The following is a 72089-nucleotide window of genomic DNA, read 5'->3' on the forward strand; positions in this document are numbered from 1 at the left end:
AGGGTTCGTTTATCGTGATCGTGAGGCTACCCATCTATGGCTTATGCAAGATTACTTCAACGACAATCCACGTACGAGCCAACATTTTTTCGACGGTGTTTTCGGATGCAGAAAGAGTTATTCTTGCACATCGTTGATGTTGTGCAAGGTGTTGATGGTTACTTCCGGATGGGGGGTCGATGCGTGTGGCCGAGACTCTCTCGCGCTGTTGTAGAAATGCACGGTGGCTATTCGACAACTAGCCACCGGTGTTTGTGCGGATACTTTTGACGAGTATCTGAAAATCGCTAACACTAGGGGTGAGCAGTCGGTCCGGACCGGACCGACAAAATCGAGGACCGAATTTCTAAGATTTTTAGGACCGAATCGGATCGATGTAAACGCTAGGACCGAACCGGAACCGGACCGAAACCGTCGTCGGTTCTCGGTCCGATTCGGTCCAAAACCGAAAAAACTGGGCAATTTGCGAAATTAACCCAAAAAACACATTTTTACACATATTTTAACCTGTTTAACAACAATAATTAAAATATTAATAATTTAAATATTAATAATATTAATAAAAATATTAAATATATATTTAATATATATATTCGGTTCGATCCGATTTTCATCGGTTTTGGCCTCCTCCAGACCGAAACCGAACTGACCATAAGTCGGTCCATGAAAATGGGACCGCCCCAGACCAATCACTGGACCAAAACCGGCTCGGACCGACGAAACCGACCGGTTCGGTCCGGTCCGTCGGTTTTGGTCCGGTTTTGCTCACCCCTAGCTAACACGACGAGGCGTCTATGTCTGAAGAAATTTTGTAAAGCTGTCATCCGGGCATACGGTGCCGAGTATCTTCGGCGTCCTACAGCGGTGGATGTCCAACGACTGCTTCAAATGCACGAGGCGCGACATGGATTTCTCGGGATGCTCGGGAGTCTTGATTGTATGCATTGGGCGTGGAATAATTGACCAAAGGCGTGGCATCACGCATTTACACGCGATGATCAAGGAGAGCTCACCTTGATCTTGGAGGCCGTTGCATCCCACGATTTGTGGATTTGGCATGCCTTCTTCGATTTCGCTAGCTCGAACAACAACATCAACGTTCTAAGCCAGTCGCATCTGTTTGCCGACGTCTTGGGATGAACGTCATCGTCGGTGATCTTTGAGGTCAACCAGCACTACTTTTGAGTGGCCAATGTTCGTCAAGAGCCCACCGATGGCGACCAATCCGAAAGAGGCGAGGTTTAAGAAGAAGATGCAAGAATCGGCACGAAAAGGATGTCGAATGTACCTTTGAAGTGCTTCAAGTTCGATGGGGAATCATTCGAAGTCCGGCTCGAAATTGGTACATTGACCATCTCAAAGACATCATGATGGCGTGTATTATTCTCCAAAACATGATTGTGGAGAACGAATGTGAATGAACTACCCATTGGAGAGATGACGACTCGGGACACGGGGCGTCTAGTAGTGACTCGACGGAGAGTATTTGATCAACCCCGCCTAGCTTAGAGGAATACGTGCAAAGAGCTGCAATTCTCCGAGATAGACAGATACGTGCCAAGCTCCAACATGATTTGATCGAGCACGTTTGGGCACGTTTCAGACCTCTATGGTCGAAATAGTTATTTACGCTATGTTTTATTTTATTTTATGTAATTTCAGTTTTATGTATTTAAATTAATGTAATTTTAATTTGAAGTAATTGTGTTATTTAAGTTGGTGCAATTTAAATTAAATGAAAAATACAAAATTAAAACTAATGGATATGATTAAGTGGATGAGTCTCCCAAATGCAGGGTGCTTACTCATAAGTGGTCTCTTACTCCATTGAGTAAGCTCTTTACTCAACAGATGTGGATGCTCTTAAAACTTGTTCATAATAACGCGAATTCTCATGTACGCTCAGTCTTATGAGTGAGACGAGTCTGATCCACGGCCCGACCCTCCACCTTGACTAGTGCACTCTCTTTTTCCTAAACTCTAATTTTCTTTCTCATTTCTTTCTCTCTTTCTCTCATCGCTCCTCTCCTTGTCCCTATGTAGAGAGAGACTCGTAGACAAGATTTCGCACCATCTACTCTTGATTCTAAAATCGACATTTTCTCTTCCTCTTTCACCCGAAAACTGGCGTCTTCGCCCGCCTCTACCGCCCCAACCTCGTTGTCAACCACCAAACCAAACTCCCCATTGTGATCTACTTCCACAGTAGTGCATTTTGCATCTCTTCCATCGTCGATCCCATGTACCACGCCATACTCAACATCCTTGTAAACCAAGCCCTAATCATCCTTGTCTCAGTCGATTACCGATTCGCCCCCGAGCACCCTCTCTTAGCAGCTTACCTCAACTCCTAGGCCGTCTTACAATGGGTCGTTGATCACTTCTCCGGCGGCGCCTCCTAAACTGGATCGCTGAACATGTTGGGGCATGGCGGTGGCAATTGCCGCAACGACACCTCCAGTAGCATTTGTTTGCCTCTCTTGTCGGATGATACAGATCTGCGAGACGAATTTCCTTGGCTCGCCATTTGTTTGTAAAAAAATGAAGAAAAACTAAAGAAGTAATTAAATGCAGCTGAGGTTGAATGTGGTGCCATGAGTGCTCATTACTTGACGCATGCATTTGATATTCATGGCGCCATAAAGGATTTAATCTTTACAACTTTTGGCTTAGAATCATTATCTGATTTCATTTTTATTTTAATTACTTTTGATTTGCCTAAATTTTGTGTTTTTTTTTTTTTGCCTAAATTTTGTGTTCAATTGTGTGCAATTAGAAATTTGATGGTAGCTAGCTATTGGACTATTGACGTTTATAATATATGTTGAATTGTTTTTTTAATTTGGTTCATTTTATTCGGTGAACAACTGAAGAACATTGAAATTTAGTGAATGTATCAATTTATGAACTATGTTTATTCAGTTCTATTTCTTTTTATTCGACTTGTTTGGTGAAGTAATTATCATCGTAATAAAAAGTCATTATTGATATGAAGAAATGTAATGTTTCAAAATTATTACTTCACGATAATTGTTATTTTTATTAATGAGACCTTGTACTTTTAGTTATTTGATCAAGTAATTATTGTAGTAAGAAAAAGTACCCCGTTCGTCCCACTTATTTTGGCACACTTTTCTTTTTTATTTGTCTCATTTATAACTAGTTGTGCCCCCGCGCTATGCGCGGAACAACATATTGTGACAGAAATAATCTAAATTTTAAATAATTTAATATTTATTATTTGAATGTATACAAATGTGCGACTTATCTTTTATAATTTAACTTTTATAAGAAGTAATTATAAATTGATAAAATTAGAAGTAATCAAATGCTTATACGCTTTGATGAATGCATCATTACCAAATTGCAATGGTCAATGTCAATATTTTTGAAACATTGATTCAACAATTATACCCTTGAGAACTATTCCCACAACTAAAAAAATGAAACAAAAAACTAATGTACAGTGTCTTTTTAACACAAGAAAATTCTATCTATTATACTAAAGGAAAGTAGTCTGTCAAAATTCTCTCACCTAAACACATTTGGACAAAATAGTCTTTTCATATTTCTCTCAAAAATTGATGGCCATATCTTTTCATCTGTCCAGAATTTTTTAGTTTTTATGCAAGACTATTTCCTCCCTTTCTTCTCCATCTTCTCTGCCGCCTCATCTCTCATTCCGACTCAGGCTGCAGCTACTCCACCTTCCGATCTACAGAAAGATCACTTCGGTGAACTTATTAAATTCGACGTCTTCACCACCGACCTGATGGGTGAGAGGAGATGACTTCTCATTAACTGAAGATAAAATCAGGAACATCGGCGATTCATCTGGCTCAAATAAAAGGTTTGAAAAATCACCAATAATGGCTTCTCTTTCTCTCTCTCTTTGCTTTGTTGGTGTTAATGGGTTGTTTTTGTTTATTGTTAGATGACATTTGAACCGAAGAGATCCCCAATTTCTCCAATAAAAATAAGAAATTATAGTGTGACGACTTCCTACCTATTTTTGAACTATACCTCACCACTTATATACTGTATTAAAAAAATAACTTGTAATTTGAAATCAATTTCAAATTATTATTTTTTAATTCTTTTTTCTTTTTATTTTTTAACATATATATTTTTTTTCGTAATATCAAATTTTATAATTGTGAATTCTTTTTTATTTTTTTATTTTTTCAATATTTAATTCAACCATATTCAATTAAAAATAATTTATATTATATTTATAAGTATGATAATTGAATTAATATATTAATTTTATATAAATATAAAAAAATTAAAATATTTTTATGTGCACAGTGCCTGCATCACCGTAAAATAAAGTGTGGGAATTGTGTTTGTATGTGAATTCCACGAAGTTTTAACTGATTCTCGAAAACTTCATCTGTCTTTACAAAAAGTAAAAATAAATAAATAAATCTCTACTGCTTATCCCCTGATTCTTCACAAAAATCCTACTTGCTTTTCAAGAACAGCACTGACAACCTCTATCTTCAGCCATAATTCACACATTTCAATAGTATATATTTACCACATAGATACGAACATGATGTAAAAAGGTCCAAAAGTCCAAAACATAAAGCCAAGGCCTCACAAATACAGATGTGGACAGTGTAATTTGAAAAGTAACAATGCATTTTATGTACAATATTTATAATTTTTTTAATGTATTTAATGTGAAAAGCTAGTTGTATTTTTTGGGGAAGCAAAAACTTTGCTTTATATTCTAAGAAAGTGTGCGATAGGAAACTCACTATCTGTATATATGATTTTCTTGGAAAGGAAGGTGAAAAATAATGTGGAATTACAATATATACAACAAAGAGAAAAAAAAGGGGGAAGAACAAAAATAAAAACTCGATTGCGCTTGTAAATTTCTCACTGTAATTCTTCCATTTCAAAATCCCTAATTGGGCAATAGAGATTCAAAAACCACAACAAAAACTTATTCACATGATTTTCACTCAACTTCGGTTGCTCGATTACAAAATTTGGTGATTACATAATATTAGATGCGCAGAAATATAAGATTTTGGTAGCGGTCCTCCATGATTTGGTATCACTTTTGTTATTTTTCCTAGTAAGTTTTTAACTTGCTATCGTAATTGATACATCATAGAATTATCCATATCTCGAAATATTATCGCAATCTATAGTATAACGTACTCGCAGAGATAGTCATGAGAATTTTGTTTCTGCATTTTGGTGAAATACTTATCAATCTCCAACACAAAAAAAAGGAAAATGATTTTTAGCACTCATTTTCTTTCCACAAAAGTAATTATTATTACTGGCAGATTATGGATACAGAGAAACCCCATCACTCTGCAGATTGGCTTCATACCAATTTTCCTAAAAGAGCTTCCAGTGCATAATTGTGGCCACATCTTTTACCTATCAAAAATAGCCAAAATAAACCAAAAAAACGCCCACAATAAATACATACCCGAAATCCCAACTCTTATTACATAAACGAAAATTGCTCTTGTAAATAAAAAGAAAAAGAAAACTCAATTGCTCTTGTAAAATTCTAATTGTAATTCTTCCATTTCACAATCCCTAATTGGGCAATAGAGGTTCAAAAACCACAGCAAAAACCTATTAACATGATTTTCACTCAACTTCGGTCATGCTCATCCGCCCATAGCCATCCGCAGATTGCCGCATTTCTGGAATCGCGCCACCACCAGAATCTAGCGGCAGGACAGGCACGTCGATGAAGGAAAAAAAGATAGGGAAGAGAAAGTTGGAGTCGAATCTAGAAGAAAGAGAGAGGCAGAAGGCCAGAACCAGATCTAGAAGAAGGAAGGAGGTGAAGGACGGAGCCTTACCCGCATATTTTCTTGCAGAGGGAAAATGGAGTTGAAAGTGATAGAATCTAAAAGGAAAGAGGAAATGTGAGAGAGAAGACAGGCAGCTGCGAAATTTAGGAGAGAGAGTTAAAGAAAGAGAGATGGAATCATCAAATTAAATAAGTTGGAGAATATGAAAAGACTCAATTATGGAAAATTGGAAAGGACTATTAATTTTGACAGCTTTTTTGAAGAAAAAATAATAAAAAATGAAAATTATAGTAGTAGTTTAGGCGGGAAAAGTTGTGAATCACAACTTTCCTTTAGTATAATAGATAGATGACACTTTGCAAAAATAATATATGGCTCATACATTGTCTACACACATTAAATAAGTGGTTTATACTCACTTTACACTCTTAAGACCTTATTCTTAATCTTCGTGCTCAAAGCAAATGTGTCAAGATAAATGAGATGGAGTGATAATTATTAATATGAAGAAAAATAATATTTATTTTTACTCGCGAGAATTTGTACTTTTAACTATTTGGTCAAATAATCATATTATCGTAACAAAAAGTAATCATTGATATTAAGAAAATATAATGTTTAAAAAAAGTAGAAATATAGCCATCCCTGCCCCCTCACGTCCTTTACTTTCTTAGTTAATTTTTAAGGTTGAATTTGAGTCAATCTTCTACTTAAAGTAAGATTATGAACTACTAATAATGTACATGTTGAAAATGAAACATTTTTTTTTAAATGCATAAATGTAGCTCTTTCTGTGTTTTTGATGTACATGTTATTGAATCAATAAAAAAAGAACAATTATTTATTTTATTAAATTACTAAGTATTAAGATTATTCGTTAAAATTCTATTTGGATACGGAAACAATTGTACGAACTATTAAACAAAAAATTGATTCGTGGGCTGCCGCCCCGAACCCCATACAAGTACTTGCAAACTCTATAATTCAACAAGTTCAGCCCCTTATAACAAAACTCTATGTGTGTGTGTGTATTTAGACGAGCCATAACTATTTTTAAGAAGGAAACCTACGTATAGGCTGGCAATTTAGGACACGACACGAAAGCACGATACGAAATTGCACGAAATTAATGGGTTAGTATCAAGTCTTGTCAGGTTCTTGTCCTTATTGTGTCGACCTGATAAGGACATGATAATTTTGTGTCGAGTTCGTGTAACCCGTTAGAATTAATATTACTATTTTTATTAACTATTTATTTTAATTCTTATTTTAGAGTTAGTATTTTTTACTTATTGGAGACTTTTTTTTTTCTTCTAATCTCATCCTTTGTTCCACCACAACAACACAAAATTCTTGCCCTTTCTTATTTATTTTAATTATTGTTTTTATCGTATTGCTTGCAGGCTGTGTTTAATCAAGTTTTTATTAGATCGTGTGTTCTCGTGTCATGTTAATACGATTCAAATCGTGTTGCTATCGTTTTTGTATTGTACGCGTGTTCGTGTTTATGTAAACTATGCCGTGTTTGTGTTTGTGTTGAATAAATTCTTAACATATCATGCTCGTGTTTGACCTTATCATATCGTGTCGTTATCATGTCGAGCCAATAACAATCTGACACGCACGATTCATCAACACTATAGAACTATAGATCAATTATATATGTTGTATTAATAGTTTAGGAATACACGTAAAAGATAATGTTTAAGAAGTTTAATAATTGCTGCACTGTTTTTTTTTTTTTTTTCTTTATCATTTACACATTGTGGTTATATACTCCCTTCATCGGCCTATTTATCGAAATCGGGACTAATCTTGATTTTTAGTATTAATCGTTTACTATTTTTTAATACGGAAATGTAAAAAGTAAGTAAATTGATTAAAAATTGTAGAATTTTCATCTTTTCAAAAATTATTTTTTGTTGTTTATAAAATAAGTTAATGAAACAAATGATTTGATTTGATTTTTTTATTTAGGAAACATATAAGAATTGAAACTATTTTTTGTTTTTCTGAGTAACAGCAGTCACCGCCAAATACTAAGCCTATAATTAATTATTATCATTTGTCAATATGTTCTATACACAGTTGTCAAAAAATAGAGCGAGTCATTAAACAAGCAATTTTTCTATTCTCTCATGTAGGAGAATGTGCTTGGGTATTTAATTTATCTAAAAATACTAATATTAAATTGGATATACACTATTATAAAAAATGCTGATTGAAAATTTCGATCGTTAATTTAATGACCTATTTTTTAAAAAATAATTTAACGATCGAAAGTTCGATCGTTAATTTTTTTTTTTACTTTTTTAAAGATTAATTGTTATCATTTTTTAATTTTTTTTACGATCAATAATTCGGAAGGTAATATTTGTTTATATCTTTTTATTTTATTTTATCTTTTGAAAAAAATTATGTTTTTAACGATTGAATTTTCGTTCGTTAATATTTTTAATTTTTTTTACTTATATATATATATATATTATTTTTTAGCGACCGAAAATCAATCGTTTATATCAATTTTTTTTAATATTTCTTAAAATCAGACGTTAATATTAATTTTTTTATATTTTTACAACCGGTCGTTAATGTTAATTTTATTTATTTTTATATTTTAAAATCATTGAGAATTTCTTAAAATTGATCATTATTTTTTGACAATAATATTTTAAAAAAAATAATGATAATATTAATATTTTTAGTTTAAAATGGATTGTTATTTTTATCGTCACTCTTTCGCCGGCACCACAAGATCTTAGATATAATCTCGACATATTCTAAAGTTATGCATGAATGATATTGTATATTGAAATATGGTTTAATTAATTAATATGTGCTAGTTATATTTATAATACATATATTCTACACTTGTGACTCCTCTAAAAAACTTCAAGGTTAATCGTTCTTGACTTAGAGCATTAGTAAGATGGGTGATCCATTGAGAAGTTTACCAAAACATATGTGATTAAATCCAAAATACATTAGAAATCACGATATACTTATGGGGCAAAAAGCTAGATTGTTATAAATAAATTAATTAACAACTGAATTTTCGATCGTTAGTGTTTGGAACGACTACGCAAATAACGACCGATGAAAACGATCATTAATCGTATCAATGATCGTTTTTCAATTTTAACGACCAAATTTTCGATCGTTAAAGCCGCATTTTGTGATAGTGATAATCATGGGATCAACCGAGATATGGATCCATGATTAACGTATTCAAATTGTAACTATTTTAAATAATTCCAATAAAAATAAAAACAGTTCGCGTAGTAGGACGAGTCAAATGGACTAGTATTGTTCGAGTACATGTTTCGAAGAACAATATGCTATTATAAATTACTCTAAAATTATTTTGATTTAGGACTCTGTTGATGAAACATATTTAATTTATTTGCATCAAATCTAACATATATTTTTGTGTCCGTCACAAATAACATATAAATATAAATATCTGTTAATTAACTTTTATTGAATTTAAGTTATAAATGGTCCGCGTACGTGAAGCTAGATATCAGGAAAAATCTTATACTTCTTCCGTCCCAGTGAAAGTGAGGCGTTTCTGTTAAGAATGATATTCAAGGAACTAGTGTTTAGTGGAATAATGAAATGAAAATGTGAATGGAAAAGTGAAATGAAAGAGAGAGTGAATGAAAAATAATTTTAATTTAAATTGTTCCAAAAAATGAAATGATTTAACTTCGTTGAAACGGTCCGAAAATGAATACGACTCAACTTCGTTGGGACGGAGAAAGTATATATTTTGATGACGAAAGTTACATGATGATAGATTGAAAATTTCAAAACTACTAATTTCGATGAAGTGACGAAGTACAAAATGGACCACAATTAGCATAAGTTGAAGATTGTTGACTATTATTAGTTGAGCACATGAGACAAAGAGTTGGCTTAGTTATGAGTATTACTAAAAAACGATTCTATAAATATAAAAATGAAATATACAAACCATTGAGTTTTTTATGACTTTGCCCATAAACATTATGAATTAACTGTGCAGAGATACAAATAAGAAAATATAGAATTTTTGTTATTTACAGGGTTCAGATTATATACCGATTACTATAAATTAATTTAGCAAAGTCATAAATTCACAGTAAATCTTTATACTCTATAGGTTGAAAATTATTCTATTTTACATGATAAATACATGAACTCATTTGAATCATCACTCACTATGAAAATTACATTTTTCATATAAGAACAATATTTTGGACATATAAGTGATTGTATTCACATTAAAATTTACTGTCATTGTGTCGCTTTAAAATTTATTTCTTTCAAAAAAATAAATTTTTCATTCTTCATGAGATTCACCACACCATAAAAATAAAATAATAATAATAATAATAATAATAATAATAATAATAATAATAATAATAATAATAATAATAATAATAATAATAATAAATCGCATAATGATTATCGATAGTGAAAAACGCGGGATTATGAATTTATGCGTCACGATGCTTCGATTTTTTTCGTTCAAACAAAAAATTGACACCTCTTCTAACTAATAAATTCGATACTCCCAAAGTACTAATTTATATAAACTTGTAAATTTATTCATATTTTGCTATACAAATCATAGCCCATTATTTTAGGTATTTATATGTTGGCGAGACATTATGAATACAGTTGGCGGCTACGTGGTAGAGACGACAAAATTCTCTTAGTTTAGTACAATATTTTCGTATTGAGTTCATCAAGTTAAGTGTTTTCAAGTGGTCATCCATATCTAACCTACTTACCTACAACTAATTATGGGTTGTTGCTTTTAATTTTAGGCTAACAAAGCAATTCACAACAATAATAGTAATATTCAACTTATAATGTAATAAAACTAATGTATGTTTCTTTCATAAAGGGCGTGAGTATGAGTTTTGGATGAGTTTGTAAATTTCAATATAGTACTCCCTCCGTCCCTTGACACATTTTTCTTTTTGGGTCGTTCCACGAATCTTGACATAATTCCAAATAAAGTAAGTAATTATTATCTTCTCTCTCATACTTTATCACTTTTATTACTTTTTCTCTCCTTTTATCACTTTTGTACTTTATTAACTACACACTTAAAACACTAATCTACAACTCCTTAATTCTCGTGCCGAAACCAAACGTGCCAAGATTCGTGGAACGGATGGAGTAAGATTTAATTCAATATAGTGAAATTTGTAGGTAAAATAGGCTGTGAATGATATGAGTTTTAATAAAATAATTCGATATATTGTAAGTCGAGTAAGAATCCTACTTTTTTGTGAGTGAAAAACTTACAAAAAATAAACTGAATACATTTTATGTGAACGGACGAAAATGACAAATTAATTACATTTTATGAGGACGGGGGAAGTACTAATTTAGCATGATAGCATGGTTTGTAATAGTTATATAATTATTATATATACATATATGGGAGAAGATCCATGAAGTATGATAAGTAATTTGAGAATGAAGAATTAACAAGGGCCCTTGGATTTAGCAGATCATACGGTTAAGATAATTGACATTAATTAATTCAAAAATTATACTAAAGGTTAACTTGGTAATTTATTTTTATTTGTAACCGTCCTAAGTTTGACCGAATCATATTCATTTCGGTTGATTAGATTCATATCTTTATTTTGTGCCTTTTTTTTTGTTTTTTTGCCTTTTTTAGTTTGGAAGATTATAGAATTAATTAAAAGATATGTTTCATATCCATATTTACATATATATAATATTATTTTCATTAAACTACTTCACATTGAATTAACGAGTATTAAATAGATCTGCATAGATTTCACTTAATTAATTTGTATATAATCTATTAATTTTTTCGTAATAAATTTAACAGAATTAACATATCTTATTTTTTGTACCTTTATTCAAAATGTTTCATGTTAATTATTTTAGTTTATAGCAATAAAAAAATTCTAATATTTTATTTTGATGTTCGTGAGTTTATTAAGCTTATTCAAAATGTTTTATGTTAATATTTTATGTCAGTTAAAAATTCGAATATTTTATTTACATGTTCGTAATTTTAATAAGCTTATTCGAAAAGTTTTATACTAATCAAATATCAATAATATTATTTAGGAATATAATATGTAACGAATAATCACAAATTTTCAATGAATAAAGCATAAAACATTTTATGTTTTATATCAGCAAGAAAAATTCGAATATTTTATGCAGATGTTCGTAATTTATTTATGTTTGTTCGAAATGTTATATATTAAATATTTTACGTAAGCAAGAAAAATTCGAATATTTTATTTAGATATTTATAAATTTTGTACACTTGTTCGAAATATTTTATGCTCAAAGCGTAATGTTAATCATTTTTTTATAGGCTAATAATATCAATTAAACATGGTGGATGAAAAAAATAGGGATTAAAATAGGCTAATAATATCAACTAAAAGAAGCAGCATCTCAAGCTTTTCAGGTAAAGGAATCATGCATCATCGAGAGTTTATACAATTGGGCTGGAGACACATTCAATCACAGCAACATAAGTGGGAAATTAGTTTTATGTTTGCTTTGAAATATACTAGTATATGCGAAAAATGATATTGGTATAATAAACATTTATATCAATCAAATTATCACCACTTGGGGCAAGTTGTCACGAATTTGAGCAATCGAAATGCAGAAACAAAATAGCATCAATAAAGATTTTATTAGGAGACTCAGAACCAAAACTATCACTAATCACAAGTGGGCCTTCTCAAATTCTGTTGCCGTTGCGCCATGGCCGCTTCTGTTTTTTTGAGGTGTGCGAGCAGACCCGGGCCTCCTTCGCCGGCAAGGCCGACGAGCCTCCGTCTGCGCCGACTGCGACCGCGACATCCACTTCACCAACCCCTTCGTCTGCCGCCATGAGTGCGTTCCCGTGGCTGTGGTCCTCTTCTACAACTCAGCCACCAAGTTCTCGCCCCCTCCACCGAGCAGCAATTTCGTAGAAGAAGAAAAGGAATGAGAGATTAGAGAGAGAGAGAGAAAATATGGTAGTTTAGGAAGATTAGAGAGAGAGAAAACAATACACCTTAGGAAGGTGGAAGACGCGTGAAAGACGGGAAGTGGAGAATCTTCCAAATTTATCTTGTGGGTAAAATTCCGAATAACCCCCAAAAACTGTAGAAACTCGACTGCAATAAATGAAACATGGTTTTGTTTTTTAATCTCCTAAAAATCTGGAGCCGTTCGATTTGATAGATCTAATGGTACATAGTAATTCTCTATTCTCTACTAAACACTAATTCTCATCCCTCCCCTACATATATAATATAAATATTGTAAAGTTATATCAATCTCAAATTCAAAATGATATGGCTTGGATGCCCATGAAAAAAAAAATTTGAGCAAAGCCCATGAAAAATATCAGACTAAAATTGAGATAACTCTAATTTTTTGAGATTGAGGAGTGTATTAATTAATGAACTATTGAACTAAAGGAGTATCATATTATTAGGAATAATCAACATTTTTTCCATAACTTTCTTCTTCTTCTTTTTTTACATTTTTTCCATAACTTTTACGTATGTTGTTGAGGTTTTGTTAAATTTAGAGCTATAATATGATTTTTTAGCCATATAATATGTTTTAACTATCGAGCTATAATCGCAAATTGAAATTATTTATTTATTCTTAAATTTTTAAACCTTGGCCCGCGCACATAATGTATCCAATATGATTAAAATCTTATGTGGCGTGTTATTATAATTATAATATCATAAAATTTTGATTTTTTGGTCTAATGTCATTCTTAATTTTTTTTAGTGGTTATATAGTTTCTTGAGGATTCCACAAAATAATTTTAAAGATTTCCCCGCCTCACTACAGAATAGGAAATTGAGCAATACTAATTAATACTATAAATTCGTCTCAGAAAAAAAATTAATACTATAAATTATTATGAAGATACAAAATATTTAATCAGTTACTACTTATTATATTTAGAAAATACATAAAAATCAGGTTGCACCCGCATCCAGACCCTGCATCCTGATTTGAAACCGCATTTTGATCTAAATCGTGTAAATGACACTATTCGATTATACAATTGACACTATTCGGTTATACAAATGATATTATAAAAATAGTGTCATTTGTATAACCGATCGAATAGTGTCAATTATAGGCAGCGTCATTTGTATAATCGATCGAATAGTGTCAATTATAGGCAGCGTCATTTGTATAATCGAATAGTGTCATTTGTATAACCGAATAGTGTCAATTATATGCAGTGTCATTTGTATAATCGAATAGTGACATTTACACTGTTAATGTCATTTGTATATTCGAATAATGTCAATTATACACAGTATAATTTATAATGTTATAGTGTTATTTATGCACAATATTATTTGCGTAATTAAATAATGTCAATTACAAACAATATTATTTGTATAATCAAATAATATTATTTATACGATTGAGATCAGAATGTGAATATAATCGGTTGCACACAGGATCATCTCTATAAAATATGGGTAGAGTGTCAACATGAAAGGAAAGGCGCAGCACACCTATAGTTAAAAGCCCACTCCGATAATGGACTTCAGTTATTGAATGTAAGTAGGTCCAAAAAAAAGTTATTCCAATTTTGATTAACTTTATCTCAATCTATCTATACATATATAAAAACTGGTCCATCTAGCCAAAAAAATTTCCCGCTCTTTTACTCCATTTACTTTTGGAAAGTTGATTTATATTTAGAAAGTTCACTAATTCATAGGATGATATATATAGTTGCGGGGCCCACTTGCTACAGTCTATACAGTGCTCTTTTATATCATGCAATTTATAGTTTTGTGAAAAATATCCTTATTTTTGTGAATTTATATTTTTTTAGATAAATTTATATAAATATCCAATATTTAAAATTTAAAGTCACCAATATTTTTCAGTGTGAATTTATATAAATTTTGAAATATATATATATATATATATATATATATATATTGTGTATTTAAATATCCAATATTTAAAATTTAAAAATCTATACATAGATAAAAGCTGGTCCATCTAGCCAAAAACATTTCCCTGCTCTTTTACTCCATCTACTTTTGGAAAGTTGATTTATATTTAGAAAGTTCACTAATTCATAGGATGATATATATAGTTGCGGGGTCCACTTGCTACAATCTATACAGTGCTCTTTTATATCATGCAATTTATAGTTTTGTGAAAAATATCCTTTATTTTTGTGAATTTATATTTTTTTAGATAAATTTATATAAATATCCAATATTTAAAATTTAAAGTCGCCAATATTTTTCAGTGTGAATTTATATAAATTTTGAAATATATATATATATATATATATATATATATATATATATATATATATATATATATATATATAGGGAGAGGTTCAAATAAGGACCACTAAATAAAATTAGAACAGAGAATCATTTTAAACCATTCGATCATCAAGATCTACGGTGGATGCATCATCTTGGTGGATGAATGTAGATCCTGGGTTCGAATCCTGAAGGGAGCAAAAAATTTATTATTTTCGGATGCATTAAATTTAATAGCGAATGCATTAATTTATGTAGTAGATGCATTGATTTTAATGGTTCTTATGTTCTCACGATAAGTGTGGTTTTCACTATAACTGCACCATATATATATATATATATATATATATATATATATATATATATATATATATATTGTGAATTTAAATATCCAATATTTAAAATTTAAAATCACCAATAGTAAATTTATGAATTTATATTTTTTTGAAAAATATCCTTTTCTTGTGAATTTATATATTTTTAGATAAATTTATATTGAAATATACATCAGTAATTTTGATTATTCTGATAAACAATTACAAGTATGAATTTTGCATCACCTATTAATAATTAGGCTATTACCTATGTCTCCACTAATATATTGAAGATATTTTTTGAAACAATATAATTCTTTCAGATACTTACAACTTCAAATAATCGTTAATTATTGATTTGTTAGAACATGAAATATAATTAAGTGGTAAAATTACAACTTCCAACATATTGATTAACATGGTCTAAGGTGTGTATTGAATATTTCATCAAAAATTCTTTTTTATAAAGAACTCTAAAGGTTGGTGTTATTAGTTACACAGTTGACTACACGGTCATGTGACATCTACACAGTTAGTTACACGGTCATGTGACATCTACAAAGTTAATTCATCTTAATTCTAAGTTATATAATATGAGAATCATACTTTAAAATAAGATTAGTGGGAATGCAAGTGGGATTTTGAAACCGAAATAAGATTAGTTCAAATGCAATTGGAGTTTTTGAAATCAAAGTTCGATTATTGGGAAATCAATTGAAGATTACTAAATTATACTCCCTCCGTCCCATTAAAGTTGACCACATTTCTATTTTGGGTGTCCCACTAAAGTTGACCACTTTCTAAAAATGACAAAAGTTTACTTTAATTAAGTCAACAATCACTCACTAATTTGGTCAACAATTGTAGGTCACACTCTATTAAAACATATAACACTCAACTTCTTAATCTCCGTGTCGAAACGAATGTGGCCAACTTTAATGGGACGGAGGGAGTAGTAAAGATTAGTTGGAGATCAATTGGGGGTTTTGAAATCGAAGTAAGATTAGTGGGAAATCAATTGGGGATTATGAAATCGAAGTAAGATTAGTGCAAATATAATTGTGTGTGCAATCGTGTATGGTACTGTGTAGTCAACTGTGTAAGTTATTGTGTCCCCTACCGTGTATGTCTCGTATAGTTGTTTTGATTCGTTTAAACAATTGATGTGCATAGATACCTTAAAACAATTATAAGTATACACCACTAAAATTGATGCAACTGATAAACAATTACAAGTATGAATTTTGCATCTGATAAACAATTACAATGGGATTTTTGTATGATCTTCACAGCTAAATAGACGATGAAGAAGCCTTATCTCAAGGTATGCATGACGTCAAATTTGTGGGAGAGAGAGAGAGAGAGGTAGAGAGGGTGATAGAGTGAAATGTGTAATTTGACAACATTCCTTATATATCTCCAAAAATGTAGCAACTTTTTATTATATCAAACCGAAATCAACTCCATTGTCAAAGCATCTCATTTAATATAATATATTAAATATATAAGTTTCATATATATCTCCCATGAAATGTGCATCCCCATGGCCTATATAAACTAGCTTTTCGTGTTAAACTTTTACTTACACTCCCTTCTCATTTTGATATTCATCATTTCTCTAATCACAAGCATGCCGACCATGTGGTCTTTAGTAAAAAACTTGCAACCAAATAATGTCAGATCTACAATTAAATTGAGACTTGTGCATGCATACAACCGCTCATCTCAAAGCACCAACAATGTTACCAACTATGAGTGTATTTTTCATGATCGTGAGGTAAAAATTCTCTATTCACTAAACTATTACGTATTTAAGCATTTTTGCAACATTATTATGTTTTTCTAATTTAGTTGTTTTTTTAATATAGGGTGACCGCATCCATGCTACACTTGATCACACGTTGATCCCCAAGTTCAAACATATCTTGAAAGAAGACAGTGTTCATGCCATAAAATTTTTTTTGGTGATGCATGATTCCAACAAAAAGTATAAAACAACGACAAATGTCTACTATATTAAATTTATTAATAGTAATCATATAGTTGAAATTTATGAAGAAGGTTTTCCACGCCAACTATTTAACTTTAAAAGTTTTGAAGAAGTTGCCTCCATTGATATTATCAATGACAATATGCTATTTGGTAATGTGTTTATTTCATTATTTCCTTATACATGCATATTCAATTGATAATCTCAAAATTCATATCTTTATAAACTCAACATTTTGATATATCTACATTATTGGTATGCATTTATATATGTAGATGTAATTGGTGTGGTTTATCACAAAGTAGTCAAAATTGTACTTTGCAATGATGGAAGACAAGTTGAAGGGGTCTGAAATCTTGATATGTAATGAAGACAAAGTAGAATGTTCGTCTACTACAAATGTTGTATATAAAGAAGTTTTTCAAAATTTATAATAATAAGATGAGAAGTTTCCAATTGTATTTTCATGTATTATTATTTTTACATTGATTTTTATGTAATTAAAAATGATAGTCTTAAATATATTTTAGTAGTAATATAATTGGTATAACAATTGTATAATAAAATATTTTTAAAACTCATTTATTTTAGATATTATACAAAAATATTTTCGAGAATGTTATAATAAAACTTTAACAACATATATATAATCTCGTGCATCGCACGGGTAAAACACTAGTATATAATCACGACCTATTTTTTATTTTTTATTTATTTTATAAAGAGAATCATTAATTAATCACACCGCTATTTTATAGTAGTATTTTACAAATCATATTAGTTCAATTTTTTTAGCAGTAAAATTATACGTTTTCGTTGGTAAAACAGTGGCGGTTCAAATGTTTTAGCAGTAAAACTAATGGACAAACCTCATTAATGAAACACAAAATTTTCAATACACCCAAGTGTACGATATATTCGGATCGTACCCGATTCGAATCCTGATCCGGATATAATTTAATTGAACTATTTTACCCGAATATCAAGTGTTAATGTCATTTCGATATAGTGTTAGTGTCATTTTACATGTAGTGTTAGTGTCATTTCAATATAGTATTAGTGTCATTTGTAAAAGAAAATAGTGTTGGTGTTATTTTCGAAATAGTGTCATTTGTAAAACAAAATAGTGTTAGTGTCATTCCAAAATCGTGTTAGTGTTAATGTCCTTTCTTGTTAGTGTCATTTAAAAAAAAAGGATTATGATAGTTCAACTGGGTCAAGATCCGAGTCGGGTACAACCCTGGTGTATGGTACACCCCGATGTACAGGAGACCGTCTCTTAGTGAAAAACGTGAATGTTGTAACTATATAGCCAATGAGGCCTAACTTAAGTGCCAAAGTTGAGGCACTTAAAGTTGGGTTCAATCCCGCTTGTGTCCAGATAATTTTTCACCTTTGTGTGAGTAGTGGACTAGTGATTTCGCCTTCATGTGGGTAGTTTTCCCACCTTTGTGTGATGTATAAGTCTCGTTTGCGTGCAAATTGCTTATTTGATTATATAATAGACACCTCTTGTAATTCTAAAAAAAAGTAATTATATATAAGAGTTTTGGCAAATAAAATCATGACTTATAATGAAAATGTAATTTTAACGTGACTTTTGAAGTATAGTAGTAAATTAAATTGCTATCATTTTAATTTTGCCATCCTTTTATTTTTTTGAAGTGAGGATCGACCAAATTACCACGAACAGACTTAAAAATGACATGCCAAAACTATTAATAAAAAGGTCACAACATAAAAACATTTAAAATTATATGTCATTGACAACACTCTGTCGATCGAAAGAAAAATGGGGGAACGAAATTGTAAAAACTTAAAAGATGATAATTTAATTCGCCACATTTCAAAAATTACGTTAAAAAATTATAATTTTGAAACAATTCGTGATTTTATTCACTAAAACCCCATGTTATTTGCTACAATTAATCCATTCAAAAATCTTTATGAGCGTCATCAGTCGGCTTATAGGGCTGACTTGAGTCAGCCCAAGTGATGAGCCAGTCGATGCAGCCTGTGTGTGCATTACACGGGCGAAAAATAAAAATACAAAAAAATACTTATCTGGAGCAGTTCAGCTGCACAGAGGATGAGAAGAAAAATGGAGAATAAGAGGTATTTACATTAATGTAAATAATTTAAACTAATGTAATTTTAATTTAAGGAAATGTATTATTTAAATTGATGTCATTTAAATTAAATTAATATTAATTTACATTAATACAATTAAATAAAAAATATAAAATTAAAACTAATGAATATGAGCCAGCATAATGAGAGCTAGACCGATGCAAAACATTGATTCATAATTAAGTGTCCCAAATATGAATAAGCCAACAATTAACTCAACGAATGTGGATACTCTAATATCATCTATGATGGTTAACGTACAAGATAAGATAGGTATACCTTTGGTTGTCAGTAAAGGATTAGGATAATTTGTAATCAGGATATTTAGCATGAATAATGACAGATTATTAATACTGAGTTGGTGTTTGCTATCATGGCTAAATACATAATATCCTGGTTTAAGTTAATCCTAGGGAGCAGGTGGTATTATTAATTCTAAGAAATCTGGATTAATAATACTGGGTCGTGGGATTAAACCGGGTCATTCGCATTATTACTTACCAAACACTAGACTGATCTGTACTAAATTAACTAATACAGTGTATTAGCCAATATCATTCACGCCCTAAAAACATTGAAATGCCTTGACAGTGAATAAATTGAAAAATACTGTGTAGTGTCGAAAGGGTATCTACTACTCCCTCCGTCCACCAATTAAAGCCCTACTTGCCCTTAAATTTTTGTCCACCAATTAAAGCCCTATTGTGCTTTTTGTACCCTTTTACCCTCTCTCTTTACTTTAAATTACTACCCTTTGTCTAAAAAATTTATTTTCCAGTTTTAAGTTTATTTATTTATTTATTTTCTGAAAATTTTAATTCCAGTTTATTTATTTTCTGAATTTTTAGTTTATTTATTTTCGAATTTTCAGTTTATTTATTTTTCAATTTTCAGTTTATTTATTTATTTATTTATTTATTTTCTGAAAATTTTAATTCCAGTTTATTTATTCATTTATTTATTTTCACTTTATTTATTTTCTGAATTTTCAGTTTATTTATTTATTTAATTCCATTTTATTTATTTTCTGAATTTTCAGTTTATTTATTTTCTAAATTTTCAGTTTGTTTATTCATTTATTTTCGAATTTTCAGTTTATTTATTTATTTATTTCCAGTTTATTTATTTTCTAAAAATAATAATTTTCCAGATTTTAATTTATTTATTTATTTATTTTTGAATTTTCAGTTTATTTATTTATTTAATTCCAGTTTATTTATTTTCTAAAAAAAATAATTTTCCAGATTTTAATTAATTAATTTATTTGTTTTCGAATTTTCAGTTTATTTATTTATTTAATTCCAGTTTATTTATTTATTTATTTTCAAATTTTCAGTTTATTTATTTATTTCCAGTTTATTTATTTTCTGAATTTTCAGTTTGTTTATTTATTTTCGAATTTTCAGTTTATTTATTTTCTAAAAATAATAATTTTCCAGATTTTAATTTATTTATTTATTTATTTTCGAATTTTCAGTTTATTTATTTATTTAATTCCAGTTTATTTATTTTCTAAAAAAAATAATTTTCCAGATTTTAATTAATTAATTTATTTGTTTTCGAATTTTCAGTTTATTTATTTATTTAATTCCATTTTATTTATTTATTTATTTTCAAATTTTCAGTTTATTTATTTATTTCCAGTTTATTTATTTTCTGAAATTTCAGTTTATTTATTTATTTTCGAATTTTCAGTTTATTTATTTTCTAAAAATAATAATTTCCAGATTTTAATTAATTTATTTATTTATTTTCGAATTTTCAGTTTATTTATTTATTTAATTCCAGTTTATTTATTTTCTAAAAAACATAATTTTCCAGATTTTAATTAATTAATTTATTTGTTTTCGAATTTTCAGTTTATTTATTTATTTAATTCCAGTTTATTTATTTATTTATTTGCTGAATTTTCAGTTTATTTATTTATTTTCGAACTTTAAGTTTATTTATTTTCTAAAAAAATTATTTTCCAGTTTTTAATTAATTAATTTATTTATTTTCGAATTTCAGTTTATTTATTTATTTATTTCCAGTTTATTTATTTTCTGAATTTTCAGTTTGTTTATTCATTTATTTTCGAATTTTCAGTTTATTTATTTATTTATTTCCAGTTTATTTATTTTCTAAAAATAATAATTTTCCAGATTTTAATTTATTTATTTATTTATTTTCGATTTCAGTTTATTTATTTATTTATTTCCAGTTTATTTATTTTCTGAATTTTCAGTTTGTTTATTCATTTATTTTCAAATTTTCAGTTTATTTATTTATTTATTTCCAGTTTATTTATTTTCTAAAAATAATAATTTTCCAGATTTTAATTTATTTATTTATTTATTTTCAAATTTTCAGTTTATTTATTTATTTAATTCCAGTTTATTTATTTTCTAAAAAAAATAATTTTCCAGATTTTAATTAATTTATTTATTTATTTTCGAATTTTCAGTTTATTTATTTATTTAATTCCAGTTTATTTATTTATTTATTTCCAGTTTTCAGTTTATTTAATTAAAGAGTAAAAAAAGAAAGAAGGAAATAGCTTATAAAATAACACTACCCTTTTAGTCTTTTACACCACTTTTACACCACCTTTTTCAGCTTTCTTAGTTTCCGCGCCGACACTCAAATGGGGCTTTAATTGGTGGACGGAGGGAGTAGTATAGTATTAAGACACAAATCTTCAATTAGAAATTAATTTTAAATTAATTCTAAAATAAAATGGAAATTTTTTATTATAACAAAATCAAAGGTTTATTTCTATGTTATATTCTCTCTCTCTTTTTTTCCACTTTCCAAAAATTTAATTATTTTGTAAAATCTTATTCTCCTATTGATGAAAATATATTCAATATGTATATTAGATTAAAGAAGTTATTATTCCAGTAACTGAAAGAAAATAATTTTTTAGTTTGAAATACTATTATTTCAATAATTAAAAGAAACTAATTAACTATACTTAATATCCTCCATGTATGTATTTAAATTAAGTGATTATGAATTTTTTGATTTAAATATCTATGAGTAAATTACATTTTTTATTATATTTATAATTTTGTAAATGATAATTAAATTAAAATTTATTTTATATATAAAAGTTACAAAGATATTTCTTTGCATTACACGGTCAAATGATAGTTGAAGATATAAATATGACTCCGCATTGTCTTTTTGTGCATATTTCATTATGAATGTATAATGCCAAAATTTCTCTTTCTCCATTCTTCTATTTCTCACCCATTCAACTTTTTCCCTCTCCAAATATTTATGGCCACCCATTAAAGATAAAAAATGAGAGGAAGTGAAAATGCACACAGATTAAATTGAAGTTTAAAAGAAAAACGTGGAAACAAACAAAATACCATCCAATCCAAATAATATCACTAAAGTTGCTTGAAATTATTATTATTATTATTATTATTATTATTATTATTATTATTATTATTATTATTATTATTATTATTATTATTATTATTATTATTATTATTATTATTATTATTATTACTTATGCTTCATGTATGATTGTTTAACACATACAGTATGGTGAAAATTATTACCCGTGTTTTAAACAAATCATTTTATTTCAATCACATAAATAAATACTTCGAATATATGTCATATTCGGCCTATAATTTTCAATAAACTCAAAATCACCAATCAATATTTTTTGTGACTCGTATAGTCGTATACACAAACAATGCATCTTTCTACACGCAACTAAAAGGGTGTTCGCTCAAAGCTTATTTTAAAAAATTATAAGCTTCAATAATTTATAAAATATTTTAAGAATGGATAAGTTATTGAAGTATTTGAACACTTAAGCTTATAAATTAGATAAAGAATCATGAATTAGATGGAAAATAATTTTAAATATATGAAATTAGAAGGATATATATAAGAAATAATAAGTCATAATGGAATTATTTTATAAAATGATTGTTGCTTACTATCATGAAAAAATAAGTTAAGATTGACACTTATATTTTGGAGAGCTCATAAAATTTTGAAATTTAATTTTATAAACTTTTTAGATTTTTTTTTTATAAATTACGTAAGTAAAATTAAGAAACTATTTAGAATTTTATTTTGTCAAATACTTCTTAAATGTTTATAACTTTAGTCAAACACCACTAGGTTGATCCTAAAAAATTTAAATTGATTTTGAAAATACACACGGAAAAAAAAGGAACTCCAATTATCTCAACTCCAAACTTTATATTTCCCAATGTTGTCAACCAAAAATCCTCCTATTCTTTAAATTTATGTTATACTTACTATAATTTTTCCTATGTGATATATGATTGACATCTTTTTTAAAAGTTGTAATTTTGAATAATTTAATGTAGAAATTTTTTCTCTATATATCGAACCAAAAAAAATATATAAATATTCAATAAAATACAAAATGATGCACATAAGGCCGGATATTGTGTGAGATAGTGATCGTAAATCTATTGTCGTTGTAAAATAAGATTTTGCACATATTAAAACTAAAAGAATTTTAAAAAATTAATATAATCATCAAATTTATTTATATTCAAACTTCTAATAGATATTTTTAAAAAAAATTAAAACTTCTAATAGATCTTATGTATATTTTAATATATGAAACTTTTAGCATTTAAATCTTAACTCTTTAAAACTTATATAAAATTCTACCAAACTTTTGAAAGATTTATTCCTAAAATTAGATTTTGCACATATTAAAACTAAAAGAATTTTAAAAAAGTAATATAATCATCAAATTTATTTATATTCAAACTTCTAATATATCTTAAAAAAAAAACTTCTAATAGATACTATGTAGTATATTTTAATATATGAAACTTAGCATTTAAATCCTAACTCTTTAAAACTTATACTAAAATTCTACCAAACTTTTGAAAGATTTATTCATAAAAAAAAATACTAACAAATTCTGATTATGAGTTTGAAGTACTGGGATCACGAGTATGAAGTTATTCTACATAATGAGATTGATGATAATAATAAAAAACTTAGGATGATTATGTGGAGTACTAATATTATGCATGTTATTTACTCCATTCATCCATAAAAGTATTTTTTTAAATATTCATTTTGACCTTATTTGTATAATCACCTTCACACTCAATATTTATTAAAAATATTCATTTATTAAATGCATACCAATCAACTTGTGCACAATCAACTTTAGTGGGTATTTTTATCCCCTTTATACACATTACCGTATTATTGACGAGCGCAAGTTTCAATAAATAATTAAGAAATGTGTATAAAGTGGATAAAAAAACTCACAAAATTTATTTTGTTAGACAATTAATAATAGTTTGCGATGATTTTTTTTTTTTGAGTGTAAATGAGATTGAAAATGTAAGAGCATGTGTATCAAATTATAAACACACATTTACTGTAAATGGATCAAAATATCATATTTTTCGTGGACGGATAAAATATTATTTTGCGTGCAATATATATCGTCATTTGGCGCGCCACATTATGACCAGAGTAGTTAGAGGGCTTTACTCCTATTATAAAAATGGTACAGGTTAAAAAGTTTGAAATATAATTGATAAATTTCAAGTGATGTAGTACTAAATTGATTAAATAACTAAAATTTGTGATGCGTAATTGATATTGTTCTGGACGTTTTCCGACCTGGTTCACAAATACTGTTCGCTGTGATTTAATATAACGGTACGTCTTTTTTCTCAAAATAAAAATAAAAATGATAAGTTTTACAAAACTATTAATAAAATGACGTTAAATGGTTGTAATTCTATACACTCAATTTTGATTTTCTCCCTACATTACAAAATTGTTGACAAAATAAATATACTTTGATAATTTTTGAAATTGACCTAAATTATAAATGGTTAAATGCATATAAATTCACGAACTTTAATTAAAATATATTTTTAACACGAATTTTTCAAAATTTCATTTTTTTTACACCAACTTTGAGATTCTATTCAATTTTAACAACGAATTCATCTTCGGCGATTTGAAAACACGCGTGACACTAACTTGTGTATACATGGAGGTTCATATACGCCGTCATTTTATTTATCTACAGGTATTTTGAAAGTCACATTAGTGCCACATGTGTTTTTAATTCGTTGGAGATGAATTAATTGTTAAAATTGAACAGGATTCCAAAGATAGTGTATAAAAATAAATTTTTAAAAGTTCATGTTGAAAATGAATTTTGACTGAATTTTGTGAATTTATACGCATTTAACCCAATTTTAAACTTAAGATCGGCCCAATTTCAATTAAACTTGATACTAATTTTTTAACATGCGTCATGAAAGATCATAATCAACTGCTTATTTGGGAGATTTAATTGGTTGTAAATCCATATATTATACTAGTAAAATTTTGATTTTGTCCATGCACTATGAAATTGGTGACAAAATACGCTTACTTAAACTTTAATACTCTCTGAACCTCAAATTTAAATTTTGGCATCGAATTTGGCCCAACACTAGCACGAACAACCACAATTGGCTGCTTATTTGAAATCATACGTGACATAAACAAGAGTTTATTAGGGGAACAATGCCATGTTAAAATTTCTTAAGAAATTAACTACGTACTCCCTTACTTTCTCAATGTGTGTATATTTTTTAAAAAAATCTCAGTGTGTATACTTTGACACTAATTTTCATAGTTGATAGGAAAAATCAAAATTTAACAACATATATGAATTTTCAGTGAATCAACCAGTCCAGATAAGCAGCCAATTATGGTTGTTCATGACATGGTGCCATGTTGAATTCGATTTGATTGGAATTTAAATTCGATTATTTTTTTAAAAAGTATCAAAATGTGTATATTTTGCCACTAATTACATAATTGTGTGAAAAGAAATCATGACATGACTATAATGCATGAGTTTATAGCCCATTAATTCAAAAACCAAATGTTATAGTAATTGATTTGATTATACTCCCTCCGTCCACGAAATGAGTACCCATTTATGGACGGCACGGGTTTTAAGAAATGTATGAAGTGTAGTGTGAATAGTTTAAGGGTCCCACTTTTGAGTGTATTAATTAAAGAGATGTGTGGGGTACACTTGCCAAAAAGGGAAATGGGTACTCATTTCGTGGACGGACAAAAAAGGAAATATGGGTACTCATTTCGTGGACGGAGGGAGTAATAATTATTACCGTGATTCGATGGAATTATAAATAAATAAATATTAATTCATACTTGAATATTATTTAAAGTAAGACAATTTAATATGTATGTATCATGAGTATAGAGTTTTTGAATTTGTTATGAAATATTATGAATTTAATGTGAAAAAATTATACTCCCTCCGTCCACCAATTAAAGGCCGATATGAAAAAACACGGGTTTTAAGAAAAAATGTATTTTTATTAGTTGAGTGGAGAAAAGGTCCCACTTTTTAAGAAAAAGTGTATTTTTATTAGTTGAGTGAAGAAAGAGTCCCACTTTTTTGTAAAGAATCTTTGACTTTTTTGATTAAATAATGAATAAAAATTTACCAAAAATAGGTAGGCCTTGTTTTTGTGGACGGACCAAAAAGGCAAGTAGGCCTTGAATTGGTGGACGGAGCGAGTAATTTAGAGCAAAATTTTGTTATCATAGAAGAAGCTAAATTAAAAATTTACCACCAAGCCCCTGCCAACTGGTAGTTGTTGCGGCTGCACGGCCAATAAGGTAATCGATAAATATATATCATTACTAGTATTTTTTCCCCCAAAAACATTATTAGGAGTATATATTAACAAATAATGACAGCAGTATTTATTTATAAATTATAATCAAACAGAAAAAATCTTTGCACAAAACGCAGCAAATTTCCTCAGCGGCTGCAGAACTCTCAGTGAAGCCAAAACACCCAAAAACCTTATCACAACTCACAATCCCTCTCTCCATCTCTCTCCCTATCCCTCTCCTTATCCATAAACCCTGAACTTCTCAAAACCCTTTTCTCTCCGAATTTCCCAATTCAAATTTGTTGTTTGTTTCAGCGATGGAGTCGAAGGAGGCGGCGTTGAATCCCACGGCCGAAGTTACACCAGGTTCAAACGCTTCTTCTCCATCTCCTCCGATTAATAGTGATGTTTTATTGAGTAAAACAATTGCTTCGAACGAAAATAATGACGATAAAAGTAGGGATGATAGTAAGGCTGTGGTGTCTGAGGATGAGGGCTACGTGAGTGGTAATGAGGAGTTCGAGGCTGCGGTGGATAAGCCCGTATCGGATGAAATTGAGGGCTCTGGTGTTCCGGAGGTGGCTGAGAATGGCGGTGGTGACGTCCAGGAAGGGGATAAGGTTGTTGAAGGGGATGGGGATGTGGTGGGGAAGGGTTTGGGGGGTGGTGTAGATGCAGATGGCGGTGGTAGGGAGGGTGGGGTTGAGGGTATTGATGGGAAGGGTGAGTTTGTTGATTCGGTTGAGGAATTGGGCGTGAATTCCGATGGGGGTGGTGGTGAAGGGGGGAAGGCGGTGGTTGAGGGAGCTGAGGTGGAAGGGAAGGAGGCGGAGGTGGAGGGGGGAAGGGTGAGTGAGCCTGAGGCTAAAGCAGGTTTTGAGGCGGCTGTTGAGCAGGTAGAATTGGAATCCATGCCTGAAGGGGATTCTGTAGTTGAGACTATTCAGGTTGATGTTGCTGGCCCTGGAGTTGCTGTTGTTGGGGAGCCGGAAGGAAATAAAGATGTGTTGAGTAAACCTGAGGAGGAGGTGGTTGCTGAAGTGGATGCGGTTGAATCAGAAAAATCGGAGGTGGTTGGGGATGATTCTGTAGTTGATGAGAGTAAGGTTGATGTGCTTTCCTCAGGGGTATCTGTTGGGATGATAAAGGAAAATGGAGCCGACTCTAATGAACTAGAGCAAGAAGAGGTTGCTGAAGTGGCACTCATGCCCGAGGGGGATGTTGTTGTTGGAGGGGCGAAAGAAAATGGAGGCGGAAAGGTTATAGAAGAGGAATTTCCACTTGAATCAGTTGGTAGTACTACTGAAAATGGTGATGATGTCGAGAAAGATGTCAGTACTAGGGAAATTGGAGTGGATCTCCAAAATTCTGAACCTGCAGCCGAGGATACAGATGATGCCTCCGCATCAAATTCCCTCCAACCTGAAAGTCATGCAGTTGGGAATGAAAAGGATGAGATTTTAGATGCTGGAGCTGTTGCCCATTTGGAGAATGGATTTCAGGCGTCCAAGGCCAGTAATGATTTTTTCAGTAGCAGTGGTCCTCTGGAGAATGGCAATTCAGCCAAGGTTCACAATGATGCAGATGAGATGGTAGAGTCAGATGCCGGAACTGTTCAAATCAATGATGATCAAACTGGTGTTGATGCACAGAAGAATGGATTAGCTGATGTGATATCTGAGGAATCAACACAAGTAGAATCTGATGAACCAAAAGCAGTAACCAATGATCTCCGAGAAATTAGAGAAGTAGAAATGGATGAAGTAAATCCTGAAGAATCTATGTCAGATGAGGAGACTGATGGCATGATCTTTGGGAGCTCGGAAGCTGCCAAAAAGTTTATTGAGGACTTGGAACGAGAATCTGGTGGGGATTCTCATGCAGGTCTCGACAGTTCGCTCGAGCAGTCTCAGAGGATTGATGGTCAAATTGTGACTGATTCAGAGGAAGAGGGCGAAACTGATGATGAGGGAGATGGTAAGGAATTGTTTGATTCTGCTGCTCTGGCTGCTCTCTTGAAGGCTGCAACTGGTGCTGATTCTGGTGGTGGCAATATCACTTTCACCTCTCAAGATGGATCTAGGCTTTTCTCTATGGAGCGTCCTGCTGGTTTGGGACCTTCCCTTCAGTCCTTGAGGCCTGCTCCCCGACCAAACCGCTCCAGCCTCTTTGGCACTCTGGCTCCTTCTGGTGGGGGAGAATCGGAGGAGAATTTGAGTGAAGAGGAGAAGAAGAAACTGGAGAAGTTGCAGGAGATCAGAGTGAAGTTTCTAAGGCTCGTTCATAGATTAGGCCTCACTCCAGAGGAGTCTGTGGCAGCTCAGGTTTTATACCGGCTGGCGCTTCTTGGTGGGAGGCAAGGCACTCAAACTTTTAGCTTGGATGCTGCCAAGAGGACTGCTTTGCAGCTTGAAGCGGGGGAGAAGGATGATCTGGAATTCTCCATTAACATCTTGGTTCTTGGAAAATCTGGAGTGGGGAAAAGTGCCACCATAAATTCATTATTTGGAGAAGAGAAGGCTCCGATTGATGCATTTGAAACCGGGACAGCTTATGCTAGAGAGATCTCCGGGTCTGTTGATGGGGTCAAAGTTCGCGTTGTGGACACACCTGGTCTAAAATCTTCCGTCATGGAGCAGGGTTTCAATCGTAGCACCTTGTCTTCTGTAAAGAAGTTCACGAAGAAAAGCTCCCCCGATGTTGTTCTTTATGTGGATCGATTGGATGCACAATCCAGAGATCTCAATGATTTACCACTCCTGAAGACTGTTACTGGCACACTTGGCTCTTCCATTTGGCGAAGCGCCATAGTCACCCTTACTCACGCTGCATCCGCGCCCCCGGATGGGCCTTCTGGCGCCCCACTGAGCTACGAGGTGTTTGTCTCTCAAAGGTCTCATGTTGTGCAGCAGTCGATTGGCCATGCTGTCGGAGATCTACGAATGATGAGCCCCAGTCTGATGAATCCTGTCTCTCTTGTCGAAAACCACCCCTCATGCCGGAAGAACAGGGAAGGACACAACATTCTGCCTAATGGTCAGAGTTGGAGACCTCAGTTGCTGCTACTATGCTACTCGATGAAGATTTTGTCAGAAGCGAGTGCAATCTCGAAACCCCAAGACCCGTTCGACCATAGGAAGCTCTTTGGCTTCCGATCACGCCCACCGCCTCTTCCTTACATGTTATCATCCATGCTGCAGTCTCGTCAGCACCCCAAGCTACCGTCTGATCAGGGTGGCGACAGTGTCGATTCTGATATTGATTTGGATGATTTTTCGGATTCTGATCAGGAAGAGGAGGACGAGTACGATCAGCTTCCTCCATTCCGGCCTCTCAGAAAAGCTCAGATAGCCAAGCTCAGCAGAGAACAAAAGAAGGCATATTTTGAAGAGTTTGATTACCGAGTGAAGCTACTCCAGAAGAAGCAATGGAGGGAGGAGTTGAAGAGAATGAGAGAAATTAAGAAGAGAGGCAAGGATGCTGTAGTAGATTATGGATTTGCAGAGGATGATGCTGAAGGTGGAGCTGCAGCTCCGGTGGCAGTTCCCCTACCCGACATGGCTCTACCCCCGTCTTTCGATGGTGATAATCCTGCATTCCGATACCGGTTCTTGGAGCCCACTTCGCAGTTTCTTGCAAGGCCAGTCTTGGACAGCCATGGTTGGGACCATGACTGTGGCTACGACGGTGTCAACCTTGAACACAGCCTAGCTATCGCTAACCGCTTTGCAGCAGCGTACACAGTCCAAATAACTAAAGACAAGAAGGACTTCAGCATCAGCCTCGACTCCTCGGTTTCAGCTAAGCAAGGAGACAACATGTCGAGCATGGCGGGCTTCGATATCCAGAGCATAGGCAAGCAGCTTGCTTACATTGTCCGAGCTGAGACCAAAATCAAGAATCTGAGGAAGAACAAAGCAACCGGTGGATTGTCCTTCACATTCCTAGGTGAAAACATCGTCCCGGGTGTGAAGATCGAAGACCAGATCACGTTGGGGCAGCAGTACGCCCTCGTGGGCAGTGCGGGCGCTGTGCGGTCTCAGCACGACACTGCCTACGGAGCCAACTTCGAGCTGCAGAGGAGGGAGCTCGACTACCCGATAGGGCAGGTTCAGTCCACGCTCAGCATGTCAATAATCAAATGGAGAGGGGACTTGGCGCTAGGGTTCAACAGCCTCGCGCAGTTCGCTATCGGCCGTAACTCCAAGGTTGCTGTTCGTGCTGGAATCAACAACAAGCTTAGTGGTCAGATCACGGTGAGGACCAGCAGCTCCGAACATCTCTCCCTCGCGCTTGCTGCTGTTATTCCGGCCGCGCTTTCCATCTACAAGAAACTCTATCCGGCAGCCGCCGCCGACAAGTATTCCATCTATTAGTTTTTCCCCATTTGATTTTTTTCCTGCATTTTGTTTTCTTCACTTCACAAGGAGCAGACGATGATATAGCCTTTTCATTTTTGGCTGCTTTTTTAATAAGTAATATTTTTGCTGTTTCATTTGAGATTTCGTTATGTTACATGAAACTCTTTTTGCCGGATAGGGCGTTGTTTATGAAATGCAGAGTTACACAGGAGTTGTTTGATCTATGTTTTCACTTAATATTTGCTTTTATAACTGACTTTTATCCGAACACAATCTAGGACTCGCAAAGTTTGTAAACAACAAAATATGTCATCGCATATAAGTTTTGAGTTTGGATACGGCAGCAAACAATTTGGATTCCGACAGAATCAAGCACCGATAAAGTGGAGTAAATTACAATAATATCATTGAAATTAAGTTTGAATTCGAATACTGGATCTTCACTTTTATCTAATCCCATTGCATCCTCTCCCTCATTTCCTTCTTTAGAGATTCAAAATTATTGAAGCATCCGAAAGAAATGCAGAAAACACGATCTGAACAACAATAATTATTTGTGTTAACTGAGAGGTTTATGATTCATTCCTCCCTTGTTCCCAACACACACACAAATAAAATAAATAAAATTAGTAAGATTTTGAATAATAAATGGGATTTTATATAATTATAGACAAGTAGTCGCGTTATCGAGCCGCGCCTTTTCAGTGTGAAGCTCTGTACCGTTTTGTCCTTCAAAATCGTTGGTAGATCGCGGGATGAAATGGCGGCGGCGGAGGAGGTGAAAGCGATTCTGAGGGAAGCATTCGGCGATTCATCGTCGGAAAGCGACAGTGAATCTTCGGCTGATTGCAATCGAATCAGCGATTGGAGCGACGAAATCGCGAGGCCTCTCTCAATTTTTGGGGATAGCCACACATGGGAGCAGATCACTGAAATCAATGGCCTCTGGATATGCAGCGATTTTCTGTCTCCCGATCAGCAGTCTTCGCTGCTATCTGCCCTTGAACAAGGTGATTCCGTCATTATTCAGTGCTGTAGATTATAGTTGGGGAAATTTTACGCCTCATTTTATTGGATGTAGATGGATATGTAGGTGACGCCTCGCACAATCAGGTATCGCTCAACGCTTCATCTTAGATCCAGTTTCATGTCAGGTATTATTGTAGCATCGATGTCCATTTTGTTGATATGTGTGGATGACAGGGTATGAGGTTCGGAGATCTCCCTCGCTGGGCCGTTGAGCTTTCGCGCAGCATACGCGAGAATATCGTTGTTAGTGAAAACAAGGAACAGCGTTTATTTCCAGCAGAAGTGCTATGGAGAGAGCCCCTTTTTAACCAACTCATAGTGAATGTATACCAGCCCGGTGAGGTGCGTATCTGTATGTGTGTTGAATTGATACTCAAACAGCAACACATTGACATGGCCATGGCCATGGTGGTGCAGGGGATTGCGGCGCATGTGGATCTGATGCGTTTCGAAGATGGGATAGCAATAGTGTCACTGGAGTCGGCGTGCGTGATGCACTTCACCCAAGGGTCATCATCAGTTCCACTGCTCCTGCTCCCAGGATCACTGGTGTTGATGTGGGGCGAGGCACGCTACCTTTGGAAGCACGAAATTAATCGTAAGCCCGGATTTCAGATATGGGAAGCTCAAGAAATCCACCAGAAGAGGAGAACTTCTATCACCCTCAGAAGCCTTTCTCCAACACCACAACCGTTAGCTTAACTTCCTGTGTGTATTGCTTCAACTAACTCATTTTAATTCACATTCTTGTTTTTACCTTAGATGCGAAATGGCCATTCAAATGATGGATATGTTGCAGCCATATATATATCAGCTCACAATGCATATGTGTTTGTGTGTTTTATATTAATGCTATCTATCCACCTATATGGCTATATTGACTTCATAATGCATATATGTGCTATTGCATTTTGTACATGTCATGCTCCTATCCATAACTTTTATTTTTAGAGATATCATGCATGTGACCAATTAAATTTATACAAACAACTCAACCCAAATCTCGAACTACTTGTTTAAAACGAGAGAGATAGGCAGAAGCTACTCCAAGTCGGAGATGGCCTGATTTTTCAATAGATTGGTCTAATTAATAGTACTATGTCTAAATAAAACTACACGATTAAACTTGAGTTTCAACATGATGGTTTCTTATCTGGGTTTCCTTAAAACATACGTACTCGATATATTCTAAAGAGTCGACGATCCAATTCAAATAGCTCGAAAATTCAATAAGATTGGTTGGCTTTAAGAATGTCATTCGAGATGATGAAATGAAAGAAAAAAAAGAAAAAGAAAGAGGAGATGGATGGGAACGTACATATCTAGAAGGATCGCCCCATTTGTACCAGCCTTTAGGAATGATAATGTCGTCCATGTAACTTATACTATGTATTTGTTCAAGCAACTGATTTTTAATTCAAACATTAATCTTGTTTGTTTTACCTTAATAAATGCAAAATGGGTATTTAAATGAAAGTTTGATAAAGCAGAGAAGTACAAATTAACACGAGAATTTTACAGTGTGGATAAATGTATAAACCCTGTATTTCCTCTGGGGAGACAGAACTCATCTCAAGTATACATAACAAAACCTAAAGACAGTGGACACACAGCATGAAAATTCATTGATACACAAGCCTAACATTGGCGGCGGCGAGCAGCAGCGCCCAGGCCAAGCACGGCTTCACCAAATCCCCGGCGATGGGATTCATATTCCGGAAGGCCCGGGCGCAGCCGAGCAGCACCCCGAAGAGGGCCGCGCACAGCAGCAGCCCGACCCGGATGGCGCCCGCCCCGAACACCACGGGGTACCAGACGAGGCTGAGCGCCAGCTGGCCCAGGTAGAGGCCGAGCGCGGCGGGGTGGCGGTGGAAGCCGCCCTCGGCCCAGACCAGCCACGCCGACAGCCCCGAGAGGAAGGCGGTGCTGACGCAGGCGAGGTGCAGGGCCCAGAGCGGGGGCACGTAGAAGGGCTTGTCGAGGCTGCGGTAGCGGCTGGAGGAGCCGAAGAGGAAGATGTCGAGGACGCTGAGGGAGAGGGGCAGGGCCACGGCCACGCTCAGCGACCGCAGCCCGCGGTGGGCGGCCGCGTTCTTGGGCTTTTTGCGGTGGTGGTGGTTCATGTCGTCTTCGTCGGGGGCGGTTTGCTGTTGGATGGGGCGGTGTTTGAGGTCGGGGGAAGCCATATTGGTGAGTTGAGTGGTGGGGAGGAGGTGGCGGAGATTATGTAGGGTGGAGCGTGTTTATCTCGTAGATTTGCATGGGGAGGGCGGCCACGCGGCGGCTGAGAGGTGGCGGGACCTCGATGATTCGGCTTACACGTGGACGCCTGTGGGGAGTTGCTCACCACTGCCTTCACCATTTTTCTTCATTGCTTATGCTTGTGGGAATTCCACTAATGCTTAACATAATTATTAATGTTTTGCATGTATATTTAATAATATAAAATATAAATATGGAATGTTAATTTTTTTTTTTTTTTTTTGATCGGGCAAAGTCATGTTAGATGTTAGTAATTAGTTTCCCCCATCCACTCCAAGAACCACCTTATCTCTCCATTCACCAAGATCCACCTTATATCTCCCATCTCCAATTCGCTCCCAAGAGGGATCGAACCCGGGTCACTTCACTTAAGTGAGGACCCGGTGGCCAGTGGACTAAGCCCACTGGTTATAAATATGGAATGTTAATAGGGATATTGGATTGCATCACAATTATTTTGCTATCAATATCATATCCACGAGTAGAAATGATATTTTTGTAATCAAATATTTTAAATTTGAATCATATATTAAGTAGAGTTTATTGTGTCAGAATCTTATAAATTAGATTGTTGCATTATAAACCTTTTTGTCTTTCTCTGCCAATAATATTTAAACCATATATTATCTTTATAGATGCTTTTATATCTTCAACTAGACTTACAAACCGTCTTATGAGTTATACTACTCCCTCCGTCCGCCAAGATTATGTAAAATTATTTGGGCACAAGATTTAATAAAATTAGTGATGATTTTGATGTAGTGAAAAATGTGTCTCACCACTTTATGAGATGTGTGATTGAGATTGAATTTGTATCAAATTAATTCTGTATTTTATAAATGCAAATGAGTCATAGACAATTGTCGCATATTACTATACGAGTTTGAGATAGAAATTGATACTAAAATAATTTTTAAAATCAATTTGAGTCCATTAATCGACATGCCTACACTAACTTTTCTTTAATTTGTAATATTTTGTTATTTATTCTATTTATTACTAATGGTTATATCAAAATGTTCAAGTTGCTAATATCACAAATATCTAATTGTTGTAACGATTATATTTATACATTCAAATATGTTGTACATATTTGATGCTAACACGACTTATAAATTACTCCCTCCGTCCCACTGTATCTGAGACTCTTTCTATTTTGAGCGTCCCATTGTAAGTGAGACTTTTTCCTTTTTGGTAAAAGTTTTTCCCTTTAAACACATTTTCACTTTTTCACATACAGTACACAAAATACACCTTTCTTAATTCCCGTGTCCAAAAAAAAGGTCTCACTTACAGTGAGATGGAGGAAGTACTTTTTAATATATTTGGGACGAATGTGAATACATATATTTATATGGATGTGAATAGTTAAACTATACTAATCTCATCATTTTGTTTGATCGTCATGCTCACCATGCCAACGATTCGAGATAACAGAACTTTACTTAAGTACAACATTATTTTATAATTTTTACTTTTAAATAGATAATATAAAGTGATATCTCATCGAAACTCGATAAGTTACAAACTAGATTCATTAATTCAACTAATCCATCAATTATCAATTTAATAGAGCTGTTTGTAGTTAATTAGCATAAACTCATAAATTAATGAAACTATTCTTGAAGTTTGAGTTCATCACAGTACTATCTTTATTAATTATATTTATGAAAATTAGTAATTGTTAGAGCATCCGCAGCGGTGGGTGCGATGGCCGGATCGAACCCGGCCTATCGCACCCACTGTCGTTGCCGCTCCCGGGTGTGATGGGGGGGGGGGCGTTGCTTCGCACTCGTGGTTTGTGGGAGCGAAGGAGGGGGCGTGTAAACACGCGCCCCTTTCCGAAATTAAAAAAAAAAAAAAAAATTTAACGGTCATTTGACCGTTGCCTTCAACGGTCTTTCGGCCGATTTTTTTTTTCTTTTTTTTTTCCTTTTTCACCTATATATATCCTCTTCCCTTAATCACAAACACATCCACCAATTCTCTTCCACTCTTACAAAAAATGTCTTCATCCACCAATTCTTCCAACAATAATTCTTCCTCAAATTCTTCATCCGACGAAGAAGTTCATGTTGATCCCGCACAACTTCCTCCTCTTCCCGATCCTACTCAAGCCCCCGATTTATTTTTTATGAGATGTGCTATGAATTTTATGCAAGTGGCAAGTTCATATCGGTTCGATCCACCTCCACCACGCCCGATGAAAAAGCGGGCAGTGGTTCGTCGTGACCGTGAAGGTGGTGGCGAGCGCCTCCATCGCGATTATTTTTCCGTCGAGCCTGTTTATGGGCTACAATTCTTTCGCCGTCGATTTCGCATGAGCCGGGAGTTGTTTCTACGCATTGTCAATGCGCTAGAAGTCGATCCTTACTTCCAACAACGTCAGGATGCTGTTGGCCGCTTAAGCTTCTCCCCGATCCAGAAGTGCACTGCCGCTGTTCGACAATTGGCATACGGAACTTCTGCTGATTGTTGTGACGAATATCTCCGTATAGGAGAGTCGACGGCGTTGGAATGCTTGAAGAAATTCTGCAAGGCCGTCGTTCGTATCTTTGGCGGCACGTATTTGAGGCGGCCAACAACTGCCGATGTGCAACGCATCACTGCAATGCACGAAGCCCACCATGGGTTCCCGGGAATGTTGGGGAGCCTAGACTGCATGCATTGGGGATGAAAGAATTGCCCCGTGGCTTGGCATGGCGTCTACACTCGAGGGGATCAAGGCGAGCCAACAATTATATTAGAGGCCGTTGCTTCACAAGTTTTGTGGATCTGGCATGCATTCTTTGGAGTCGCTGGGTCCAACAACGACATCAACGTGCTCCACCAGTCCACGCTATTCAACGATGTTTTAGCGGGGCATGAAGTGGCTGTGCACTTCCTCGCCAACAATTCTCACCACACTCGAGGATACTACTTAACAGACGGCATCTATCCGGACTGGCCGATGTTCGTGAAGAGCTTCCAGTTTTCGAACGATGAGAAGAAGCGGAGGTTCAAGGAGATGCAAGAAGCTGCAAGGAAGGATGTGGAACGAGCTTTCGGTGTTCTTCAGGCTCAGTGGGGTATAATTAAAGGACCGTCGCGTTTGTGGAAGGCGGAGCAAATGAGTTCGATCATGTTTGCATGCATCATATTGCACAACATGATCATTGAGGAAGAAGGTGGAAATGCAAGTAATTTTGACGGTGATGACGGCGAGGGACCAAGTTCTACTCCTCAAACACAATTCAATTCCGGAGCACCACCGGAGTTCGCCGCCTATTTGGCACGGAATGCAAGCTTGAAGGATGCACGATTGCATGCTCGCCTCCGCGACGATTTGGTTGAGCATATATGGGCACGCTTTGGTCCGGTTGACCCGTAGTTCGACGGCTTTAAATTTTTCGAAAGTTGGATGTTTTAAATATTTGTTGTTTTTTTAATTTTATTTGTAATGTTTGGATTTTTAGTTGAATGAATTTTATGTTGTTAAAATTGAAGTTGTTTAATTTAAATTGAAAAAAGAATAAAAGTAAAGAGAAAATGAAATTAAAATCTATTGCACCCAGGTGGGTGCAATACCATTGTTGGAGTGGGTGCAATAGAAGTGGGACCCATTCTATTGCACCCACTATGGGTGCAAGCATTGTGGATGCTCTTATTATATGATATTCACTCTGTCCACGATATCGTTTCACTTTGTGAACGATACAGGTTTTAAGAAAATGATGGATAATAGTTGATATTAGTAGATATTATTGTAAGTTAAGTTTGATTTTCATTATTGTTGTGAGTGAAAATTTATGAACTCTATTACTATAAACAAAAATGAAAATGATATTATAAACTGATTAAAATGATAAAAGTGGAAATCATATACAATGGAGTATATATAATTGTATAAATATAGTTATATATGTAGATTGACAAATGAATTTTTTTTTTTGAAAGGGGTCAAACGAATGAGTTAGTTTGTAACTTTTTCTGCTTTAATTTATTTTGTGTGATGAATTAGCTAAATCCTATTCCTCGAATGTCAAAATTCGGCCTAATCATCTGACCCGAAACGCAGCGTTTCACGTCAACCGTTTAGCTTCAGTGTAAAACCGCGCAACCAGTCTCAGCCGGCGTCGAACGCTTCCCTCCGATGCCGCGACACGCCTCCGACACTCGATCCGCCTCCGCCGCCGTCGGATTGAAGTTGTCGGCGAAAAAAAACACGTCTTTTATTCAAAAAACAATAAAAAACCCCAAGTTATCATCCGCCGTCGCCGTGCTCCTCGCGGACGTCGTCCTGGTTTCTCTCATCATCGCATATGTTCCATGTAACGAAAAATTCTTTCGTATTTCTGAAATTGCGTTAGCTAAACTATTTGTATAGTTCTTAATCTTTGTTTCGCTCGTGTGTTTCAGATACGAAAATTGATTGGGATGCTTACATGTCACAGGTGAAATCAGATGTTTTTTCTTTCTTCATTTGTTTTTCTTTCAATTCGATTCTGAAAGGAAACATAACATTATTGGGGATTACTTGCATTTACGTATGTGAAAGAAAGACGATCGGAATTTAGTTGGCATAGATGAAAAAAACATTTTTTATATAAAAAAACTTTAACTCTATCTAAATTCTGTTTAAGGCAACGTTAATTTCTTGTGATACGATTTCTGAGTTCTCAATTTCTGTAAAACTTTGATTTGGATAGGTTAGTGGTTTTCTGGGAGGTGAAAGAGATTACAGCAAACTGAAAGGCGATACAGGGCCTCTGGTATATCCAGCTGGATTTCTGTATATTTACTCTGCTATTCAGTATGTTACTGGTGGCGAGGTTTATCCTGCTCAGGTAAATTTGCATTTTGTTCGATTTATTTCTATAAAATTATTTGGGTTTGTGCAAATTGGGTGACTAGGAGCTTCCCATTTCTAAGCATAAGGCTTGAAGTTCCTTACTGCCAAACTAGTTATATTGCTTTCACTATTCCATGGTTATTGTTTTCTTCTCGATTGTTTCTTTTTATTTATTGGTAGAATTTGCATCTCCTGATTGCAACTCTGAGTTTGTTATTACGTGAAAGATCATTACAGATATGCGCAACTTTAGCTGTAGATGTTGATGTGGTTTCTGGGAGGGGTAGAGATTTCGAAATAAATGATCAAGAGACAAATTTTAGTTGATCTTAAAGATTTAAAGTGTTTATATACTGGACAGTTCTTCTGGGTTTTTAGGCTCTAAGCTTTCTTTCCCTATGCTTGTTACTTGTTTCACAATGATAAAATGACAAAAGAAAGCTGACGTCTTCAATAAGTTGCCTTTTTATTTTATAGCCATCCTGGTCCAACTAATTCAGAAAATCAGGTCCCTTTTCTGCTGTATCCAGTCAATGAATTAGATTATCATTCTTGAAGAATATACATACATGATTGTTTGATTTTTTAACTGACTGCATAAAGTACAAATTGGTGGGATGAACTTATGCTATCTCATGCCTCTTTGATGTGCATACTGAGTTGTCACAACCTGATGCTTTATTGATTGCAGATTTTATTTGGCATACTCTACATTGTGAACCTTGGGATGGTTCTATTAATTTATTTGAAGACAGACGTGGTATGGAACTCAATCCTAATGAACAATTGGTCACTATAGCAACGGTTTTAATCTCACATTGTATGTCTTGCAGCTTCCTTGGTGGGCTCTTTGCTTGCTTTCTTTGTCAAAAAGATTGCACTCAATCTTTGTGCTTCGCTTGTTCAATGACTGTTTTGCCACGACACTCTTCCATGCAGCACTGATTTCATTTCTTTATCAGAAGTGGCATCTAGGTTTAATCATTTTCAGGTAGCATACTCTGATTTAATTAATTTTTATTTTCTTTTAGTTATCATTGCATTTGCCAGTAAAGCTATCATTCTTTATTGGTGAATATATTTATTGCCTAAAGGTGCGTTAGACGTTCTTCCTGTTAGCACAGTGGGGCTGTCTCAGTGAAGATGAATGTTCTTCTTTTCGCACCTCCATTGCTACTCCTCTTGCTGAAGGTAAGCTGATTCTGATTGCTCATATCTTTACAAGTTTTCTCGAGATGAGTTTTCCATCTTAAAGAAAGTTCTAACTCTGGGTCAAACCATGGAAAGCAGGGTATGGATGTTTTTGGGGTTATATCTGCTGGTGCAGGTGCAGCTGTAGTACAGGTGATTGCTCGTACATCCTTCTTGATAATAAGTCGCTGCTACATGATCTTACATGTAGTTTTCGATGTCATTTTCTATATAGAATAGAACGTTTCATATTACTATTGTGCCTTTATGTCCGTTGGTTATTTATATACTTCATTTACTTTATGTGCTAAAAAAAATTTAGTGAGTCAGTTATCAATTAATGTAAGCAATCTTAAGCTGTGGTAACTTTACACTGTCTCTGGTGGATGATTATGCAGATTCTTTTGGGCTTACCTTTCATATTATCATACCCAGTTGCGTACTTCTCAAGAGCTTTTAATCTTGGTCGCGTGTTCGTCCATTTTTGGTACTTCCGTCGACCCAGATTATTTTACTGTGCTCGACACTGTTACCTATTCAGTATCGGTACATTAAATACTTGCTTTATCGGCTGTTGACTTCTATGCCAGGATAATTAAAATATTTTCCTCTGACTTCATGATTTAAAATTATTTTGTGGTTTGTGGATCACATACAAAATGAGCAATGAGATCAATGATATGTGCAGTTCAAGTGAGAAAAGTTTCCTTGTGTAGTTATGATGGACGATGTTTAACTGTGTTCTCCAGGTCTGTTAATTTTAAATTTGTCCCAGAACCAGTTTTCGTTTCAAAAGGATTTGCAATGTTTCTGCTGGCTGCTCATCTTGTTCTGCTTGCGGTCTTTGCTCATTATAAATGGTGCAGGTACGGATTATCACCATACTGTTCTGCTAAAGGCTTTTAAGCTGGCCTTATCTTTTAATGTATCATCAATTTCTAATTTGATTCTCTCATATATTTAGTAAATTTCTATCAACTCTAATATTGTCGGACCTTGTCAACCTCCATCAGTGCAAAGATAGAGTACTTTTTAATGATAACATGCCTTTATTTTTCTTTGGGCTTGGTGCAGGCATGAAGGAGGTTTGTTCTCTTTCTTGCATTCTAAACTTGCTCAAATGAAGCTCAAATTTTACAATCCGAGTTCTTTCCCACTGAGAGGGTTCAATGAGCAGAATTCCAACACGAGGGTGCTTAAAACTGATTGTAAGCAATAGCTACTAAATTTTCATCCTCCCTTCTTACATTTGATTTTATTCATGACTTTGTTGCTTCATCTATTTGCATAACTCAAATCAGATATTGTCACGACTATGTTTGTTGGGAACTTCATAGGAGTCGTGTGTGCTCGGTCTCTCCATTATCAGTTCTACTCTTGGTATGTACTCCTGGACATATTTTATTGGGCTTGCCTTTATGTTGTGCCGAGAAGATTTAGATTGGTATCTTCTAACAAGGACCACAATCTTTACTCTCAGTTCAGTTAAACCAAAACCGTTTTTTTGGCCAACTCCAAATAATCTAACTGAGTAAACCTATTCACGAAACTATTGTAGAAAATAAAGATCAACATAGGTTGTGTAGGCATATTTTGTGAAAATAGTAAGTCTTCTAATGTCGTATATGCTTGCAGGTATTTCTATACTCTACCGTATCTATTGTGGCAAACACCATTTCCTAATTGGTTCCGGTAGGTTTCCTGAACTCGAAACTTGAACCCTCTCGTCTATTTACTACAAGGTTGTCTGTCCCCTTTGGTAACCCAAAAGGTCTTTTGTGCAGTTTAATTCTGTTTGTTACGGTGGAGTTATGTTGGAACATCTTTCCTTCTAATGTCTACTCATCAACACTGCTGCTCGGCGCCCACTTAATTATCTTAGGAGGTCTGTGGATGGCACCACCCAAGTATCCGTACGCGGATAAGACAGACGGCAAACCAGCAAACTCAAAAAAGGCCAGCTGAAAGTCTAATTTCTAACTCTCTGTCAATCAGATTTTGTGTGCTCTCTACTTACTCTTATGCATCAGTTTCTAGTGGAAAGAAGGCAGTTTTTCAATCTCTTAGCTTCATGAAGAGGATAATACTACTTTTTTTCTCTTTAGGATATTCGATTTCTGGGTTGTAGCAGTTCTTGAATCTGTGTTCACACTTCATCTGATGAAAGAGATTAATCGTACTGGTTTTGTCATTTGTGGGTTGTTTTTTTTCTAGGGTTTTTGTGAAGAGGACTCTCTCTCTCTCTCGCTGGCTTGGCTGGATACAGCTGCTTCAATGATTTATTTTTCCCATGATTTTTTCTCAACGGAAGGTTGGGATCTGCCCTCATTATTTGTGATTTGGCGAAGCTTGCTTATTAAGGGTTTTGATGACCATGATGCTTAGTGTGTGCCACTCACGAGATCATTTTTTTTAACATCATTTTTAAAAGTTGTCAATTAAAACACAATATGTATGCTTTTTTTTTGGGGGCAATTAGACATTTCGGGACTTAGGTTTTCTGGCTACTTTAATTGTCGTTTTGGGCTGTTCGTTGAGGCAAATAATGGACCTCACAATGTGGAGTAGTTTGGTGGTCGAATCAACTAACGAATGAGATTTTCGGCATGCAAATTTGAGTTCGATTCGTGCAATTAGATTTTAAGGGCTTTACTGTTCTTGAAAAGTTGAACATTTTGATGTATAGTTCGTTGATTTTGGTTTAGTAACAATGGAGAATTTCATCGGAGGAGATTCCAATGGAAAAATAATACATTGTGTACTTAATTACCAATTTTTAAAAGTGGCGTTGAAATTGAAAAATGGATCATAGTAATTTATTTGACAGTTCTCCCAAAAAATTATACTACTATCAATCCTAAATTCCTAATAGTCAATTATATCTATTAACTAGGATTTATTACAAAATTAAACTAAAACACAAGAAATTAAAATTTAAGAAAAACTACATAAAAAAAATTGAAAATGGTACGGAATAGTACACACTGCAACTCAAAACGTCTTTATCATAAATTCATCGTCACAAAATATTTATTGGTGATACAATATAAGGAAAGAAAAAGAACAAAAATAGAAGGTAGTTTTTGCAAGACCAACAAGTATTGGGTGGCTGATCCATGATTGTCTTAATGTGGGGAGAATCCTTTCCTTTCACTCTCATGCATTTTAAATTACTGATGTTCTTCATGCCTCTTTGACTTCTTCCTCCTCTAAATCTTGGTTTTTTATAAGTATATTTTATCGTAGTTTTATTATTTTTCTCTGACCAAATCAGCGACCTGCTTCCATTAGGTCAGACTGAACAAGGTTCAATGAACGTGAGATTTTATCTGCTTCACAATATAATGTTTGAAATGGGATCATACCAACTTGATATGTAAGTTCCATTGTATATTTGTATACCAAATATATAAATCAAGTAATAAATCCCAATGAGACGAAATAAGACTCGCCCTTATTCGAATTTCATATCGTTTAATGAAATTGATTATCAAGAAAAAACATACTCCAAGAACTTCATATATATAACACTAAACTCCAAGAAATGAACCCTTGATTAATTCAAGATCAAAAATTTGTTCTTCATCTTCTAATATGATAACGTTGGTTGTATATAAAAATAATTATACGTAATTTTGACATGAACATATATATATATATATATATATATATATAGACATTTTAGGTGGAACATTGTTATCAAGATGGGAAGGCGAGTGTCGGGGAAGATTCTTCCAACTTCAAATTTTAACCCCTTTTACTTCCCACCAAACATTAAATATTACTTTATGTAAATTGCACAGTTTCCATCTTTAGATCTATATGTGTCACAAATTTAAGATATTTGGGTTTTAAATTACTTTCCGAACGTCGAGTTTTTTTTTTTTTCTCTTTGTTTCATCCATTGATTTTCGCAACCAAATTATCAAATCAAATCTTCTACTGCTCGAGTTTCAATATATTATGACGAAGTTTATAATTCAAAAAATCTTCGCAACCTAGCTAGCCACAAGAAATAAAATAAATAATCTAACAAAGCAGTAGTTTCAAATCAAACCTTCTCCTCACAATAATATTTAATCAAAGCTCGTGTATGGCCATAAACGAACGTAGAAGAAAACCAAAAGAGAAGAAAATTTCAGAAATCGAAAGCAGAGAAACGTATACGTAGAGACGGTAGAGTATTATACAAAACGATCTTTCAAATGAGAAAATTTATTACATCAATCTTTACCTTTTCTATAAACATATACTCCATGTAAAAAAGCGAGGCACAAATTAAATAAGAAACGAAAAATTCGAAATAATTATACTAACTCCGGCACTGTGTGGCGGCGGAGCACGATCGCGAATAGGGGTTAGCCTCGGCGCCAGGCTGGCAGTTGTAGTACGACGCGCCGCGGCGCGAGCACGGCACGTTGTTCGCCTGCAGCGCACCGTAGCTGATGTACTTGGTGGTGGCTAATATGCGCCGGTTGGACTCGGAGTCCATCTCGAACTCGCCGCTGCCCTCGGCCATGCACTCCGCGATCGATCCCTGGCAGGTCGACGGAGTGCTCACCGGAATCCAGCTGAAGTCTCCGCCGGCCTCGGCCGTGCTGAGGAGGAGCGCCGCCACGGCTGCGGCGGCAATGAGGAGGCGGAGGAGGTGATTTTTCGCCATTTCGCCGATGCTTCGGTGTTTTGGGTTTTGTTTAATTGAGAAATAGAAACTGAGCAGCCCATTTTAAGTAGCTGCCAGCCTACGAATTTGGTTATAATATTCTTCGTATTCACCAAATTGCCATTCCACTAGCTATTTTTTTAATTTCTCATTAGTATAATTGTTAAATGTTTAATATATAATGAATAATAATCTTTTTAATAGAGTAATGTCACCTCCACGAACAACTGTTAATAATGTGTATATCACACGAATTCTCAATTGAACTTTTTTTTTTTTTTTGACAAATCACGTTTTAACATGTAGTTTTATACAAAGGAGAAAAATGCTATTCCAAGAAAGTTTATAAGTTATAACATGAAATCCACAAAAGTAGGGTGCTTGTTTTAGTGAAAGTCTGGAAAATATATACTCCCTCTATCCACCGACTCGTGTCCTAATTTACTATTTTGATTCGTCCATCAATTCGTGTTCTAATTATTTTTAGTAACTACTTCATCCATCCACAAAAAATAGTCATTTTTTTTATCATTTTGAGATATCCACAAAAATTAGTCTCTTTCCACTTTTGGCAACTTTCTATCACATGGTGGCCCTTATCTCCACTCACATTAAACTCAACTATTTTCATTAAAACATGTGTCATCCTCTTCTAGAACTATTTTTTGTGGACAGAGGGAGTATTTTCTTAATAAATAAATATTTTTTTTCTTAAAATTTGTGCCCCCTTTCTCCACTCAACAAATAAACAATACTCCCTCCGTCTCAACTTAAATGATGCACTTCTTTTCGACATGAGATTTAAAGAGAATAAGATTGTAGTGTAAAAATGTGTAAAGGTGTGTGAGGCCACATTGTTTGTAGTAAAATATTATTATCAAAAATAGAAACGCATCATTTTAGTTCGGACGGCTCAAAAAGGAATACACACCATTTAAGTTGGGACGAATGGAGTACATTTTTTTTTAAAACCCGTGCCCATTCTCCTAATATACGAATAAGTGTACGGAGGAAGTAGCTTCAAAGAAATTATATAATTGTATGCACAATTTGGATTTTCCACGACAAAACACAACTAAACACGTCCTTCTTTAACTAATAGATTCGAAGTTTGAGTTACCTTAATATATATGCATGTGAGTTTTTAAATTTAACTAATAAAATTTACCCACTGGTGATTAGGGTTGGAAAATTATACCGAAAACTCGGTATTTTTTTGATAAGATATATATATGTATTTTTCAGGTACTAATTAATTAAGGTATATCGATAGTCGATATATATTAATATAATGATATATAAATATCGTATAAAGGTATATGTCGTTATACCGATATATACCATTGTTACGATATACCACCAGATACCGAAAATTTGGTATATACTACTGATAAATATGCTGCTCCGATGTTTTAGTATATATTTATATGTACTTTTTGTTTTCATCAAATCCTATTATATACTTTAATGTATATTGTAATTTAAAAATTACAATCATAAAAAGAACAAATTGATTTAATGAAAATGAGATATTGATATAAAAATATTAATGGATTGACTATGAGATAAATATAATTATAATTCATAACTCATAAGTATACATTGAAAAGTAAATGGATTGATTAATATTATAACTTTACATATAGTCTATATTAATATAATTAACATATAAAAGAAAGAGTTAATATTGCCTAAAAAAAGAAAGAAAGAGAGAAAGAAAGAGTTAATATATAATTATAAGTATAATTTTGATTATAAAATAAGTCACATCTATAAAATTGATACTAATTGTTATGATTTAAAGTGATAATTATAAAAAATAATTGTTTTTACAAACAAAAGTGAATGAATATTTGGATTTGCGTTAGGGGCGTTAGAAAACTGTAACTTATTGTGGTAGACTTTTATTTTTACTTTTTATAATTTTTTTTTGGAGGGGGAGTGGTAGACTTTATTTGTTTGTGGAAAATTTCAACTTTTAAATTACGAGGTTGGGAGTTTAATTACACCATGTATTTTGTTATATATATATTTTTTTCTCATTTAAGAATATTTGTTAAATTAATGAGGCATTCTCTCATATAACAAAGACAAAAGTCTAACTATTATCAGATAGTATTGTCGATTTTTCAATTTCAATAATACTGTATTTTATTTTGGGGTACGCGGCGTGGACTAGGGTTTTTGTAGTTGGGAACACGTTTTTGATAAATTAAAAGAAACAAACACAGCTGTGTTACAATTTACCTAAAAAAAAAGATTTTTGTTCTTTTATTGACTAATTGGAATCTATTTATATTAATAATTTTCTTAAGTATACAGTATAGTTTTATTATAACATTAAATTATACTTTCAATGTGTACTATATGTAAAAAAAATTAAAAAGACAACCAAAAAAGAAACTGGTGTCCCTCAAAAAAAAAAAAAAAAGAAACTGGTGGAGCTACTTTTGGCCCTTTTCTTTTCTATATGGCTTCTCCAGTTTCACATAATATTACACTTTTAATTAATTAAAGCAGTGCTAGCTGTTTTCTGATCTTTAGCTGCTTAAATAAAGAGGCCAAATCAAAAGTAAGACCAGAAAATAAGACAAAGATGATCATAAGAAGAAGAAGAAAAAAAAAAAGATTGCCAAATCTAGTTGTCAGTGATGATTGATATCAGACTAGGTTAATATTTTTATTAATATATTTTACGAATAACAGGCAGTTAATTTATATTAGCATGATCATTGAAATTTCTGCCTTTCAAATTTTAAATTGCATCTCCATCTACCTTTAGGATGCAAGAAAATTGAATTAAACAAATTATAACATTATTGAAATGATTAATTCACAACGTTGATGGTTGATTTTAAACTTTATAGCTCAAATATGAACGCAATCTCTCGTTCTGATATATAGAAAAACTCATTTTCGGTACAATTAGCAAACCTTATTCGAACTCGAATAATGGTTGAACGATTTTTTCGATTACAACCTTATCTAATCTTCACACATAATATTTAAAGCTTGAAATTCAAACCAACCCAAACAATAACTATTTCCGACTCATATTCTTCAAATAATAATAATAATAATAATAACACAAAAAAATTTCCTCAAAAATAAAATAAAAATAATAACACAAAAATTTGCGTGCATCCGCCCGCACCAACCGCGTAGACTATCTGCGACTGACCCGGTCTTCACTATCCAACAAATATCATAACTGTTATTAAAAATATCATTTGCATGTATTAAAACTATCATTTATATGTATTAAAATCATAATCTATAATGTATTACTCCCTCCGTCCCATTCCAAACGACCCTATTTCTATTTTGGATTGTCCCATTCCAAATGACCTATTTCCTTTTTTGGTAATACACACTCTCTCTATACTTAATATTTAAACAATTTCCACCAACCAACTTTATCTACTTTTACATATTTCTTAATCTCCATGCCGATAAATTTAGGGCCGTTTGGTTTGGGACGGAGGGAGTAGTATTTGCCTTTATAAAGAGTATCAGTTGCATGACCGTTTATGTAACAAATAAGTTTTGCTCGTTACTAAAAACAATACACATTGATATTACCAAGTGAAATGATCGAGAAAGATAAAAGCAATTTGTTATTGGTGAGCGAACCGTTGATTAGGGTTTGAACACTTCAAAAAGGATGGATGCTTGTGCACTTAGTCAAATCAGCATATGCCCAACAATAATCAACACTTGAATTGTCCTAATCTTGATTAGTTTATTAGAATAATTGCAGATTGTAGCTGCCAACAAAGATTAAGTTGAAAAAGAGAAAATGATTGTGATTGGCAGCCGGTGCTCATATATAAATGTATTATACGTACACAAATATATATTAATAATAATATAATGTATGATAATTTTTGACGTATCGGTTTGTTTGAGTTGTGAGCGATTCTTCATTGTTGTTGAGAAGTTGGATCCCTCAAAACCCATGAATCTTTCAATACCTAACCCCTTCGAAAATGATGTCTCTCTCTATTTCTCAAATTTCTTTTCTTTCAAAACTTCACCCTCCCATCCTTTCAAAAAAAAAAAAAAAAACTTCACCCTCCCATGTGCCCAGAGAGAGAGAGACTACTAGTTCTATGGCAAGAGGCAAGAGGGAAAAAAATTACCCATCTTTTGACTGTTAACATGTTCTAGATGATAAAACAATTCCTACCATTTCTTTAAATGAGATTGGTCATGTATATTTAAAAATATTAGTTACATAATCATCGACTACAAAATACCATCTCTCTCACATCACCACCTCAACTCAACATGAGCAGGAATCAATGTGCACTAAATGTACAATATATTCTCATAAGAAACTTTGCGTATATATGCATACAAGTTATATAACAACATAGAATTACCAGAAACTGAGAAAAGCTCAACTAGCAGTGTTTGCAGCCTGGAACGCGTAAACGAATTGATACAACTTGTTTTATCTCTCTAGCTTGCTCAAGAGAGCTTCCGTTGGGGGCACCTCCTTCACAATTTCTTGCCAGTCAGGCATTCCCTGGAAAGCAAAGGAATCTATGTCAACGTGGAAACAATAATATTTGGATCTAGGTCTTGACCCTCCGATAAAGTTTATATATGTAAGTCAACAGCAATGGAGGCGATTGTCCATAAGAAATAGCAATATGAATGCCAAAAATGCTCCATAAAGTTATCAGATACTAAAAGTTGATAGTGAATGGCAGCCTTCACATCCTAGTGGGGGACTCTGATCTTTGATGGTTGGTGGTCATTCTTCTAGAGAGAGAATCAAGTTCATTAATGCATTTGTGAATCAGAGGCTTTTTGTGGTGTGGAGGATATATTGATTTTCAGAATTCGACATGCTTAATCCTAATTTGTAAGCCAAGGAAAAACTAAAAACTGATCCACGACTTAAATATCAATGTTTCAAAATCCTGACCAGCTAGTTGCTTAGAGTGATCTTTAGTAAGGGCTAATGCAACAAAAACAAGGTCATATAGGAAATGGAGCGACCCACTGTTTGTCGCCATGAAAGGGCAGAAAAGATACCCTTCCTCCACCAATACATTCACAACGTTGCATAAAAAATTCAACAGCTTATGAGGATCATAATTAGCAAAGAATCACTAACCCGCCCTGATTTTCGAACACGGCCATCTAGACGAAGAATTATGTACACATCTTCGCCTGGAGTTATGCCTTCAGCCTTTTGTTGATCTCTAATCCACCTGGAAGTAAAAAGGCTAAGTCCATATGCAGTTTAAAAGCTTTTAGTAAATTAGTAGTTCAGAAATCATGCACATTCATAAACAATTTATTTATAACTTGGAACTTCCTATGCTTCTTTGATAAGAAATTTGATGGAAAATTTACCATGTGTCATCAATGGAGTGTTCTGAGTAAAATTGTGGTAGCAGTTACCAAGAAATTACAGCTATGAGCTATTTTTTTTTTCCTGATAGTGGGATGTCTAGTAGTTGAGAAAGCAAAGTCAAAAGATATTCACAATCTTGCAAGTACCAACCTTTCCCATTCAACAGGTGATACCACTTCTGCTCGGAATCGAATCTCAGCTTTTATTTTTGAATTTGCAACAACTGATTGAGTTCGCTTATCAAAATCTTCCTAGCAAAATGTGAGTAGATCAGATCAATCAGAACATACATTGATAGAGATTCATCAAGGAAAGGCAGAATAATAAGTAGAAAGATTTTTCTCTCTCAAAGAGAAGAAAAAGAGGTTTATTTTGTTAAAGGCCATGATAGGACAATCATACAATTATGAAAGAACTACCATTAACTGAATTATGACTAACAAAAAGTTCATTAAACTTTGTTAGATAGTTAAGGTGCAACACCATCAACATCATGCGATATTAAGAGGATTTACTCAGATTCCATGACAAACAATTCAGGCCATGTCTAAAGTGTCTTACCCCAATAGATGGGAGAGAAGCAGCTGCTTTTGGAGAAAGACCAAAGCCTTTTTTCTCGGCCCGTGGTTCTCTCCTTTCGCCCCATATAACAGGAATCAGAATAACTCCTCTCCGGAGAAGATCTGTTCGAAACCTCTCTGCCTTTCGCATTGCTGAATCAACTGTCTCTTTATTACCAGCCAAAATAACCTACAGCTGGTAGCAGCTTTAATACCATATGATGGAAGGATATAAGTAAAATGTGGTGCACATAGGGGGGTACTGTCAACCCTCAGTAGCATCAAAAGAACACAGGCACTATAACATAAACTAAGGGAGCATCATTTCTAATAGGTAAAAGAGGGAACTCGAAAAACTTTTCAACTTAAACATTATATATAAAAAAATATTGAAAAAATACTACAAAAAATGGTGGTGGAAAACGCTTGAGGTCGTGTTTAATCATGTAGTTGTAAAATCTAGCTAAGATAAGATGCCAAAATAGAGTTCCTCGTGTAGTTCTTTCTCAGCAACTTAATCCCCTAATTCGAAACTGTTTCAGAGCAAAAAGTGAGAGAAGAAGGGTCACTAACAGGCCTCGCTGTGTCCCGTAGCTGCACAAGTTCAACAATCCTGTTTGTCGAAAGGCGCAGAGGAAGCCTTGATAGTGTTTCGTTCCTTGTAATTTGAGCAAGCTGTTCCTCCTCTTTCTTGTTGTCCCATAAGAATAAAGCCACAAAAGCAATAATACCTGCACCATACTGAGTCAAAAACTTAATTAATTTCTAAAAAGATGTTTGTTAATTTGGGCATGATTTTTATGTCATACATACTTATATGAAGCATGTTATTTTTTACCTCCAATATTTATTCCTGCATTTTCAGATGTCTGTAACAGGTCAGGAGCACCATCACCTCCTTTGATTGCAGCAAACAGTCTAGGTATGGTAAATAACAATGAGATTCCTGCAGCAGCTGTGAATGCCACATAGAAAAATCTGCGAATTCCACGGAATGGTGCCTGGACCTCACTAATGAGCTTCAGATCCCTCCGAAAGCCATAGCCTATATCTTCTCCACCCATTCTGGCCTGTTGATGGCAGTAGGAACATTGTATCATTGGTAAGAAATGTAAAATGTTGCTTGGGGACAGTGGAGGAGTTGGGTGATATGATATTTGAAACAAAGGTGAAATTGCATGGTCGAAGGGTGCATGATTTTGCAAAGTGAACAATGACAGTTGAAATATATTGACATATATTAAAAATCAGAACAAATGAAAAATAAAAGGCGGCCATAATTGAGCAGATGACCTCTTCTTGCAATTCCTTGAATTCAGGGGTAGCTCTAAATGAGGCCAAATCAGGATCGTTTAAAATGGTTCCAAACTTGAGGTCATATTCTCTCAAAGCTGTGCGTAAACATTCAGCGGCTTTTTTCGCTTCCTCCCTTCCAAAAACAGCAGAAAGTGTAAAAAAGATTCCTCATCAATGCAAAATGATCAAATATATAAATAGTTGAATCTGCCTAAAAGTCTACATGGGCATAGTATAGAAGCCTCTAAACTGTCAATCAGAAAGAGTCCTGCTAGATTGTCTTTGTCTTGCATCCTTCCCATGCTAACAAGAGTTCAACAAAGAACACAGATTTTACCTGTAGGCATGACAGCATGCTTTGTTATACAGTGCAGCTTGAGCCTCCACAGGGTTAGGATCCAAAGTGAGAGCAGTGTCAAACTGTTCAAGAGCATCCTTAACCTGGAATACAACTCAAATAAATTGACACTGAAACTTGGAATAACTCCCCTCGAAACACTTATATTTGAAATCAGAGATCCATTATCCCAAAGGAGAGAAGAAGAATGCAAGTAGCCTTGTATCAGAAACTTCCAGCCTTTATATTCATTCATTCAAAAAATAACCCAAACATTCAGTATATTTTTCACATATTCTTCGGTTTTACTCTCAATATGAAATATAGACAGCTAAAACCAATGCACACTATACGTGTGTAATGCAGGAAATTTCCTATTTGAAATTCAAACTTTATCTGAACCGAGCTTAAAACTTCACTTAACTTGGATTAATTATTAAATTAGCTCAGCTCGCACAAGCTCTAATCCACATGAATTTGACTTTGTTAAGCTCAGACTATTCATCCTAGCAAAATCAATGAAATACAAATACTACAAGTCTAGACTATTATACTGCTCAATTTCAATACTATACTTTGCAAAAAGCTCGATAGCATTGCAAAGGCACAAACAATTACAAAATACCTTCAAAAATGCAAATACAGGAGTATAATTTAGTAGTATTAAAAAAGTACCCGTCCTTTGGCGAAAAGCGACAATCCCAAGTTAACACATGACTCAGCCGTGGAGGCACTAACGTCCGGCGAAGTAGAGGATGGCGACGGGGAGCAATTAGCTGACTGTCCATGAGTGATTTTCGCGAGCTCGATTGACGCCCAATACGAGTAAGAGGGCGACAATTTTCTGCTATGGAGCCATGCCTTTGATATCAACAACGAGCTCGGATTTGGCGGGGAGCAATGCGACGGGCAACGGCGGAAGTGGTGGTGGAGGGGTGGTGCAAAATTTGCCGTGGCCATTGAGAATAATTCATAGGCAAATATCTATCGGTTTATCCAAAATTCCAAACTGAAACGGTTGCCATCCGATAGTTTATATTTTTTGTTTTATTTAATTTAATAATTCTCGTATAAACCACAAATTTCTATTTTTAATTACATCTCAAATGGGCCGGATACTCTCAAAAGCCCATTTTAATTGGACTTTTGTTCTGGATCTGGAATTTTAATATCCTGTCCATTAAAGTGGACCCGCGACTGATAATTTATTTAGTGTGGGTAAACGCATTGTTAAGTAATTGATTGAAATTCTTAGAAAAAGAAAAAGTGAGTTCATTGAATTGACATGTTTATACGATTATTCGTTTGTACTTGCTATCTAAGATGAGATAAATGATGATAAATAAAATATAGATTAAGTGAGATGGTTATTCTTTATACGTGTTTGGTATGTAAGATATAAATTCTAAGATAATTAATATTTTTATTTGATTATAAAATAATAATTGTAGATTAAATTAACAAATTACGAATTTTAATCTTATAAAAATTCAAATAAATAATTTAATATAAAAAGTAAAAGAAAAAAAGAAAAAAAATAGTACTCCCTCCGTCCCAAACGAAATGTCTTGTTTTCCTTTTTGGGTTGTCCCAAACGAAATGTTCTGTTTCCTTTTTTGGCAATACACTCTCTCTCTACTTAATATTTAAATAATTTCCACCAACCCACTTTATCTACTTTATACACATTTCTTAATCTCTGTGCCGAAAAGAGATAGGACATTTCGTTTGGACGGAGGGAGTATTATCAGAGTAACAATAAAACACCGTTGGACCTTGTATAAATCACGGGCTGCCCATATTAATAATATTGGATACCAAATGCTTAAATAATAATCAAATTATCTACGTATGTTGCCTTATCACCCCTATCAAACATTGCCTAGTACAAAATGCCAGAAAACTTATATCAAGCTAACTTACGAGCTAATAAGTCGAGTAATACAAAAATTGATAATGATTTGCAAGCTGAAGAATCAAGTTTTAATAAACTTTTTTCAATTCAAATATCGAGTGGCTAGTCGATCATAATGTAATTGTTTAGCTAAACTATACCTCAATAGACTCACAAGTACTATACTCTAGCCAATTGAATTTGATTGACTCGGATCGAGCTTAGAGAGCTATTTGAGTAAGTATCTGTATCAAGCATCAAGCATCAAGCTAGCGAGGGAATAAAATTCAGTGTACCACACTTTATGTCCCACTTTGTATCCCACTTTCAATTTTGTTTAATTTCTTATATATATTTTCTTCAATTTCAACTTTTTATGCTTTAGTTTAATTTTGTGATTATTAACTAGCTAGGGTTTATTCCATCAATCTAGGGTATATAATTATTTTTTATCATTTAATTTTACTTTTATTAGCTAATAATAGGTTGATAAATTCAAAGTCATGGTATATGCTTTTTAAAAAAATTAATTTTTGAAATAAAAATTAAATATAATTCATAGTATTATAATAAATTTTATTTTTATAAAAAATATTTTTAAAACAATAGATATAAGCATGGAACACAGTGACACACATAAGATTGTGGGACACTGGATGATCCCGTAGCGAGTCGTCATAAATTTAAATTCAACTCCATTTTCATTAAAAGGATAGTTGGAAAAAATTATTTGAGTCGAATCAAACATAAGCTTGTTGAGTTTGATGCCAAGTCGAGAATCTGTCTAATTCGAGACGAACTCAAATCTAATGCTATTCCACTCGACTACACTATTGTATTGCAAACTCCAACAACAATGATAACTTCAACAAAAATATTAAGCAAACTATATTAAGTTGAGTGGCAAGACGGCTCAACTTATTGCTTTTCCATAATGTAAAATTGTGTCAATCAAGGTGTCTAGATGATAATTGGATAATCATATTTTGGTTCTGGCATAATTTTAATGGGTTTAAGGTTAAGATTTTGTTCAATCTAGCGTGTAGACCTCTAAATTACTCGCAAGAGAATAATGCCTATTGTAAGGTGGTTAATTGACCAAAGTTGTATTCATAAAGAATACTTATAAGTTGTTAGGAGCTTATAAGCTCCTTCAAAGTGTTTGGCAAAATAAGCTTCTAAACAATTTATAAGCTCCAAAAATAAGCTTATAAGCTCCCCAAAAAATAAGTTCATCTACCCCCAACCTATTTTTTTATAATCTCATATGCAACGATCCTTTTACAAATATTTTTCAACTATAATTTATTATTTTCATCATATATCATTCAAGTTCATTTTTCTGCGATTTTTTCTCTCTAAAAAATATTTTCTCTCTCTAGCAAAAAAAATCTTTCTTTCTAGCTTATAAGCTCAATTATCCAAACACTTTGACAACTTATAAGTTCTTAAAAATTACATCTTATAAGCTCTTAAAGATCTTATAAGCTCCAGGAACTTATAAGCTCTTTAAAATAGGCTTAGCCAAACACCCTCTTAGTTACATGTCACACGTAAAAGCAAATAAATCATGTATATTCTAATCTCGTTAACAAGTTTTGTTCCAATAAGATAGTAAATATAGAATTAGGAAAATAGGGTCCAAGATTCTTCGCGTCGAGAGTAAAACAAATTCGTAATAAATAAGTGCAATCGATCAATTCGAACATCAGCTTCACGTATGAGCTTAAAACAATAACTTTCGCATTCATGCATTGAGGTTGTGCAAATTAAGTTGCTAAAATTGATTAACAATTAGACTACACGTTTTCATTAACCCCAACTCCGACTAAACCATGATCGAATAGCAAAATATTCTCTCGATCTTAAGCAATGACATGGCCAATTATTATTCATAAAATAAAAAATTTAATCAGACAAGCTTTTAACACATTTTTTTTTGTTTTTTCATAATAACAATTTTTATTATTGTGAACTCTTCTTTATTTTTTTAATTTTTTCTACATTCAACTCAAATATATTCAGTTAAAACTATATTTTTTAATATATTTATGATTATAATAATTGAGTTTATATTTATTGTATAAAAAATATATAAAAACGTATTTCGTGAATTGCACGATTGCAAATACTAATTTCTATATAAATAGAGACGATATATTAATAATTTTCTACATTCTCACATCATCATTAAGTTTCTACATATATAAAATTTATCACTTCCTCTCTTCTTGGCAATGTAATTATATATATCTCATCTATTTTCCTAGGTGACCTTATTGATTGTCTAGAAAAGAAAGCACTAGGGAAGTGAATCAATTTATCTAAAGCTAGCTGCAGTATAACGAAGAATAATAGAATTAAAGAATATTAATTGTTGTTGCTCGTGTAGATGGATATGCATTTGCAGAATATTTTCTCATTTGAAAGCAATATGAGAGGTTGTGAATTGTTGTAGGCATTTATTTCTTCACTTTCAATATTGGAATGAAAAGTAAGCTACTTGTAATGGCATATTGCCTTTGATGTGCCACGTTTTGGTTTGTCTCATTCTTGGAAAGGCTGATTACGCCATACTCCAATATAAAATACTTTTGTTATTATTTTTAACAAAAATAACTGTCTTATATATATATAATATAAATATTTAAATATATACACTAAAGGCTGAAAGTGTATTTTTACATTTATTTAGTGGAAACTAATTGCTGTTGATTCAGATCAAATTAATCCCTTTAGGCTTTAGCACTACTGATCAATTAATTATACTTTTCACTCCATATGAGTACTAAATAAGCAAATTCTCATCCGACAATTAAAGATTAGTCATTATTTAAGGTGCATTCATATGGACCGTTAGGGCAGTAAACGACTTAAACTGAGCCGAATACTAATCCGATTCGTTTAAATATTTGAGCGTTTGAGCTCGATTCAAGCTTCAATCCTCTTGATCAAATTCGCTCAAGTTCGATCCGAACTTAGTTCGTGTGATACTCAATAATGCCGTATTCAAATTTGAACTCAAACTCGAATTATTTAATACCCGTATAAATGGTGTTCGATCGAGCTCATTAAAAACTTGAGAAAGGTTCGTTAAAACTCGTGAAACACTAAAAATATTTTCAAAATATATTTTTAATCTTGATCAACTTGTTCTCGAGCTCGGCTCACTTAAGATTCGTGAACACATTCGCAAATAAATGAATTCGAATATTTTCACGAGCTCGACGAGCATAGCACTGTTAGGTTTGAACTCGACTCAATAAATTATCGAACTCGAAATTGGGCGCGAGCTCAGCTCATTTATTATCGAATCGAACTTTGAATGAGTTTTTCTTAATCGAATCTCAAATAACATATGAATAGTTCTATTGATTTACCGTCCTAATAATGATTGCTGTATCTTCTAGCTAATTCGTATAGAGTAATAAAACAACCCAAATAGTAATTGACAATTATACATGGCCATGCGGATAATTTCTCTGAAATTAGTGAAATATGAGCTGTTTTTGGCTTTACACATAAATTATATGTGACATTGATAACATAAATGTTATGTTCTCTGCAATTGTCACATGATCGGGGTTTTTTTTTTTTTGTCAAATTGAGGCAACAAATAAATAATACAACCACGTTAATTAGCATCATGTAAAATTAAGTTACAAAATTACTATAAAATTATATATTATTAATGTCACGTTTTTAGGTTCATGTGTCAATAAACAACTCGAAATTCACACCAGACACAATCTCACCATTGATCATAAAATTAGGAAATAGGAAAGAAACAAACAAAACAAGGGCTTATTGCTTTGTCAGTCACCACATAACTTTGTCGAAATTAAGGACGTGACTATAATTTCCTACAAAACTAATCTTACGAAGTCAACCCATTCAAGTATGATTTTTCTATATTTCATTTTTATTTATATATTTGTAGAATCCAGTGATCACTTAACACGTACAAAAACATCTATAATTTTTAGAAAGATAGAAAATTATTTATAAATTAAAACGTGTACACTTGGGACCTTACATGACCGACCAAAATACAAAATCACATCATGTATATATGTTGAATAAGTAGCTCACTTGCGGACACTTAAATTTTAATGACCTTAAAAGATTTTATTAACTCTCTAATTACTCGCCTAAGTCCGTACGTCGCCACAAAGTTAATTTGTGTGTTGAATAATAAAGGTGTTTTGACAAATAATAACACAAATTACTTTGAAATTTTATTTTTAACGTGATTAATTTTAATGTGTACAAATTAGATCATTATCTTTTTATTTTTTACAATTTTATCCTCGATCTCAATTTTTTTCAAGTGAAGGCAGAACCAAGTTATTACGAATAGGTCTGAAAATGACATGCCAAATGAGAACATGTAAAATTGCATGTTATTGACAACATTCGGACGACCGAAAAAAAATTTGGAAGGGGAACGAAATTGCAAAAATTGAAAAAAATCACGTTAAAATTATAAATTCAAAATAATTAGTGATTAATTTTATTTGCTAAAACCCCAATAATAGAAGGTGGGAAGGCCTTGAGTTTGACGATGATGAAATTTGTTTGTGAAGTGGGCACGAGAGGTATCCACTTGGGAGAGCAATAAACGCATGAATATTTAATTAATGGATAAAGCAATGAATGAGTATTTTTCAAGTACAACATTGTCATCATGCATGAAAATGAAACACCCCAATAGCCCACATTAGCGTACGGACTTTTGAATTTTTCTAGTGTTGAAATATGAGTTTGCATCTACTACGCTCGATAATATACATACTCTCTTCGTCTCATATGGATAGGTTGATTGAGATTTTCATAAAGATTAAGAAAAATCATTGTAAATGAAAATATATTAGTAAATTTCCTAGTATGCCCATATTTATTATTTAATGATATATTAAAATGGGAGTAAATTAAAGAATTAAATAGGGATATAATAGTAAATGAGTATAAAAACATTATTTTTTTATGAAAACAAGCCTATATAAATGGGACATTCAAAAAAGGAAAACAAGCCTAAGCATATGGGACGGAGGTAGTATATAGTTCCATTTTTCTTTCGTTTTTTTAATTAGATCCCATCATCTTTCCGTGGATTAGATTCAATTTTTGTTCACCACCAATCGTAGCCGTTTCCATTAAAATGGCCTCAAAGAGCTCCTTTTTTTGGATACTATCATTAATTTCCAACGGTGGGAAGTGTGTGATCAAAAAATAATGGACAGTGAAATTAAGGAAACCCCCAGAAAAAGGAGATATATATATATGGAAGCGATACTTTTGTTTGTTTTTTCAATTTCGACACGCATACTATAATATTCGTCAAAAGATTAATTAATTAATGACGGTAAAAAAATAATTAAATAAACTCAACATAATTATAAACTACTACCCTTGATTTCTACTTTTCTAGCTAGTAGTGCTAACAAAACTCTAAGAGTACCCGCATCGCGGGCTCCTCGAGCATCACTCGAGTAATGTACCATCCTCGAGCATGGCGTTGCAACTAATGTCTCCTCGAGTACTACTCGAGTAATCGGGTAGTACTCGAGCCTCAAATTAAAAAAAAATATATATATTTTAATTTTCAATGGCTGTTTTTATTTTGTTTTTTTTTTTAATTTTTTTTATTTTATTAAAGTTTTATGTAATATTTAGGATTTTATAATTAATGCAATTTAAATTTGAAATAAATTGTGTTATTTAAATTTGAGCAATTAAATTTAAATGAAAAACATAAAATCAAAACTAATATTATCAAGTAGGCTATCAAGGAACCCCAATGCAGCACTACCTACTTAATAACACAAACACTATCAAGTAGGCTATCAAGGAACCCCCAATACGGATGCTCTAATTGCAATGCTACGTCAAAATACAGATAAATGAAATTAAGTTGAATGGATAAGGAGTACTATGATTAATCCCAGACAAAGGTACGTACGTAAATGATGTCATGTTAAATGTTCATAATAATAACACATTGCTGCAGGCTGCAACATTTCACTTTTCAAGTAATTTCAAAATTATATATATACTCCACCTTCTTCTTTTCCCCACTTTTAATTTTCTAATTATATTACTATAAGATTCAAACTCAAATTTTAAGTAAAACCCATAATATAATTTTATATACAAAGTGCAAGGGTAATAAATATTTATTTCTATATGAGTATGAGCGATGGTAGATAAAAGACCCATTTTTGTATGTTGATGGCTCATTTTTGTGAGGAGTCCCTTGGCCTGTATAACAGTGACGTTTGACCCAATTAATATTACAGCGTTAACGCATTATATAGTGATGAACAAAATTGTATGGAAATGAGAGAGATATGAAGAAGCCCAAGAATGATGGTAGGTTGATGATAATGGAAGACACCATTATTTGGACAAGGGCACGCCCATGTTGTCTGAATCTAGTCATAGAAGACGAGGCACGCCAAAAAGCTAGCTTTAATTTCTTGTGCATGAAAGAGAGAGAGAGACATAACTGTTGGCTTGAAATTATACATCTAAAGCGATATTTCACACACATCACCAATACATTGTGTCTCTCACTTGTTGTCAAAAAGCCAAAAACATTATTTTGGGAACACCGGCTTATGTCATTTGATCAAAGGGTGATGGACATGCAATTCCTTTACTTCTTCCCCTTTTTATTTCTTTCCTTGTTTCTCATTTTTATTCAAATTCTTAATTGCTTGGATTAAGGCTAGCATATATATATATATATATATATATATATATGCTTTTCAACAAATTAGGGTTTTCTCTTCAAAATTTCTTCCATGTTACTCCATATATGCATGTCAAATTAAGTATGGCAACATCTCGACTATTTGAATTCAAGATTTGTCTAATTAAGCTGGAATTTGAAACTCGACCTACACTTACACACTATTCACATATTATAACTAACGTATATATACACTCAGCTAAAAAAAACCCAATTCAAAAACCGATCATTAGATATACTCGAACCTTGATGATGTAGATCACTAAAAAAGGGTAAAGGGGTGGCTGTGATAAAATGTTGAGAAACATGAATATTATTGAAGAATAATAAACTTTAATGTGGATAGGACATAATTAAGTACGTACATGCAACCAGGGGCGGAGCCAGGATTTTTTTTGGGGGGGGGTTGAATTGTTACGGGGGTTCGGGGGCGGTAGCCCCCGAAAAATTTTTTTGGGGGCATTCAATACATTTTAGACATTTTTTACTAAAATACAAATATAATCATAATAATAACAACATTTTTATAGATAATATAGTTCAAAATATTTACTAATTTTTTTTTGGAGCATTCAATACATTTTAGACATTTTTTACTAAAATACAAATATAATAATAATAATAATAATAACAACATTTTCATTTATAATATAGTTCAAAACATTTACTAAATTTTTTTTTGGGGGCATTCAATACATTTTAGACATTTTTTACTAAAATACAAATATAATCATAATAATAACAACATTTTTATAGATAATATAGTTCAAAACATTTACTAAATTTTTTTTTTGGAGCATTCAATACATTTTAGACATTTTTTACTAAAATACAAATATAATAATAATAATAATAATAACAACATTTTCATTTATAATATAGTTCAAAACATTTACTAAATTTTTTTTTGGGGGCATTCAATACATTTTAGACATTTTTTACTAAAATACAAATATAATAATAATAATAATAACAACATTTTCATAGATAATATAGTTCAAAACATTTACTAAAATTTTTTTTGGGGGCATTCAATACATTTAGACATTTTTTACTAAAATACAAATATAATAATAATAATAACAACATTTTCATAGATAATATAGTTCAACATTTACTAAAAAAATTTTGGGGGCATTCAATACATTGTAGACATTTTTTTACTAAAATACAAATATAATAATAATAACAACATTTTTAGACATATTATAAATTTTTTTTTTTTTTTTTCAAAATTTGGGGGGGGCTCTAGCCCCCCTGGCTCCGCCCCTGCATGCAACCATATGTGTGTGCCAAAGAAGAAATTGTACGTGTTGAGAGATTTGATACAAGCGACATCAGGTTTCCGATTTATTCTGTTTTTGATTGCAAAGTCGTTGGACATAGCTAGGCCACACACGTTGATATCACACAAAAGAAAAGAAAATTATATGTTTCACACGTCAGAAGTAATTACATAGTTTAAAATTATTGAAAGTATATATTATTAATTAATACTCTTCTATATAAAAGAAGAGACGTAGAACCGATGCCCTAAAGGGCATAAATATATAATGCTTGATTGATTCAAATTCAATTGTCTTTTCTGATGCAAGCACTCATTTTGTGTGTTGGGGATAAGAAGAAAAGGGGATGCTAGTTTTATGTGGCGAACCAAAACCCAGTCACAACTTTTTGCTTTCCATTTTTTGTTTTTGTTTTTCCTTGTCTTTCGAAAAAAACAATAAGTTCCATTCCAGATATTTTTTCTTTGCTCTTTGGGTTTTAGATGTTTCTTTGGTTTGCAATCACAATCGTTTTAGCAAATTAAATTTGCTTCATTGCAACTTAAAACGATCTCAGTTGATCGATGAAATGATTGCTAAAAAATTGAGGATGTTGTAGTTACAATAACAGTAAACGTTTTTATATTTCTTTATATATATAAAATTGATACTAATTCAACTATCATATAAAAAATATATTATCAAAAAATATAATTTTAATTAATTGAATATAGAAAAAAAAATAGGAATATAAAATAAGTTAAAAGAAAAAAAATAGATTTATTCAAAAAAAGTGGAGAGCTGAAATAGAAATTTTATTAGAAAGGAAAAAAAGAAAGACAAGAGTCAAGACAAAAGCAGTCTTAAACACCCGCGAGAAACCACGTGTAAACGAAAACAAACACCCAAACTATGAGAAAATATTTAGAGATTCATCCTCATCCAAAGAGTCGTCGTCGTCCAACATATCTCCCCATCTTTTAGAAACCACCGCCGACATAGCTCGAGCAGCGTCGGAAGAAGAATGAATCACAAAATTTTGTAGAATCGCACCTCCATCCTGAGCATGTTGGACTTTATTCAAGAACTCCACTGGCACAATATCTGTTCCTGCGCCCTGCAAAACGGCACCATCCGCACGACTCTTACTCATATCCATACCATTCTTGATTATACGCCGGAGCCGGTGCTTTATAGAGTAATCGGAAACCCTCCCCTTCTTGGTAGAGCTGAGAGAGAATTTTTTTAAGTATTAATTTTTAAATAAATATATTTTTTATAGTTTAAATTCAATATTTACATAAAATATATCAAATTAAAGCTGTTGTTGTGATTTTTAATTTGATATACATATCAAATATTTTATAATTAATCGAATTTCACAATTTTTTTAAAAAATAAAACATAAAAATAAGAAGATAAAGAAAAAATAAATATAATTTATAAATAATCTTTCAACGATTTTATTATAATCATAAAATTGTAATTCAAATTCTAAATTTGATTTCAAAAGCTATCTTTTTAATATATGTTTCACATGTGTTTTAATTTCAAGCTATATATTATAGATAACTGAAAATCATTTTTGAACAGAGTACCATCATTACTCTTATTTGACCGGGTTCATTATTTTCACGTAAAATGTGAAATGAAAGATGTAAAAATGCATATCACGTAAGATGTGATGACTTTATTCGAATAATATATTTATAAGCTTAAGTTACAGTGAAAGTGATTATTTTCGTGAGAAATGTTAATAGCAAATAAATTAATATATAATGTTGAATAAGCTGTTTGTATTGCATGCATGAATAGCCGCAAGTAAATTAATTAGTGAAACGTTTTTGTCTCCTACAATTTATTCAATCATATGTGTTAGCTTATTCGTATCAATTCTCATTTTCACAATATATGACCATTCTTATTGAAACCGTCATATATTGTGAGAATGAGAATATGATTATATATATATTATAGAAATGGATGTAAACCATATACACGAATTTAGGATAGTTTGATCCATCCTTAGAAAGGCGGAATTGTTTTTCCCCCTTTCTTAAATTGCCCATATCATCATATATATCTATTATGGCTTGCAGTTTTGGACATGAAAAATATTGAATTAATTTAATCAAATTGTTTATTGTCTGATCATATGAAGCAAACCTAATGGTCCCTGAGAAAATGTGAGAAACTATATCATAAATATGTAAATATATAGCTTTTCCCTTGATGACTCTTCGATTTGTTTCTGCTTTTGTCCCTCGTACAGGTTCAACTGACGGATGGAGTTGGAAGGCAACAACCGATGGCAACTTCACAACAAAGTCGGCATATGAATTGTTGGAGGCAACCAGAGAGGAGCAACAGGTCCAACCGTTAGAGATGGCTAAAGTGTGGGAAGCCCCAACGTCACATAAAGCCAAGGTGACAGCGTGGAGATGTCTTAGAAACCGCTTGGCAACCTGCGACAATTTGAGAAGAAGAAATATTCAGATCAGTTGGGAGGAGAGATGGTGCAACGCCTGCGTTGCTGGAAAGGAGACGACTGAGCATTTGATCCTTCACTGCCCGAAAGCTTCGGTGGTCTGGGACCAAATTTTTCAATGGTTACACATCAAAACAGCAAATCCTAGAGGTATTCTTCAACACTTCACTTCATTCATTTCTGCTGCCAAGATAAAGAAAGGAAGGAGATTGCTCATTGCGTTGTGGGTGGGAATTGTTTGGATGCTTTGGGAGAACAGAAACGAGAGTCGATTTCAGGGTAAGGTTTGGGATATTGATAGATGTGTTTTACAGATTAAGGGTAGACTTTGGAGTTGGAATGAGGCTTACAAAATTTTGGAGTTGGGTATCCCTTTCACCTTGTGGTGCTCAAAGGGATTTAATCTTTCTTTTCTGTTTTGATTGACATCTCTGGTGCCTTGGTTCTGCCCTTCAATAAAATTCACTTTACTGATAAAAAAAAAAAAAAGTCGAAGTGTCAAAATTAAACTTCACAAATCCAACACACATACATGACACTTGTACTGTCCACATATATAGTATCATGATTTAATTTGATAATCATCTCTTGATTACTTAAAATTTTAAACTCGACTAGTATTTACATCTCGTACAATGCACGGAAAATATTTTTATGATCTATATTAATTATATAAAATTGATAACTACTATATTTATAAATATAATAAAAAATTAATTTTAAATGAATATATTTGACTATAGGACTATATATTAGTCAATTTTAAAATTAATTTAAAATAGATTTTAAATTGAAAATTTGACTTTTTAATATAATATAGTAGATAGATAACATGAAATTAACTCATAATTCAAAAAAAAAAAAACATGAAATTAACTCCTAATTAAACCGTCATTGGGATCAAATTAATTAATACTATAGCAGCTTGAGATCGAGACTTTTGAAAGGAAACCACGTTTTTCACATCCAAAAATGTATGCATCGGATGCTGTCTGCCGACATCACTAAAATCGTTTAAAGTGGGAAAACAGTAACAACCCAAAAATCCATCATCACAAAAATCTATTTTTTACTAAATTGTTCTACTTTTACATCAATAGTTAAGGAGGCACTCTCCCTTACCCTGATTGTACTGTACAACTGATTTCTGAATGATACTACTTCAACATACAAATCACGTACACTTGAAAATTTTTAAGTGTGTGTCATTTGTATGTTGAAATAGTGTCATTCAGAAATATTCAAGTGTCATTTCTCGAATAAAGTAGTGTCATTTTGGAAACCAATTGCACGGTACAATCAATTGCATAAGAGTATTTGTGATAATTAAATATCTTGAATGTAATTGTAACTCTACGTGTCTAACTGATTAAATCGTATATGCAACACTATATAATCTGCACTACATATATATTTGTGGAGAGTCGCGCGATCTAATCGAAAGATTGCATCATGCAATTATATAGCACGTTTATAATTCAGGTTCTTGTTGCCAATAATTGAAAAAGAGCATCTTTTGACTCAAAATTGCTGCTCGTTGGAGCCTTCCATAGTCTCTAAATTTTCGAATAGTTTATTAATTAGTTTGTCATTATTTCGTTCGGGTTTTTTTTTTTCTTTAGCTATATACCCTTCAAAGTTTTTATTTCAATAATTCTTGACAATAATAGAATTATATATACAAAGTAGTATGGAGTTTGTAATTTGTAAATATTGTTAAAGTTCCAATTTGATCACGTGCAATATGTCCTCGTCATAAATGAAGACATTTACAAAGCAATAAATAAATGTTGACTCGCAAGGGCATACATTAGAATGAGAATGACTATTTTTGTGAGAAATGAAAATAACAAATAAATCATAAATCTATGAATAAATAACTTGTAATGTACGAATAGAGTATTCAATTAATTATATATATAGGGTTGGGTTCTAGTGAGAATATTGCTATTTTTCGTAAAATGTGAGACTAATGAATAAGTTCGTATAGTGTTGAATATCGATATTAAAAAAATTAGTAAAATTTTCACTTCTTCCAGGATTCGAACCCAGGTAAATTTTTTTTTCTCCATATAAATTAACATCTACAAATCAATCTAAGATGTCACCATATATGAGGGATCTCATTGGAACCATTTCCTATATATATAGAGAGAGACGGATAAAGGTTAAACAGAGAATGCTAAATATTTAGAGAATAGAGAATTCGTTAAACAAAAACGAACAGATGTATAAATTTGATGAACAAATCAATGCACCGCATGAACAACAATTTGCCCTAGGTTCGAATCCTGCTGGTGGCGAGTTTTTCTCTTTTTTTACCAAAGACGTCTGTTTGTTAGTTATATTGATCTGTTCGTAAAATGTATAGATTTGTTCAAAATGAAATATATAATAATTCTCTGTTTAACTTGACCCTAATATATATATATATATATATATATATATATATATATATATAGGGTGTGGTTCTAGAGAGAACTACATTATTTGTGAGAACGGGAGAACCATCAAATCTAATGCATTCACTGTAAAAATTAATGCATTCGCTGTTAAAATTAATGCACTAAAAAAAATAAAAAAAAAATGTTCCCTTCAGGATTCGAACCCAGGATCTGTATTCATCCAACAAGATGATGCATCCACCGTAGATCTTGATGATCGAATGGCTGAAAATGGTTCTCCGGTCTTCTTTTATTTATGGTTCTTTCCTGAACCTCTCCCTATATATATATATATATATATATATATATATATATATATAATGGTTCCAATGAAAATGGTCATATATTGTGAGAATGAAAAATTGATGCCAGTCTATAATATTGAATAAGTTGTTGGTAATACCTGAAATCTGGGTTCGAATCTTGTGAATAAGTTTCACCAATTAATTGAATTGCAGTGATTCATGCATTACAAACAGCTTATTCAACCATATATACTGACTTATTCGTTATTCTCATTTCTTACGAAAATAGCCATTCTCACTATAATCTAACCATATATATATATATATATATATATATATATATATATAGGGGAAGACTAAAATAAGAACGCTTCTTAAAATATAAATTAGGAACCATTTTCAGCCCTTAGATCATCAAGATCTACGGTTGATTCATCACCTTGTTGGATAAATTCATGGTCCTGAGTTCGAATCCCAAAGGTAGCAAATTTTTTTTTTTCGCAATTCATGCCTTTATACAGTTTATTCATGCGTGTTATACATAAAATTCATGCATTTTTGCTGGTTCGTAATTCTTAAAATAAGAGTGGTTTATTGAATAACCGCCCCCCCCCCCTATATATATATATATATATATATATATATATATATATATGAGGGCTAGAATAAAAACACTCTTAAGTGTATAAAATATAAATTATTTTCAGCCCTTAGATCATCAAGATCTACGGTTGATTCGTAACCCTGTTGGATGAATTCGTGGTCCTGGGTTCGAATCCCAAAGGTAGCAAAAAATTATTTTTCACAATTCGTAACCATGTTTGATGAATTCGTAACCCTATTGGATAAAATTCGTACATTAAAAAACGTTTATATCTATATTTTAAGAAGTGTTTTTACCGTAGCCCTCCCCTATATATATATATATATATATATAATAAGAGCATTTCTTAAGATATAAAATAAGAATCATTTTCAGCCCTTAGATCATCAAGATCTACGGTTGATTCGTAATCCTGTTGGATGGATTTATGGTCCTGAGTTCGAATCCCAAAGGTAGTAAAAAATTATTTTTCACAATTCATACCTTTATACAGCGAATTCATACGTGTTCTACATAAAATTCATACATTAAAAATTGCTCTTATTTTTTATTTTAAGATGTGCTCTCACGGTAGCCCACCCATATATATATATATATATATATAGGGGCGCGCTCCAGTGAGACCCCCTATTTTTCGTGTAACATGAGTACAATGAATAAGATATATAATACTAATGAACAAAACGTATATCTAATGAACAAGATGTATATACTGATGAAAAATAAAATTTTAAAAATTCGTAATGAATAAGACATATATACTGATGAACATGGCCGTATATACTGATGAACAATGCAGTATATACTGATGAATAATAAAATTTAAAATATTCTGCTCCCTCCAGGATTCGAACCCTGCAAAAAAAAATCACCCTCCAAATACAATATCAGCCATAGGATTGATAAAATAAACTCACCAGATCGTGCCCTAGATCTCACTAAAATTAGGGGGTCTCATTGGAGCGGCCCCATATATATATATATATATATATAGAGAGAGAGAAAGGTTAAACAGAGAATGATAAGTATTTAGAGAATAGAGAATTAATCCTGATCCTTGATCAAATCTAATCTAATGGTTATAATTAAGGCTGATTTATGTATTTATTTTATAGGGAAAGGTTATTTTTGTAAACTACAATTTATGTATAACCGAAAATTTATATGGAAAGATACACCATATCACTTTAATTACATTAAAAGATATGCTTCAATCCTAAATCTAATCATTCACGCTATTCTTGCCTTTTTTATTTTATTTTTTACGATTTTTTCTCCTAATTTTAGTTTGTTTTGCTGGTGTATTCAATAATTTATTTTCTTTTCAATTATTTTACAATAATTACGTGGTTAAATTTTTATGTCAGCAAGTAAAATTCAAAATTTTTATTTATATGTTCGTAATTTTATTACCCTTGTTCAAAATGTTCTATGTTAAATATTTATGTATCTGTATTCGAAATAATTTACGCCTGTTCGTAAATTATTTTACGTCTGTTCGAAATATTTTTTTATGCCTGTTCAAATAGTTTATTTAGGTGTTCGTAATTGTTTAAAGCATGTTCAAAATGTTTATGTTAAGAAAACGAAAAAAAAATCAGATTTCATAGCAAAAACGAAAACCTTATTTAGATTTACTGAACACAATTCTAATAAATGAACAGAACCCAATTCTAAATGAACAAAACACAATTTTGTTTTTGCTGAGTTGATGTTGTCTGCTCTGAAGATCTGGGTCTGAAGATCTGGGTCATGCCTGAGTTTCACACGCACTTCCTTCTCCGGTGAAAACAAAGAACAGCGGCCGACGCCTCCTTCCCAGCCGGCGCCGCACTAATCTGTAAATGTGTAACATAATATCATTAGTACATTTCGAACAGACCTTACAAATATTTGAACAGACTAACTAGCTTAAAGAACACAACAACACCTATGAAATGAAACTCCATTTGCGCACAGCCCTACTTCTATGATTAACGTTGTTGCTACCACAATCAGCACAACAACAACAGATGAGACTAAAAGTTTCAAAACCCAAAATGAACGAAACGAACGAAAGTTCTTACCGATTCTAAAGTTTCATCTGGATTTGAAGCTTGCTTCATTGTTTGAACAAATGCGATGTTCGAAAGACCAACAAAGTGCGAATAGAAATGTCGGCAAAAAGAATAACCGCCGAACTAGGATTAACCACAAGAAAAATTTTAATTCTCGAATATGATATGCATCGTCGCCCAACAAAACAATGAACGCTCAATGAAACAAAAGTCGAAATGAACTTGAAACAAAATTGAATTTCCTATAGCAAACAATATTTGGCAGGACGAAAATCCCCAAAACAATTCGAACAAAATCAAAAACCCTATACCAAGAAACATGTAATACATCTTGTTCCATGTAAATCAAAACACCCATGGAAATTTCGAAATCAAAAGAGAAGGCCGAAGAACAGAAGAACTGTCGTGAACCAAGAACAGAAGGCAGGGGAAGAGAGAAGTGATCAGATAATCTGCGGCCTTCTACGTCGTCTCTATCTACGCCGCTTGCGATTGGGACATCCACCCAGCCAATCCCCTCATCCGCCGCCACGACGCCATCGAAGAAGAAAGAGACGAAGGATTTGCAGAGAAGGTGAGAGACGACCGAGAGGTTGAGAAACAAGAGAGAGAGAGAGAGAGAGATAGAGAGGAACGTGTGAGTTGTTAATGAGGAGTGATTTTAGGGCTTGCAGTTTTTACCCAAAACATATTGACTGTAATGCCCTTGTTCGAATTAAAAGTATTATTTTGTTTATTTGAATTGTTAATTAAAATATGAAAAATCATTTAATTTCAACCACACGATCTGCCAAATTCTAGGGATGAGATTTAATCTCTATTCTCTATAGATAGGGTCATTGTTTGTTTAACTTGACCCTATATATATATATATATATATATATAATAATAATAATAATAATAACTATTTAGATATTTATCATATAAAATAAGAACTATCTTCAGCTCTTAGATCGTGAAGATTTACATTGATATCATAATTTTATTGGATGAATTCATCATGGTTTAGGGTTCAAATTTTCGAAGTGGCAAAAATTCAATTTCTATAAATTCATATATTTTCATAGTAAGCTCATTTTATACAATAATTATGGTTTGTATAATAAGTTAATAACCACTCTCCCACATATACAGATTAGTTAGTCAAATTTAATATAAACCAAAGTGCGAATGAACTTGATTTCTACAAATGATAGTTTAGAAAGCTCAATATAAAGACAAGTATAA

The 72089-nt window shown here is 32.9% G+C and overlaps 8 protein-coding genes and 1 long non-coding RNA gene across 11 annotated transcripts; 5 read left to right on the plus strand and 4 right to left on the minus strand.

Annotated features, from left to right (window-relative positions):
* Positions 1–27320: 27320 nt before the first annotated feature.
* Positions 27321–31705, plus strand: LOC131000452 (translocase of chloroplast 159, chloroplastic). The gene has a single exon (XM_057926368.1). The coding sequence runs from the start codon at positions 27528–27530 to the stop codon at positions 31584–31586; it is 4059 nt and encodes a 1352-aa protein (XP_057782351.1). The 5' UTR covers positions 27321–27527; the 3' UTR covers positions 31587–31705.
* A 425-nt stretch (positions 31706–32130) lies between these two features.
* On the plus strand, positions 32131–33547 carry LOC131000453 (uncharacterized). Of its 2 annotated transcripts, none has more exons than XM_057926370.1 (4): positions 32131–32581; positions 32665–32684; positions 32775–32942; positions 33018–33547. In XM_057926370.1, the coding sequence occupies exons 1-4, from the start codon at positions 32332–32334 to the stop codon at positions 33300–33302; spliced, it is 723 nt and encodes a 240-aa protein (XP_057782353.1). In that variant the 5' UTR covers positions 32131–32331; the 3' UTR covers positions 33303–33547. The 2 variants fall into 2 exon arrangements, with proteins under 2 accessions (XP_057782353.1, XP_057782352.1); XM_057926369.1 differs by having other exon boundaries at positions 32140–32581; positions 32653–32684.
* A 514-nt stretch (positions 33548–34061) lies between these two features.
* On the minus strand, positions 34062–34863 carry LOC131000455 (translocator protein homolog). Its single transcript, XM_057926371.1, has one exon. It carries the CDS (start codon positions 34784–34786, stop codon positions 34223–34225), a length of 564 nt encoding a protein of 187 aa, XP_057782354.1. The 5' UTR covers positions 34787–34863; the 3' UTR covers positions 34062–34222.
* A 2145-nt stretch (positions 34864–37008) lies between these two features.
* On the plus strand, positions 37009–38232 carry LOC130997992 (uncharacterized). The gene is made up of 3 exons (XM_057923431.1): positions 37009–37455; positions 37543–37930; positions 38030–38232. The coding sequence occupies exons 1-3, from the start codon at positions 37009–37011 to the stop codon at positions 38230–38232; spliced, it is 1038 nt and encodes a 345-aa protein (XP_057779414.1).
* A 544-nt stretch (positions 38233–38776) lies between these two features.
* Positions 38777–43075, plus strand: LOC131000456 (dol-P-Man:Man(5)GlcNAc(2)-PP-Dol alpha-1,3-mannosyltransferase). Its single transcript, XM_057926372.1, has 13 exons — positions 38777–39172; positions 39261–39295; positions 39551–39688; positions 40385–40453; positions 40527–40684; positions 40818–40884; positions 40984–41037; positions 41283–41371; positions 41634–41750; positions 41959–42092; positions 42186–42264; positions 42520–42576; positions 42669–43075. Exons 1-13 carry the CDS (start codon positions 38995–38997, stop codon positions 42847–42849), a joined length of 1356 nt encoding a protein of 451 aa, XP_057782355.1. The 5' UTR covers positions 38777–38994; the 3' UTR covers positions 42850–43075.
* Positions 43076–45020: 1945 nt separating this feature from the next.
* Positions 45021–45692, minus strand: LOC131000457 (rapid alkalinization factor-like). The gene has a single exon (XM_057926374.1). The coding sequence runs from the start codon at positions 45545–45547 to the stop codon at positions 45197–45199; it is 351 nt and encodes a 116-aa protein (XP_057782357.1). The 5' UTR covers positions 45548–45692; the 3' UTR covers positions 45021–45196.
* Positions 45693–49738: 4046 nt separating this feature from the next.
* Positions 49739–54141, minus strand: LOC131000458 (protein LOW PSII ACCUMULATION 1, chloroplastic). Of its 2 annotated transcripts, XM_057926375.1 has the most exons (9): positions 53787–54139; positions 53112–53215; positions 52772–52907; positions 52317–52548; positions 52052–52209; positions 51480–51668; positions 51069–51169; positions 50676–50772; positions 49739–50078 (listed from the first exon to the last, which is right to left on the minus strand). In XM_057926375.1, the coding sequence occupies exons 1-9, from the start codon at positions 54069–54071 to the stop codon at positions 50004–50006; spliced, it is 1377 nt and encodes a 458-aa protein (XP_057782358.1). In that variant the 5' UTR covers positions 54072–54139; the 3' UTR covers positions 49739–50003. The 2 variants fall into 2 exon arrangements, 1 of the variants encoding a protein (XP_057782358.1); XR_009093737.1 differs by lacking the exon at positions 49739–50078 and having other exon boundaries at positions 51069–51165; positions 53787–54141.
* An 11115-nt stretch (positions 54142–65256) lies between these two features.
* On the plus strand, positions 65257–65934 carry LOC130997993 (uncharacterized). Its single transcript, XM_057923432.1, has one exon. It carries the CDS (start codon positions 65257–65259, stop codon positions 65932–65934), a length of 678 nt encoding a protein of 225 aa, XP_057779415.1.
* A 4459-nt stretch (positions 65935–70393) lies between these two features.
* On the minus strand, positions 70394–71505 carry LOC131000459 (uncharacterized). The gene is made up of 2 exons (XR_009093738.1): positions 70872–71505; positions 70394–70643 (listed from the first exon to the last, which is right to left on the minus strand). It is a non-coding gene; the product is annotated as an uncharacterized LOC131000459 (long non-coding RNA).
* Positions 71506–72089: the final 584 nt, after the last annotated feature.

The sequence above is a fragment of the Salvia miltiorrhiza genome, chromosome 8, assembly GCF_028751815.1.
Source record: "Salvia miltiorrhiza cultivar Shanhuang (shh) chromosome 8, IMPLAD_Smil_shh, whole genome shotgun sequence".
NCBI lineage: Eukaryota > Viridiplantae > Streptophyta > Magnoliopsida > Lamiales > Lamiaceae > Salvia > Salvia miltiorrhiza.

Excerpts from the sequence above, each read along its gene's own strand:
- LOC131000452 (XM_057926368.1), top strand. The coding sequence starts at position 27,528 with ATGGAGTCGAAGGAGGCGGCGTTGAATCCCACGGCCGAAGTTACACCA.
- LOC131000453 (XM_057926369.1), top strand. The coding sequence starts at position 32,332 with ATGGCGGCGGCGGAGGAGGTGAAAGCGATTCTGAGGGAAGCATTCGGC. Across the intron at positions 32,582-32,652 it reads GCTATCTGCCCTTGAACAAG|ATGGATATGTAGGTGACGCC; the intron begins GTGATTCCGTCA and ends TATTGGATGTAG. Across the intron at positions 32,685-32,774 it reads GTGACGCCTCGCACAATCAG|GGTATGAGGTTCGGAGATCT; the intron begins GTATCGCTCAAC and ends TGTGGATGACAG.
- LOC131000455 (XM_057926371.1), bottom strand. The coding sequence starts at position 34,786 with ATGGCTTCCCCCGACCTCAAACACCGCCCCATCCAACAGCAAACCGCC.
- LOC130997992 (XM_057923431.1), top strand. The coding sequence starts at position 37,009 with ATGAATTTTATGCAAGTGGCAAGTTCATATCGGTTCGATCCACCTCCA. Across the intron at positions 37,456-37,542 it reads GGCGGCCAACAACTGCCGAT|AATTGCCCCGTGGCTTGGCA; the intron begins GTGCAACGCATC and ends TGGGGATGAAAG. Across the intron at positions 37,931-38,029 it reads TGTTCTTCAGGCTCAGTGGG|GTGGAAATGCAAGTAATTTT; the intron begins GTATAATTAAAG and ends TTGAGGAAGAAG.
- LOC131000456 (XM_057926372.1), top strand. The coding sequence starts at position 38,995 with ATGCCGCGACACGCCTCCGACACTCGATCCGCCTCCGCCGCCGTCGGA. Across the intron at positions 41,038-41,282 it reads CAGGTGCAGCTGTAGTACAG|ATTCTTTTGGGCTTACCTTT; the intron begins GTGATTGCTCGT and ends ATGATTATGCAG. Across the intron at positions 42,265-42,519 it reads CATTATCAGTTCTACTCTTG|GTATTTCTATACTCTACCGT; the intron begins GTATGTACTCCT and ends ATATGCTTGCAG.
- LOC131000457 (XM_057926374.1), bottom strand. The coding sequence starts at position 45,547 with ATGGCGAAAAATCACCTCCTCCGCCTCCTCATTGCCGCCGCAGCCGTG.
- LOC131000458 (XM_057926375.1), bottom strand. The coding sequence starts at position 54,071 with ATGGCCACGGCAAATTTTGCACCACCCCTCCACCACCACTTCCGCCGT. Across the intron at positions 52,210-52,316 it reads TGCAGGAATAAATATTGGAG|GTATTATTGCTTTTGTGGCT; the intron begins GTAAAAAATAAC and ends AGTATGGTGCAG. Across the intron at positions 51,170-51,479 it reads CTTCTCTCCCATCTATTGGG|GAAGATTTTGATAAGCGAAC; the intron begins GTAAGACACTTT and ends ACATTTTGCTAG.
- LOC130997993 (XM_057923432.1), top strand. The coding sequence starts at position 65,257 with ATGACTCTTCGATTTGTTTCTGCTTTTGTCCCTCGTACAGGTTCAACT.